The 72,089-nt window shown below is 43.7% G+C and overlaps 3 protein-coding genes across 4 annotated transcripts in view; 1 reads left to right on the top strand and 2 right to left on the bottom strand.

Annotated features, from left to right (window-relative positions):
• Positions 1-4,448: 4,448 nt before the first annotated feature.
• Positions 4,449-26,851, bottom strand: LOC115196608 (zinc finger protein 536-like). The gene is made up of 3 exons (XM_029757463.1): positions 25,194-26,851; positions 13,660-14,832; positions 4,449-4,983 (listed from the first exon to the last, which is right to left on the bottom strand). The coding sequence occupies exons 1-3, from the start codon at positions 26,827-26,829 to the stop codon at positions 4,745-4,747; spliced, it is 3,048 nt and encodes a 1,015-aa protein (XP_029613323.1). The 5' UTR covers positions 26,830-26,851; the 3' UTR covers positions 4,449-4,744.
• A 24,712-nt stretch (positions 26,852-51,563) lies between these two features.
• Positions 51,564-65,846, bottom strand: LOC115197400 (unconventional prefoldin RPB5 interactor 1). Of its 2 annotated transcripts, none has more exons than XM_029758854.1 (10): positions 65,478-65,846; positions 64,379-64,413; positions 64,017-64,095; positions 55,561-55,696; positions 54,389-54,480; positions 53,974-54,242; positions 53,560-53,824; positions 53,313-53,464; positions 52,861-53,101; positions 51,564-52,489 (listed from the first exon to the last, which is right to left on the bottom strand). In XM_029758854.1, the coding sequence occupies exons 1-10, from the start codon at positions 65,547-65,549 to the stop codon at positions 52,307-52,309; spliced, it is 1,524 nt and encodes a 507-aa protein (XP_029614714.1). In that variant the 5' UTR covers positions 65,550-65,846; the 3' UTR covers positions 51,564-52,306. The 2 variants fall into 2 exon arrangements, with proteins under 2 accessions (XP_029614714.1, XP_029614715.1); XM_029758855.1 differs by lacking the exon at positions 65,478-65,846 and adding an exon at positions 64,615-64,923.
• LOC115197402 (ribitol-5-phosphate xylosyltransferase 1) overlaps positions 65,352-72,089 on the top strand; it is a 15,875-nt gene continuing 9,137 nt past the window's right edge. The window contains exon 1 of the mRNA XM_029758857.1: positions 65,352-65,437. Coding sequence (XP_029614717.1) covers positions 65,367-65,437 — 71 coding nt within the window. The 5' untranslated portion in view covers positions 65,352-65,366. The remainder of the gene's footprint in view (positions 65,438-72,089) is intronic.

The raw sequence follows: 72,089 nt of genomic DNA on the forward strand, positions 1-72,089 counted from the left end.
AAATAAATAATTCTCTCTACTATTATTCTGACATTTCACATTCTTAAAATAAAGTGGTGATCCTAACTGACCTAAGACAGGGAATTTTTTACTAGGATTAAATGTCAGGAATTGTGAAAACTGAGTTTAAATGTATTTGGCTAAGGTGTATGTAAACTTCCAACTTCAACTGTATGTTCAGTGCTTCATTTGTAAATCCGCGGGCCTGGAACAAAAAGTTAGCTTGGGGGGTGACCTTTTTTTTGTTATCTTTATTATGAAGCATCACATTTGCATAGTGGCATAGAGAAGTAGAGTAGAAGTGCTTACACACATGGGGACCATTTTTAGTAGCAATTCTATGTCATTTTACATTACTGGAGACTTTAGCAGAATCTTTTTTAATAGCACACAAATGATCGAAATGACAGGCTACTTTGACATTGGCAAACTGAGATGAATCAATTAATAGAAACGACCTCATCTTGAATCCATCAATAGTCTTGGCCTATTGTATGGAGTCCCACATATTGTACAATATGAGGAGGAAGTAGTCCCTAAAAAGTTTTCCAGTTTCACTGACTCACCCAATGATGCACAGCGATGGCCAATGCGCTTGTTGCAAAAGTCTACATCTCTCTTGTTTTACTTTGTAAAATAATGTTCACTCAATAGGCCTATTTGGAAGTTGATCAAATATTTTGGTAGGCAACATCAGATAGATAGTCTTCTTTTTTCAGCAGGAGCCATTTGCTTTCCAACCTGTCTTTTCCCTCGATTGTATTTGAAATGTTGTGAAAGGCCTGTTTTGTCTGCATGCTCTTCACTGACAGATTTTCTGCACGTTCCCGACAAGGCTATGCCTTGTTATTGGGCTACACACAATCCACAGCTTGGCTATTTTTTTAAAGAAGCTATTTAGCACTGTGGCTAAATTATAGGCCTACTCATGGAGTAGTAGGCTATTCGGAATTATTTAATTTCTTTCTGAAGTGATCGCAGTAATTCTATAACTTTGGCAAATGTATTTCAATTCATCAGGGGTGCTGCAGAACCTCCAGCACCCTTCCCGCGGCTACGATCCCACCGCTACTAGGGTCGTATTCATTAGAGCACACCATTGCAAAATGTTTTGCAAAAGAAAACATAAACAAACGTTTCTGATTGCACAAGTTCAGATAGTAGGCCTACCTCCCCATTTTGTTCCTAGTGAATACGACCCAGGTTTGCCGTATCCTCTGCTTCTGTTCAACTGAATAGTGAACCCCTCTCAGCATCACATTGGCTATGGTGCGAGATGACAACTGAAACATTCATCTTGATCAGAGGTAATTAAAAAATTCAGAGCGTTAATTAATGGGGTATGCTTTAAGGAAACTGCGTAATTAAGAGTTTGACATGACAAGGTTTGAGGTAATGCACACAGGTGAGTGTGTGTGTGTCTGTGAGTGTGTGTGTGTGTGTGTGGGGGGGGGGGGGGTGACAGAGTTAATTCAAAGATGTGGGGTTTAGTAGCACCTCTAAACTCTCTATCCTGTGTCCTCTGTCACCCACCACTCCAGGCAGGTAGGGTAGAGTACAGCACGGCTAGGTTTGGCATGTCCTGGGTAGACTTTAGACAGATAATGTATGATAGGTCTCTGATTACCCAGTCAGCTGGAGGACTGGGCCTTGTCACCTGTCAGGTACAGAGATGGAGGGATGAGTGAGCACAGAGAGGGAGGAGAGGAGGAGGAGAGGGACAAGACAGGCAGAGAGGAAGAGAAACAGGAGGGGATTTGAGAGGATTAGAGTCATCACCAATGACAACATACAGCACAAACATTAAATACATAGACACAAATAATTTCCTCATACTGTACTAGGTGAGTTGGAGAGCCTTCACAAGCAAACGTCACAGGGACTTAACATACGCAAGAGTTCCCTGCAAAGTGCTTGTGATCTCTTCCAATACATCAACAATTGTTTCACAGCCAGACAGATGTAACCACCTAGTTTTTTGGGGTGGGGATTAGAGTGCCCCAATGTCTGAGAAGGAAAACAGGAGGAAAAGAGGAAAATAAAGGAAGCAAGAAGAAGTGAATGTGAGGGAGGAGGATAGTGTGGGCTGCCCAGGCAGCAAGGGAGAGAGCGGGAGAGGAGACCTTTGACAGACACGTCTCACCCAGACTGACAGCTCTGTCAATAGCCCCGGGATGGCTGCCCTGATTGACAGCTAGCAGGTGGCTGGCTGAATGGAGTTGTCAGGCAGTTTGTCAATCAAACACATCGCCGTGGTTACTGCGGGCTGGCTACAGACACACAGCTGTCCAAGGTGATCTCTTGTTCTACTGGCAGAATGTTAGCACACCGGTCAAGCCGTCGCCTGCCTGGATCATGCTAACATTACCATAGATGGCCACTACTTGTGTACGCGTGCGCGTGTCAGTGCAGGGCTTTCTTTATTACAAATGGGCTGATATACAGTAGGCTCATATACAGTGCCTTTAGAAAGTATTCAGATCCCATGACTTTTTTCACATTTTGCTACGTTACAGCCTTGTTCTAAAATTGATAAAATTACTAAAATTACAAAGATTCTCTGGTCTGATGAAATCAAGCTTGAACTCTTTGGCCTGAATGCCAAGCGTCACGTCTGAAGGAAACCTGGCACCATGTCACGACTTCCGCCGAAGTTGGTCCCTCTCCTTGTTCGGGTGGCGCTCGGCAGTCGGCGTCGCCAGTCTTCTAGCCATCATCGATCCACTTTTCATTTTCCATTTGTTTTGTATTGTCTTCCCACACACCTGGTTTCAATTCCATCATTACATGTTGTGTATTTAACCCTCTGTTCCCCCCCCATGTCCTTGTCCGGAATTGTTTATTGTAAGTGCTTGTGCATGTTATGTCTGGTGTGCGATGGGTTTTGTACCCATTGATATATTGTTTTGTTTTCCGCTGGTTTTTACCATTAAACTACGCCGTTGTAAACACAGTTTTTGCTCTCCTGCGCCTGTCTTCTCTGCCGCCAGTACGCACCCCTTACACACCATCCCTACGGTGAAGCATGGTGATGGCAGAATCATGCTTTGGGGGTGTTTTTCAGTGGCAGGGACTGGGAGACTAGTCAGGATCGAGGCAAAGATGAACAGAGCAAAGTACAGAGAGATCATTATTGAAAACCTGCTCCAGAGCACTCAGAACCTCAGACTAGGGTGAAGGTTCACCTTCCAACATGAAAGCAACCCTAAGCACACAGCCAAGAAAACGCAGGAGTGGCTTCGGGACAAGTCTGTGAATGTCCTTGAGCGGCCCAGTCAGAGCCCGGACTTGAACCCGATACAACGTCTATGGAAAGACCTAAAAATAGCTGAGCAACAATGTTCCCCATCCAACCTGACAGAACTTGAGAGGATCTGCAGAGAAGAATAGGTGAAACTCCCCAAATACATGTGTGCCAAGCTTGTAGAGTCATACCCAAGAAGACTCAAGGTTGTAATTGCTGCCAAAGGTACTTCAACGAAGTACTGAGTAAAGGGTCTGAATACTTACGTAAATGTGATATTTCAGTTTTGTATTTTTAATAAATTTGCTAAACTTTCTACAAACCTCTTTTTACTTTGTCATTATGGGGTATTGTATGTAGATTGATCAGAAAAAAAAACATTGAATACATTTTAGAATCAGGCTGTAACCTAACAAAATGTGGAAAAAGTCAAGGGGTCTGAATACTTTCCAAAGGCACTGTACATGTACAGTATGGATGGTTGTCATCTTTGATTTGTATTTCATTTTAGTGCATCCATGATATCAATGAATCTATATAGTTTTCCATTTCTTTGGTTCCCCTTAAATGAATATTGTTCACATTGTTAATGGGAGATAATGATATGTGTGAAAGGTGCCCCCCCCCCCTGAATGGAATACAGAACAAATGAAGGCATTCTACTCCATCATTACATCTGCCATGATTACACCCTGAACATCTGGCATAGGATTCTGACTGATAACTGTTCTGAAGAACTCATATTAGGAGATATTTACCAAAACATCGACATTTATAGTGCATGAAAGAGCTAGGGGGAAGTTAGTTTGGTGCCTGCTCACGATCAGACAATCAGTCAGTGTTGAGCTGAAGGATGTATGTGGGTGAATATAAATCATTATGACACTGAGTATAAATTAAGTAAAAAGCACTCAATCTCTCTGTACTCCACACACCACAATACACTTTATTATAGGCAGTTTGTTTCTTACAGATAAATATATTTTCAAGTCCACACTGGAATGTACATCAAGTTTTTTTTTCCATCTCCAACAACATAACCCTATCCTCCCTCTGTCATCCTCCACACCTGAAACTAAAGTACTAAACGTCGGCAAAAAAAGCTTCATTAAATTGTTGCCAGCATTACAGTTACAGTCACCAACGCTCTGTATAACATGAAAACAGCCTAACCAGCTCTGCTAGGGCAAGTAAAGGTGTTTTCTCATTTGTGTCTGGAAGCAGCTAGCAAGCTAGCCATCGTTAGGCAGTTAGCTTGGGTGCCTGACTGCCGATGTGAGGTCTGAACCCTCAGATCAACCCTACTCCTCGGCCAGAACGTCCAGTGTACGTTCTGAACGCTCCGATAGCGAAACTCTGAATTTACTAACTGACAATCTGACAACTTTCAGACAACTTTTTGAATTTACTAACGCCCAGAACGCACTCTGAGCACACTCTGGCACTCCAGATAAAATGTTCGAACACACCCTATGGCTATATGCAGTTGCCATAGCAACATCAAGTCCCACACAACAATGTCATGGTGATATCTCTCCCACTGGGTGTAGGCCTAGGGGCAGAGCCTTCCTGGGAGGTGTTGGGTGTCACAGGGGTGTTGGCACGGGGCCGTCGGAGGCGTCTGTCTGGGTACAGGCTGCTGTCGAAGGGCCTACGGTGGACACACAGGACATGAGTCTTCAGGTTCCCCTTCTGGGTGGCACTGTAGGGGCAGTACCTGCACTGGAAAGGCTTCCCCCCTGGCAGAGAGGAAAGCATTGCTTTAGACAAATCAACCTCCCAGCCCTCCCTACTGATTATACTTCATTGTGTTTAATACCATGCCAACTCTCCAGTGCCAACTCTCTAGTGCCAACTCTCTAGTGGTAATCATAAAATATTGTGGACTAAATGATAATAATCCCAGTGGTGGAATTATGGAGAAAATTACTCTGGTTTCACTTTAGGAACTCCAACCCCATGCGTTCCCCATCTAATTCCACCTCTGACTAGTACTACATGAAACATACTACTTCATTTGTGATTTTGAAGTCTTCCCTTCTCATTTTATGCACACAAAAAACAACAGAAACACACACACACACACCCTGGGCTCATGGTGGTGATGAGTGTTGGGCTGAGGAATGAGAGACGTCTGTAGCTGGCTACACTGAGCCCTACCTCCATCTCTCTCTCTCTCTCTCTCTCTCTCTCTCCCATCGACTAATAATTGGACTAATTTGTGCTGAGTTATACTCTAATGTTTTTACTTTTACACACATACTCTTGCCCTATTCAGATGGGATACGTTTTACTGGGTGAGCTCAGGTAATATAATTATGTGCACGGTGCACGAGCACAAATCACCGCATCCGTAATTTTAGTCCCGTCTGAATCTGGTATGTCAGTCATTTTTACTTGGCAAGAAGGTTATTGTCCCAGCCCTAAAAACCTAGTGTTTTTCAGCAAACTCCCAGGTCCTCTGATAATAATTATCCTTTGCGAATCGTCATCCCGTCATCCATATCTCTCTAGTCAACCCCAAAGCCAATTCCTCCTTTGGCCGTCTCTCCTTCCAGTTCTCTGCTGCCAATGACTGGAACGAACTACAAAAATCTCTGAAACTGGAAACACTTATCGCCCTCACTAGCTTTAAGCACCAGCTGACAGAGCAGCTCACAGATCACTGTACCTGTACATAGCCCATCTATAATTTAGCCCAAACAACTACCTCTTCCCCTACTGTATTTATTTATTTTGCTCCTTTGCACCCCATTATTTCTATTTCTACTTTGCACTTTCTTCCACTACAAATCTACCATTCCAGTGTTTTACTTGCTATATTGTATTTACTTTGCCACCATGGCCTTTTTTGCCTTTACCTCCCTTATCTCACCTCATTTGCTCACATTGTATATAGACTTATTTTTCTACTGTATTATTGACTGTATGTTTGTTTATCCCATGTGTAACTCTGTGTTGTTGTATGTGTCGAACTGCTTTGCTTTATCTTGGCCAGGTCGCAATTGTAAATGAGAACTTGTTCCCAACTTGCCTACCTGGTTAAATAAAGGTGAAATAAATAAAATAAAATAAAAGTTTAACAGGTGCTGCACTCAGTTTGGGTAAGAACATGGGAACAAATTGATGCTTAAAACAAAGTGCTATGCACGTAGCATACAGATGAATGAACTGCCTTGTCACATATCATCTTCAGCCTCCAGGCTTCCATCATAACGGTCAATTTTGAATGAGGATAACAAATTATTACAGGGGCAGTTTGGTAAAACAAATCCCATCCGAATCGTCCACTGGAACAACGGACATCCTGGGGTAATAATTACATAACCAACGTTCTATAGTAATACTCGTCCCGTGCGAATAAGGCTTATGTGTAGATGTTGTCTTGTGCTAATACAGGCCTGGTTACAGCACAACTAATCTACATGCTTTCTTTCTTGGAATAACTCCACGGCTTCTTCTATCATTCATGATTACAGTAAACCGTTATGGGATGATGTCATATGACCTCAAAAAACACGCTGCCACAACCTTTTAACCTCTCTCTTCCTCATCCTCCTCCTCCTCTTCCTCCTCCTTCTGTATGAAATGGAAAGCTTTCTTTAACATCTACAGAAAAAGTCATTTTGGTGGAAAAAATGTAAAAAGCCCACAGAAGGTGTTGGGCAATAAAAGGTAACCCTCCATCTATTGGTGTATAGTAACCAGCAGTACAGGAAATGAGACTGTGACACATCTGTATGCCCTCTGAATATCACTGACCTGTCTGTCTGAAGATCACTGACCTGTCTGTCTGAATAAAATTGACCTGTCTATCTGAATATCACTAACCTGTCTGTCTGAATATCACTGACCTATCTGCCTGAATATTACTGACATATCTGTCTATCACTGACATGTCTGTCGGAATATCACTGACCTGTCTATCTGTCTGATTATCACTGACCTCTCTGTCTGTCTATCACTGACCTCCATATCTGTCTGAAATACATTGACCCGTCTATCTGAATATCACTGACCTGTCTGTCTATCACTGACCTGTCTAGCTGTCTGAATATCACTGACTTGTCTGTCTATCCCTGACCTGTCAATCTAGTCTGAATATCATTGACATGTCTGTCTGAATATCACTGACCTGTCTGTTGGAATATCACTGACCTGTCTGTCTGAATATCACTGACTTGTCTGAATATCACTAACCTGTCTGTCTGAATATCACTGACCTGTCTGTCTGAATATCACTGACCTGTCTGAATATCACTGACCTGTCTTACTGACGCTCTGGGAGCTAAAATATATATATGTATATATACAGTTGAAGTCAGAAGTTTACATACACTTAGGTTGGAGTCATTAAAACTCGTTTTTCAACCACTCCACAAATTTCTTGTTAACAAACTATAGTTTTGGCAAGTCGGTTAGGACATCTACTGTGTGCATGACACAAGTCATTTTTCCAACAATTGTTTACAGACAGATTATTCCACTTATAATTCACTGCATCACAATTCCAGTGGGTCAGAGGTTTACATACACTAAGTTGACTGTGCCTTTAAACAGCTTGGAAAATTCCAGAAAATGATGTCATGGCTTTAGAAGCTTCTGATAGACTAATTGACATAATTTGAGTCAATTGGAGGTGTACCTGTGGATGTATTTCAAGGCCTACCTTCAAACTCAGTGCCTCTTTGCTTGACATCATGGGAAAAATCTAAAGAAATCAGCCAAGACCTCAGAAAAAAAATTGTAGACCTCCACAAGTCTGGACCATTTCCAAATGCCTGAAGGTACCATGTTCATCTGTACAAACAATAGTACGCAAGTATAAACACCATGGGACCACGCAGCCGTCATACCGCTCAGGAAGGAGACGCGTTCTGTCTCCTAGAGATGAACGTACTTTGGTGCGAAAAGTGCAAATCAATCCCAGAACAACAGCAAAGGACCTTGTGAAGATGCTGGAGGAAACAGGTACACAAGTATCTATAACCACAGTAAAACAAGTCCAAAATCGACATAACCTGAAAGGCCGCCCAGCAAGGGCGGCTCCAAAACCGCCATAAAACAGCCAGACTACTACGGTTGCAAATGCACATGTGGACAAAGATCATACTTTTTGGAGAAATGTCCTCTGGTCTGATGAAACAAATATAGAACTGTTTGGCCATAATGACCATTGTTATGTTTGGAGGGAAAAGGGGGAGGCTTGCAAGCCGAAGAACACCATCCCAAACGTGAAATACGGGGGTGGCAGCATCAGTCAGGAAGTTAAAGCTTGGTCACAAATGGGTCTTCCAAATGGACAATGACCCCAAGCATACTTCCAAAGTTGTGGCAAAATGGCTTAAGGACAACAAAGTCAAGGTATTGGAGTGGCCATCACAAAGCCCTGACCTCAATCCCATAGAAAATTTGTGGGCAGAACTGAAAAAACGTGTGTGAGCAAGGAGGCCTATAAACCTGACTCAGTTACAGCATCTCTGTCAGGAGGAATGGGCCAAAACTCACCCAACTTATTGTGGGAAGCTTGTGGAAGGCACATGAAACGTTTGATCCAAGTTAAACAATTTAAAGGCTATGCTACCAAATACTAATTGAGTGTATGTAAACTTCTGACCCACTGGGAATGTGATGAAAGAAATAAAAGCTGAAATAAATCATTCTCTCTCTACTATTATTCTGACTATTCACATTCTTAAAATAAAGTGGTGAATTTTACTAGGATTAAATGTCAGGAATTGTGAAAAACTGAGTTTAAATGTATTTGGCTAAGGTGTATGTAAACTTCCGACTTCAACTGTATATATATATATATATATATATATATATATATATATATATATATATATATATATACACTGCTCAAAAAAATAAAGGGAACACTTAAACAACACAATGTAACTCCAAGTCAATCACACTTCTGTGAAATCAAACTGTCCACTTAGGAAGCAACACTGATTGACAATAAATTTCACATGCTGTTGTGCAAATGGAATAGACAACAGGTGGAAATTATAGGCAATTAGCAAGACACCCGCAATAAAGGAGTGGTTCTGCAGGTGGTGACCACAGACCACTTCTCAGTTCCTATGCTTCCTGGCTGATGTTTTGGTCACTTTTGAATGCTGGCGGTGCTTTCACTCTAGTGGTAGCATGAGACGGAGTCTACAACCCACACAAGTGGCTCGGGTAGTGCAGCTCATCCAGGATGACACATCAATGCGAGCTGTGGCAAGAAGGTTTGCTGTGTCTGTCAGCGTAGTGTCCAGAGCATGGAGGCGCTACCAGGAGACAGGCCAGTACGTCAGGAGACGTGGAGGAGGCCGTAGGAGGGCAACAACCCAGCAGCAGGACCGCTACCTCCACCTTTGTGCAAGGAGGAGCAGGAGAAGCACTGCCAGAGCCCTGCAAAATGACCTCCAGCAGGCCACAAATGTGCATGTGTCTGCTCAAACGGTCAGAAACAGACTCCATGAGGGTGGTAATGAGGGCCCGACGTTCACAGGTGGGAGTTGTGCTTACAGCCCAACACCGTGCAGGACGTTTGGCATTTGCCAGAGAACACCAAGATTGGCAAATTCGCCACTGGCGCCCTGTGCTCTTCACAGATGAAAGCAGGTTCACACTGAGCACATGTGACAGACGTGGCAGAGTCTGGAGACGCCGTGGAGAACGTTCTGCTGCCTGCAACATCCTCCAGCATGACCGGTTTGGCGGTGGGTCAGTCATGGTGTGGGGTGGCATTTCTTTGGGGGGCCGCACAGCCCTCCATGTGCTTGTCAGAGGTAGCCTGACTGCCATTAGGTACCGAGATGAGATCCTCAGACCCCTTGTGAGACCATATGCTGGTGCGGTTGGCCCTGTGTTCCTCCTAATGCAAGACAATGCTAGACCTCATGTGGCTGGAGTGTGTCAGCAGTTCCTGCAAGAGGAAGGCATTGATGCTATGGACTGGCCCGCCCGTTCCCCAGACCTGAATCCAATTGAGCACATCTGGGACATCATGTCTCGCTCCATCCACCAACGCCACGTTGCACCACAGACTGTCCAGGAGTTGGCGGATGCTTTAGTCCAGGTCTGGGAGAAGATCCCTCAGGAGACCATCCGCCACCTCATCAGGAGCATGCCCAGGCGTTGTAGGGAGGTCATACAGGCACGTGGAGGCCACACACACTACTGAGCCTCATTTTGACTTGTTTTAAGGACATTACATCAAAGTTGGATCAGCCTGTAGTGTGGTTTTCCACTTTAATTTTGAGTGGGACTCCAAATCCAGACCTCCATGGGTTGATAAATTGGATTTCCATTGATTATTTTTGTGTGATTTTGTTGTCAGCACATTCAACTATGTAAAGAAAAAAGTATTTAATAAGATTATTTCTTTCATTCAGATCTAGGATGTGTTGTTTAAGTGTTCCCTTTATTTTTTTGAGCAGTATATTTACATTTCTTTAAAAAAAATGGTGTTAATACATGATTCCATATGTGTTATTTCATAGTTTTGTAGGTACATATAGGTACATATACAGTACCGGTCAAAAGTTTGGACACAGCTACTCATTACAGGGTTTTTCTTTATTTTTCTAGATTGTTTAATAATAAAGAAAAACCCTGTAATGAGTAGCTGTGTCCAAACTTTTGACCGGTACTGTATATGTATGTTTTATGGTCACATTCACTGGATAGGTGCAGTGAAATGTTTTGTTTTACAGGGTCAGCCATAGTATTGTCTGCAAAATAAAAATATTTTTTTATTTTACCTTTATTTAACTAGGCAAGTCAGTTAAGAACAAATTCTTATTTTCAATGACGGCCTAAGAACAGTGGTTAAAGGCTTTCCCTATTGTTTTGTAAGAAGGAAAAATTATTCAACCCTGACTTGGCAGGGTGTTATACATCGCTAAATGCAGGATAAAATATTTTGGAACAGGTCAGGACAGTGCATTTGGTTAACCATATGTTTCAAGAAAAGGAAATTACACTTCAAATATCTTACCAAATTTCCTTTCTTCTTAGAGCCATTACAGTAAGCTATCTTTTTAACGTGTTACAAATTAAGCAACATCAGCAAATAATATAATATAAAGCAAGTCTAATCTGTACACGTATAGTGCCTGCCCTATCTCTCCCCTCTTTCTCTCTCCTCTTCCTGTCTCGTACATTCTTTTCCCTGATATCTCCCTCCCAATGGACGAGAGGTGAGGTCCAGGAGAGGGCAACCTCCAAATAAGTTCCATTACTCACAGGCCACAGTCTAATCTAACTAATATTTTACAATTAGAGGAGACAGGACTGGGCCCAGAGCCATCCATCTCCCCAACACATGATCACCCATTCATAGGCTAAACACCAGCCTCAAACCAGACCAGCTCACACACACATTTACCAGGAAACAAGAAAGGATGTGGGAAGGGGAGGGAGAGGGAGGGAGGGAGTGTGTATGTATGTGTGTGTGTGCGTGAGAGTGCAAATCTTGGTGTTTAGGTATGTCACACACAGGGTGTGTGTGTGTGTTAATCTGTGCGCACAAATTAATGTGTGTGTGTGTGTGTGTGTGCTTGTGTGTTTCAGGCAGAGATAATGACCATGATGACAGTGGCGGGACTGTGGGGGCCAGAGGAGCTGAATGGTGACGGATGACACAGCGCTGAGCTCTGATGGCACAGAGACAGTGAGTGATGACTGCACATCCTTCCCAGCACTCCACCCTTCATTATCTCTATGGGGAGACCCAGGCACAATGGCAGCCTGCTCTGCCTGCCCTCTCTCTGCCCTTAAACGACATCTGCTCAGAGACAGCCACACTTGCACCTCTCTGTCGCTCCATCTATCTCCATCTATACTCTCTCTCTGTCTCTCATCCTTTCAGTATAGGGTATACACTCAGACAATGAGGTAATGACTCTTCTCCCTTTCAAATCAGGTATTTTCTTTTTCTTTCTTTCATTCTTAGATAATCTATTCTGTATTGATCTACTCATATTCTCCAGGTCTCACGTTTTTGGGGGAAAATAATTGGATTGTATCGCCATCTAGCGGCTGTGATTGGGAGATGCAGTTGCAGGACATTAACCATGAGGGAGGGCTCGATATAAAACAAATGAGCATGCAGACTGGTTCATCCAGGGGTCACCATCTGGCCAATTACCACCGTTGGCACACTGTGTCCGACCTGAACTGTCATCGCACACACATCACACATCACTCCATGTCCACGGTGCCCTGCAATATGTCACTGAGTGACTAGACCTAGACGTACAGTATGGGGACAGAGGGACAGGAAGCAGGTCCTTGACAATGCCACCTGGCCAATATTCAAAACAGGGCAGGCAGAAGCAGTTGGTGTGATGAGAATAATGTCTGACTGACCACCTGCTTGTTGTTTGTAGTTAGAGGGCACTCGCTAGGCTCAATGTCAATTATGTCAACTTTGACTGATGGCTTTCCATCTTAGCTAATGATAGACCCTACTTTAGAGTGCAGTACTGAAGGGGGGTAAGGCATTTACAGTGGGTTTACTTAGTTATCATCTTTCATAATTTCAATACCAAACTATACTAGCGATGCAACTTGTAACTTATTGTAAATAATTGTACAAGTGAACAAAGATAAGTAAAAAAAATGTAAACCCTGGATATGTATGACCTGAAGAGGTGAGATGAGTGCAGAAATGTACGTCACTTCAGGAAGTTGTAATATGCATCTAGTATATCTAAGAAAACCATTATTCTGACATACTGTAGCCTATACTTTTACCAACAGGAACCATCAATGAGCAAAACACATGTTGTGCCCAAACTGAGTTGACAGACACTTTAATGTCTTTCATACGAGCATATTGTGTGTTTCATATAGTGTCTCTGCATCAGATGAATCAGAATGACGGGGTATCAAGTTGCACTCATAATACATGTATATCATATCAAAGGATCCCAAGTGTCTGAAAGAACTCTCTCTCTCGAGCCCGGTAATTAAATCTTGCTTTCTGCAGGCGTATCACACAAGATTTAAGCTTCTCCATCAAATGGGTCCCACTGCCAGGGTTATTTGTTACCTATCAGATAGTGAAATTGCATCGTCCTCTAAGTGCGGATGTAATCAGTGTCACACACCTGTGACTCCAGTACCCTTGTTTTAGTTCTTCTGAGTTTCACAATCACAAGTGTTCAAACTAACTAGAGTTCATCAATTTCCTCTGACAAATTGTCTGCTGAGGTAAGCCTATTTTTCTAGTGAAAGAGAGTGTACTAAATATCCAAACATATAGGATAGGATAGTATAGGAAAGGATGATATAAGGGGGCAGGATCCCTACTTGTCCACTAGATGGCAGTGTACTCTCATGTAATGTGGGAAAGAGTTAGGAACCAGAGGTACAGTTGACATCATTCATTGGGCAGAGAGAGGGACACTCACTTGAAGTATCTGCTCTCTCCACTGGCCCTCCCCCTCCACCATTCAAGCACTCTTCATTGTCATTGAGGAACGTGTGATTCTGGCCACTGAAGGACCAGAGGACTGAGAGGTTCCTGTGGGGATGGAGGTAGTGGTGAGGAGTCTGCCCTGGCTTCAACAGCTCCAGAGGAGAGAGGAGAGGCTGGATGACTGATCTGCCCCACTGGCCTTGCTTCTCTTGGCTACACTGAGGGGCCTCACTTGGCCCCTGGGGAACGCCAACCATCATCTCTGTCATCTCCTCACTCAGCCCTGCTTCGCTGCTGCTACTCTTCATCATCCTCCACTTGTTGAGGTCCTCTTCTTCCTCCTCTTTGTTAAACACAGGTCTCTCCAGTGTACACTCCCCATTGTGAGCTGATGAGTCATAGGTGTGTGCGTCCTCCTGCTCTATAGGCATCTCCAGGTCACTACCAGTGTCAGACCGGGCTGTGTGTTGTCCAGCCTGCAGCCCATTGCTATTGGAGGAGAGGGAGCTGTGCTGCTGGAATAGCCCAGTCAATCCCCCTGAACCAGGCTGTGACGACAGCACCCAGTCTGGCCTGAGCGACAAATCCAGAGGCTCATACTGGGACTTCCTGGTCCTGGGTGTGACTGCAGAGCCACCAGCACCTGCCTCCCCCTCACTGTCCCAGTCACTCCCCCTGACTCCAACACCATACTCCCCATCAGAGCTCCCCTGTCCTCCCCCGGGAGGGCTGACCCTCCCTCCCCTTGCTCTCCTCTTTCTACCACCTCTCAGAATGCTGGATGTCAGGCCATTGATGAAGGTCTGTATGGATTGATGAAGACCCTGTGGGTTCACACTGTTGTCCTCCATAGCTGGAGGTCCTCCATAGGCCCGGTGTAGGTTCAGATTGGAAGGGTTGGGCAGGTTGGGAGGCCTGTCCATTTGCAGTGTACCTGGGTTTCTCCGGTTCTCATCAGTGCCTTCCATCACACTGTAGAGGCCAGAAGTAGGGCTCCGGTCCTTGGGGCTTGGGGTCTGTGGGGACGAGGGGGCTCTGTTGTCCATGGTGTCCTGGTTCCACTGGGGGTGTTGGTTGGGGTGGTAGCCCTCTAGATGGTAACTGAGAGAGGCTGACTGGGCACTGGTGTAGTCACTGGAGGGACAGCTGTAGGACTTCTCCTTACCTGTTAGAGCCACAAGACAGAACAACAGCGCAGCGTGAATCAGACATCTCCATACCAGTATTTCACATGTAAGTTTCTCTGGATAGTTGTAGACATATGTTATATTTCAGAAACAATTGTCTGACTTGTACAACTAAATCATTGGCATACTGAGAACCAACCTAAAGAACCTGAGCGATTGGATCATCTCTGTGAACTTGGGAAATGTGTGTGTACATATGGCCGCCATTTCTAAACATGAATAATGTGTGCAGGGCCACACAATGCTGAGTTGAATGATTTAAGTTGTGCTCTGCAGTAAATCAGGCTTGTAATCAGCTTTCAGCACAGGCGATACATCATCGCACAGCATGGAGTGTAGAGCACCATACGCAAGGAATATACTCAAAGATGTTAGCAGCAAATAAATGTATATTATTGGCTTATCCCCATAAACTTGGTGAGCAAGTTGGATTGACTTCTCACCTGTAAGGTGAGAAGTCAATCCAACTTTTAGGCCAAAGTCACATGTCCATGAAACATCTGTCACAGTCATTTGGAGTTGGATGTTTAACTGTCCTAATATCGACAACGTATACATGAACACTTCTCTCCAGGCATCATGTTAGGTTGAACTGTGTTATAACAGCCTTGCCTATAGGGTTACATACAGTGCCACCATGGTGAGTTAGTGCTTGTCTGAGAGACCCTTGATTGTGTCCCAAATGGCACCATATTGGCCCAGGGCTCTGGTCAAAAGTAGTGCTCTATATAGGGCATAGGGTGCTATTTGAGATACACCCTTTGCATTCCACCTTCTTTAAGCAGCCCAGCTGTTTCGGTGCCATTCCAATTACTGTAAAAGTCATCTGCCGCTATTAAGCCACAAATATTGGCAGTTTATTGTCCAACACTCTCCTGGCATTTGAAGGTCAGGGCATACATTATACTGGGTCTTTTAGGGATGTGGCGTCTGGGATGGCGAGATAAAGTTACAGCGGCATTCATTTAATTTTGTGCATATTGATGCCTTATTGTTCTTCTTTAATGGATTAATATCTGACTTACAACAGTGATTCATTCCCCTCGGCTGAAAAATCAATTTCATAACACCTTCAGATCAGATCTGACCCTGAGGTAATTCTCCCTGAGGTAAATCTCTCAATCTAATGACCTAAAGTTGTTTGTTATGCTGTCTCCAACTTTAATACCAACACCATCCGTCATTTAATGAGATAAATTATATGGAAAAATAGCCTTTGTTTAAATATTGGAATTTTAAACTACTTAATATACCTAGAGGAGAGAGGAAAATAAATGTATTGAATGGAGCAGATCATAAAACACCACACTAATAGGCTACATTTAGACAGGCAGCCCAATTCTGATATTTTTTACGCAAATTTGGTATTTTGACCAATCACATCAGATCTTTTCACATCAGACCTTCTTCAGAAATGATCTGATTGGTCAAAAAACCAATTACGGAAGAAAAAAAAGTTCAGAATTGGGCTGCCTTTAAACACAGCCATAGTGAGGTAGAAATCACAGCTGGAGTCACATATTAATGACCTTCAACAACACAGTCAACAATAATTTGTGTGTATGCATGTGTTCAGACAGGACAGTGAGTGGGAAGGAGCCTCCTCAGAAACACCACATCCATTGTCTTTAGTCACAAAAAAACGCCTGCTTAATGGCAGTATTTCAGACAGTTAGGCTGCGTTTACACAAGCAGCCCAATTCTGATCTTTTTTTCACTAATTGGTATTTTGACCAATCAGAACAAGAGCTGGTGTGAAAGGATCATATGTGATTTGTCAAAAGACCAACGCAGGCATAGATACACTGTCTATCTCAATTAATCAGTGGTTTACATACCATGAAATTACCGGCAGATCTGAAATGCAAAAAAACAGACATATCTGACCTCATCTTTGGCCACTGTCTCTTTCAAAAACACATTTGCTCGCCAATACCTCCCAGAGCAGCGAAACAACAAAAAGACTCAAGACCCAACTCATCTTCTGTCTTTGGACGGGTGCCATCTTTCTGATTGCCTGGTTCATGCTAACTTAATCAGTTTTAGATTTACTTACACTGACGAGACCCACATTATGAGTAATTTTAGTTCTTAGATTTATCAACCAAACTCCAATTACTGTATCATTACAGGGCCCTGCTTCTCTCACCTTACACAGACGATCAGATAATGAAGTGATGCATATGAGTTATCCAACCTGTGATTAGAAATGCAAAAGAAAACGTCTAATACTGTGCTGTGGCAAAGCATACAGCTGGTAGGGAAAGTGATTCATTTCATATGGAAATACACTCTTTATTCAATCTGTTCACCACCCATGTAAACACACACACATGTGTGCATATACACACACATGCACACACACACATAATTGTTATATTGTAACAGTCTGCGTGCAGTATAAACTAAAGCACCTAAATGACTAAACCTAGGCGGTTTGCTTTAAGATGAAACCGCCTGAGAGGGATATTCACACCCAAGACTGCTGGGGAGAGAGAAAATAGGGGCACCAGATGTTCTTTGATGTTTATAATAGCATATTATTAATATTAATTAGACCACATCGTCAATGACGCATTTGGGACGTTTCCAAGTCAATTAAGCCAAATGGCATTCAGGAGACGTGGAACAATATTTCAAGGCAGGTGTTCACAACTCCCAGGGTAAATCTTTTTATCAGCAGCTAGGAAAACAAGCATTTTGAGCTTAGTTTGAGCCTCATACCTCATATCTGCAATAATAATTAAAAAGAGGATTAGGGGACAAAAATGAGAAGGGGAAGTCAAGCCAACAGGTAATCCGGTTTATAAATCAGAAATCAGCAGTGTTCAAATCTACTTACGTATATAGGCCCAGTTTGTGTATTGAAATAAAAACAGCCATGCTACAACTTAAAGGGATTGTTTAGCGAAATTACATATTTAGATGTTTTATAAACATGTGCTTTTGCTGAACTATCCATTTAAGAATCATCAGATGCCAAGGGTTGTAGGAACTAGAAGTTAGAACGATTAAATACAGTTACACTGATTTCTATCCCCCTAAACATGATCCTTCCTCGTCTCTCTGTAACGTGTTACACTCGTAACGTGTTACTTACACTCGTAACGTGTTACTTACACTCGTAACGTGTTACTTACACTCGTAACGTGTTACACTCGTAACGTGTTACTTACACTCGTAACGTGTTACTTACACTCGTAACGTGTTACACTCGTAACGTGTTACACTCGTAACGTGTTACTTACACTCGTAACGTGTTACACTCGTAACGTGTTACTTACACTCGTAACGTGTTACTTACACTCGTAACGTGTTACTTACACTCGTAACGTGTTACTTACACTCGTAACGTGTTACTTACACTCGTAACGTGTTACACTCGTAACGTGTAACATCTATACAGTAGAAGTAGTGTGAAGGCTGGAGAAGGAAACAAAGACTAAGTGAGGATGACATCATTACATGGTGTCTGCTCGTTGCCCTTGGGGTTAAGAGTTTGAATAGGACTAATGAATAACTGTCAGAGGATTTCAGGCATGTTTGTGTTCCCAATTTAAATCTGGACACTCTGGTGTAGGTCAGGGGCCTCTAACAAGCAAATCCTTATTCATGATCTAAGATTAGAATTACAGTCAAAGGAAGTTTTTTAATCTGTCTTGATTAGATTTTAAGAGCAGCATTTTCAACACTAGCTAGTAGCCATATGAGTAAACAGACCATAATCTAACATGTTGACACTGTATCTATCGGTCATGTGTGGCTCAGTTGGTAGAGTATGGTGCTTGCAACGCCAGGTTTGTGGGCTCGATTCCCAAGGGGGACCAGTAAACAGAAGGGGGGGAAAGTATGAAAATGTATGTAAGTCGCTCTGGATAAAAGCCTCTACCAAATGACTAAAATGTAGCAGAGCAGTCACTAACTCTGAACTGTAGTCACTATCCATACTGGGAACATCAATATAATAACTTAATGACTTCATCTGTTTGGCTAGGAATAAAATCAGCCACTTGTTCAGGTGTAATCAATGTGTCTCAAACTGAAACATCTGGCAACAATGGTAATTCCTCACCATCTCCTGAGTTAAAACTACTCCAGCACAGTAAACTTATCCCATTCCTAAAACCCCTCATCAAGACTTGCACTTAGTGCCTGTACGTTCTCCATATGTGTAGGATTTACCTATCTGTCCCGCAGCAGACCTGTGTGTTGAGCTGGGGCCAGCAGCGTGTGATTGTGTTAATTAATCTGTCGTGGAGAGCAGCTGCAGAGGTCTCTGGGATATATTGTCAGAGCAAAACAATGCAGTACTTAAGCCCCTGAGTGAGTCCTCCATTACACAGGAACAAGAGGAGGAGAGGCGAGCTGGGATCCATCATATAAAGAAGCACTAACGCCTGACCTTTAAAATGAATTAGTTTCCATGCTTAATATCGACTCAAATTACACTCTGATACCGAATGTGGCAGCCCAGAATTCATCCGATTCATTCTCAGCAAGCTTTTACAAACATAGCCCTGCAGTATCGGCTGGGTATATGGGCTGGGGACTGGGGAACAGGAGAAGCTGAAAAGTACCAATGATTGTAGCTGTTTTGTAAAGGGCTGGCAAGGATTAACCTTAAAATACTGGTATAAACATGTAAATACAAGTATAAGTAAACAATATGTCAACAAAACATTTAACAAGATTAGACCTGATCCATTTATCTCTTTTTCACGGTGAATCAAATCCTCCAAAACCGTGTCAGAGACGCTGACTCTCACCAAGCCTGCTAGAAGATCAAACCTGGGTTCAAAGACTATTTGAAATCTTTCCAATACTTTGAGTGTTTGCTTTAGTCTGCCTAGAGTGCTCCTGAGCCTGTTGGGAGTGCCCCGTCCTAACCAGTGTAAGAGGTCATTTTCTATAGTAGATGGGTCAGGGCGTGACAGGGGGGTGTTTGTTTGACAGTCTGTGTTGTTATTTCTATGTTGTGGGTTCTAGGTTTTCTGTTTCTATGTCGGGTGTTGTTTGGGGTTGATCTCCAATTGGAGGCAGCTGTTTCTTGTTGCCTCTGATTGGAGATCGTATTTAGGTAGGGGTTTTTCTTATTGTATGCTGTGGGTTGTTAATTGTGAGTAGTGTGTTTTCCTGCTCTGCGTCACGGCTTTATTGTTTTGTATTTTGAAGTTTATTGTATATGGCATTCGGTTTCACGATTCAATAAAAGATGTGGAACTACGATCACGCTGCATATTGGTCCGATCCTTCAGAAAGCCCTGACAGAACAACCCACCATAAAAGGACCAAGCGGCGTGAGGAAAAGTACTTGGAGTCGTGGACTTGGTAGGAAATATTAGACGGGAAAGGACCCTGGAGCCAAGCTGGGGATTATCGTCGCCCGAAGGAGGAACTAGAGGAAGCCAAGAGGGAGCGACGTTACTACAAAGCGCTATATCCACCAATAATCAAGGTGGAGAGGCAGCCCAATAACATTTTTTGGGGAGGGGCATAAGGGGAGTTTGTCAACATCAGGGGGGAGCCCTGATTGAACTTCCCGTGCCTATCGGAGAGAGCCGTGGAGCAGACAGAAGCCAGTACAGGAGTCAAGCGCGGAGCTCGACGCGAGAATCCGAAGGGAAGTACTGGCAGAAAGAGCACGGCGGGGTGGGCGTGCGGAGGAGCGAGCGATGAGTTACGGTGTGGTGCGCACTATATTGCCCATACGCACTCACAGCCCGGAGCGGTCGATGCAAGCTCCTTGCCGGTGTAGGACGAAGATGGTCATTGAACCCGGAAAGAGTAGGCCTGCTCAGCATGCCAGGTCTCCAGTTCGCCTACATAGCCCGGTACGTCCTGTTCCTGCTCCCTGCACTCATCTTGAGGTGCGTGTTGCCAGTCTGCCGCCACCTAAGCCAGTTCCATGCATCAGACCTCCAGTGCGCATACCCAGTCCGGAGTGTCCTGTTCCTGCTCCCTGCACAAGTCCTGAAGTGCGTGTTACCAGTCTGGCGCCACCTAAGTCAGTACCATGCATCAAGTCTCCAGTACGTATCCATAACCCAGTAAGGCTGGTGCCTGCTTTGAGCACTCGGTCCCCAGTGCGTCTCCCCAGTCCAGTGAGACAGGTTCCTGCTCCACGGTCAGTATGCATCCATAACCCGGTACGGTCGGTGCCTGCTGTGAGCACTCGGCCCTTAGTGCGTCTCCCCAGTCCGGTGAGACCGATCCCTGCTCCACGTAAGAAGCCTCCAGCGACGCTCCTCAGCCCGGAGCCTCCAGCGACGCTCCTCGGCCCGGAGCCTCCAGCGACGCTCCTCGGCCCGGAGCCTCCAGCGACGCTTCTCGGCCCGGAGCCTCCAGCGACGCTCTACGGTCCTGAGCCTCCAGCGACGGTCTACGGTCCTGAGCCTCCAGCAACGGTCTACGGTCCAGAGCCTCCAGCGACGGTCTACGGCCCAGAGCCTTCAGCAGAGATCTACGGCCCAGAGCCTTCAGCGGTGGTCTGCAACCCAGAGCCTTCAGCGGCGGTCTGCAACCCAGAGCCTTCAGCGGAGGTCAATAGCCCAGAGCCTTCAGCGAAGGTCTATAGCCCAGAGCCTTCAGCGGCGGTCTGCAACCCAGAGCCTTTAGAGGCGGTCTGCGAACCAGGGCCGTCAGCGGTGGTCTGCGATCCAGAGCCTTCAGTGGGGGTCTGCGACCCAGAGCCTTCAGCGGAGGTCTATAGCCCACAGTCTTCAGCGGAGATCTGCAGCCCAGAGCCTTCAGCGGTGGCCAGCAGCCCAGATCCTCCAGCGGCGGTCTGCTGCACAGAGTTGCCGGTAATGATTTACAGTCTGATTCTTCCAATAATGATCCACATGTTGGTGTTACAGAAGCGGTGGGATCTGCGAGCAGAACGGGGGTTAAGCCTGGAGCCGGAGCCACCTCCGCTGCTGGAGGATCGGAGGGATAGGGGGGTTCTGGGTTCAGCACCAGAGTTCAGCACCAGACTTTTGTCACCCTCCCTACCCTCTCCTTGTGTTTTGGTTGTTGTGTTGGGGGGTTTGTTTTTTTGTTGTTGTTTTTTGTGTGCAGTCGGTGTCTGCACCTTTGGGGGGGTACTGTCACATCCTGACCAGTGTAAGAGGTCATTTTCTATAGTAGATGGGTCAGGGCGTGACAGGGGGGGTCTGTGTTGTTATTTCTATGTTGTGGGTTCTAGGTTTTCTGTTTCTATGTCGGGTGTTGTTTGGGGTTGATCTCCAATTGGAGGCAGCTGTTTCTTGTTGCCTCTGATTGGAGATCGTATTTAGGTAGTGGTTTTTCTTATTGTATGCTGTGGGTTGTTAATTGTGAGTAGTGTGTTTTCCTGCTCTGCGTCACAGCTTTATTGTTTTGTATTTTCAATTTATTGTATATGGCATTCGGTTTCACAATTCAATAAAAGATGTGGAACTACGATCATGCTGCGTATTGGTCCGATCCTTCAGAAAGCCCTGACAGGGAGTTTGTACTTTTTTTATTGGTTCCAGTGCAACAAGAAAGCTCAACTGAGAACAGCTAAAGTATTTTAAAGAATTTCAAATAGTATTTTAACCCAGGTCTGTGGAAGATCCAATATTCTAAGCTAGGGAGGAAAATAGTAAAATTTATGCTTTAAGCTAAAGGCCCGCAAAAACACTACAGTGAATACTGTATTATTTACAGTTAACTATACAGTAGTAAAAGAAAACTATAGTAATTAATGTAGTGTTTTTGCAGATGGTAGTATTTACTCTAGTGTTTTTGCGAACTGTACTTCCCTATAGTATTTTTGCAGACTGTAGTATTTACTATAGTGTTTGTTTTATTATCTTTGACATAGAAATGGAGGATCTCTCTTTCAGGAAACCTACTGGAGAAATACTAAAAGAGCAAATCTTCCATAATCTGTAGGTAGGTAGGTACAGTGCATTCAAAAAGTATTCAGACCTTTTGACTTTTTCCACATTTTGTTAGGTTACAGCCTTATTCTAAAATGGTATAAAAAAATAATAATTAAAACCCTCATCTACACACAATACCCTATAATGACAAAGCAAAAATAGGTTTGGAAAGTTTTGCAAATGTATTAAAAATAAACTGAAATATCACATTTACATAAGTATTCAGACCCTTTACTCAGTACTTTGTACTTTGCTGAAGCACCTTTGGCAGCAATTACAGCCTCAAGTCTTCTTGGGTATGACGCAACAAGTTTGGCACACCTGTATTTGGGGAATTTCTCCCATTCTTCTCAGCAGATCCTCTTAAGTTCTGTCAGGTTGGACGGGGAGCGTCACTGCACTATTTTCAGGTCTCTCCAGAGATGTTTGATCGGGTTCAAGTCCGGGCTCTGGCTTGCACACCCAAGGACATTCGGAGACTTGTCCCAAAGCCACTCCTGCATTGTCTTGGCTGTGTGCTTTGGGTCGTTGTCCTGTTGGAAGGTAAACCTTCGCCCCACTCTGACGTCCTGAGCACTCTGGAGCAGGTTTTCATCAAGGATCTCTCTGTACTTTGCTCCGTTCATCTTTGCCTCGATCCTGACTAGTCTCCCAGTCCCTGCCGCTGATCTGTGCCTCGACACAATCTTGTCTCTGCGCTCTATGGACAATTCCTTCGACCTCATGGCTTGGTTTTTGCTCTGATATGCACTGTCAACTGAGGGACCTTATATAGACAGGTGTGTATCATGACACAAGGCGAGACCCAGATACAGACACAGGAGGCAGATGTTTGGAGTCTTATAATGTTCAATATTCCAAAAGGAGTAGGCAAGAGAATGGTAGTGCACAGGCAAAAGGTCAAAACCAGATCAGAGTCCAGGAGGTACAGAGTGGCAGAAAGGCTCGTGGTCAAAACAGGCAGAATGGTCAGCCAGGCAGGTACAGATTCCAGAACAGGCAAGGGTCAAAACCGGGAGGACTAGAAAAAAGAGAATAGCAAAGGCAGGAGTACGGGGGAAAAAACGCCCTTTGACTTGAAACATACAAGACGAACTGGCACAGAGAGACAGGAAACACAGGGATAAATACACTGGGGAAAACAAGCGACACCTGGAGGGGGTGGAGACAATAACGAGGACAGGTGAAACTGATCAGGGTGTGATGTGTGCTTTTCCAATTTACCACAGGTGGACTCCAATCAAGTTGTAGAAACATCAAGGATGATCAATGGAAACAGGATGTACCTGAGCTCAATTTCGAGTCTCATAACAAAGGGTCTGAATACTTATGTAATAAGGTATTTCTGTTTTGCATTTTTAATACATCTGCAAACATTTCTAAAAACCTGCTTCTCACTTATGGATGGCACAAACTGAGATATGGGGGAGGGGAATGGGCAGAGTATATGCAAATTGAATACTGTAGTATCATACTGTAATACTGTAGTTTTTTATAGTTAAAAAAGTTAGTGTTTTTGCAGACTGTAGTGTTTCTGTAGACATTACTGTAGTATTTACTGCAGTGTTTTTATTGCTGATAATACTGCAGTATTTACTATAGTATTCTACAGTATACTACAACATTCTATAGTAAGTACTACACATGATTGAGGGATACTGCAGTGTGTAGAATAGCATTCTACAGTTTACTATAGAATTCTATAGTAAGTACTGTAGTATTCTATAGTAACATTTAGTATTTCTTCATGTGAGGCAGCTATTTAGAATCCAGACAATGTGTAACTTAACACGATGCTATGACAAGAAAAGCATGCGCCAAGGGAGTCAAATCATCAAAATCACCAGGTGGAACAGAATACTATCAATAAAAATACCAGGTGGTATATATCAAATAATTAAAAACACCAGATGGCATGCATTAACATCTTGTGCCCCATAGGCAAGGGTTGGGGTGGCGATGGGACTGATATAAAATAATGGAGGCTAATTATCTGTAGCATTCAACATGACAGCATTAAAGTTAATAAGAAAAGAAAGGACTTTATCCAAGCAACAAATATAACCGATTGTTTCAAGGCAAGTCCACCTGAGATAATTAGTGAAGTTTAGCCAAAGGCATAGTTTTATCTCCTGATGGAACAGCACGGTTGTATTCCATCCTAGTCTGTGCATGGGAGGGATAGCAAATTGTTTACATCTGAAACTAATGGCATATTTATGGAATTTCTCAAACATCCTATCTATATAAATGTGCCCAAGTCATCATGTGCTGGTCATCCATTTGACCTTGACCATGGATCTGAGGATACATCAATTACTGTAGAATATTGACCATAGAATATAGAATACACATAGTAGATGGACCTATGACAAACAATTGAGAACTGGAAAAAACAATATCTAAAACAATATGCAACCATTGAGTTGTAAGGAAAGACAGTTATGTACCTGAGACTGAGGAGGGTAGGCTGCTGTTATCCTGGGTACTGCCAGTCTGAGAGAGGCCTGGTCCTATGGAGCTCTCCTCTAAGATATGGCTCAGTCCTGGGCTACTACTCCTACTAATAGCCTGGGTCTCTGGGTTGCACGCAGGCGTTCGTCGCTCATCTGACACCCTCCACCCAGCATGGTAGGCCCGCTGCTGTTCTTTAGCTGTGTATAGGTCCACCTGATCTACAGCCAGTCCTGGTGCCATGACCTGCCAGCCTGGGTAGCTTTTGAGGTTGTTTCTCTCGTTGGCAGGAGCTTGTGGTTGATACTCCACATTGCTCGAACTCAGGAGAGGCACCAGATGATTCAAACCCAACAAAGAGTGATTATTATCACCCTCCGTCAGTGAATCGTGTCCTGGTGCCAGCATCTTACCCAGCATCTCCTTCACCTTCATCCCGATGCCTGCTGTGGCAAGGATCTGCTGGAACTCCGACTGGCCCGCTTTCTCTGCAGAGAGGAACCTGCTGTGGAGGCTTGAGATGTATTGGGAGTAGAGGTTTGTGTAGTGGGCGTCCTGGGCTACTCTAGCCATGCTAACAGATACCTGAGGGTCAGCAGGAAGCTGCTTGGTCTTAGCAGACAGCTTGTTGAGGTGGACCTTCATGTGGTTCTTGAGGAACCAGGGTTCTTTGAAGCGCCGGCTACAGATCTGGCAGCAGTGCTCGAATGAGTCCTTGTGCTTCCGCATGTGTCCCTTGAGGAACCAGGCCTGGCTGAAGATCTGACCACACACCTTGCAGGGGAACTCCCCACCAGGGGGCTTCAAGCCCCGACCGCTGCCCACGGCGGAACTCTGATTTTGGGCTGACACGGAGGTGATGTGGGCCGTCTCCACGTGGCTGATGAGCTCCTCCTCCTGGGAGGCTGCGTACTCACACAGGGTGCACTTGTATGGCTTGTGGAGGATACGGATGTGGCGCTCCAGCTCCTGCTGCTTCCTGAACTTTCCTTTGCAGAAGGAGCAGCGGAACCCTGCGGAAGGCTGAGCCTGTGTGTGATCCTCCTGGCCTGTGGTGGTCATCTTGGGGGAGACAGATGGCAGTGAAAGGGTCTCCACAGGGCCAGGGCCTGTGCAAGTTAAGGGGAGCTGGGTGGTGGTGGTAGAAGCAGGCTGGGGCTGCTGGAGCTGGGGATGGGGGATGTGGGGTGGTGGTGGCTGGGTCAGACCACCTATACCACCCCTGATGTGCCTGTCCCTCAGGATGGCCCTCTCCTCCAGCTCGTGGAGCAGCCTGTTCTCCTCTCTGATCCGGCCACGGCCTTTCCCAAGGTTGCCCTGTTTGTGAGTGCGTAAGTGGATCTTGAGGTTGCCCTTCTGCGCTGCCCTGTGGTCACAGTAAGGGCACTTAAAGGGCTTCTCGCCTGTGTGCGTGCGCATGTGCAGCGACAAGATGCTGTTGAAGCGGAAGCGCTTGCCACACAGTGGGCACGGGTACTTCCTGTTCTTGTGCATGTCTTCCTGGGTGACATTGACATGGGTCATGTGACCCTGGTTCTGGACCCTTAGGAACTGTGGAAGGTGGTCCACCCTCCCATTGATGCCATTTAGAACCCTGGCTGAATCCATCAGCTGATTGGCTAGCAGTGCCATCTGGCCCCTTCAGTGTGACTGCCCTCGTCCAATGGTGTGGTGGCTTTCTATACTCAGGGATCTGTGGACTGTTACAGTGTGGAGGTCAGGGATTGGATGTCCCAGAGTCCTTCAGAAGGTTCTGCTTGTGGTTGATGGTATAGTAACCTTTGACACCTTTTCCTCAGAGAGGGGAGTTGGAGACATCTTTGCACATAATAGAGACTTCCACCTAAAAGAGAGAAAGGAAAAAGATGCATAAGGCATGCACATGAACATGAACAATTAGTGCAATAGAGCCCTCATATTACATACATTTAAAGAAAACTCAAAGTAAAAAATATGAAATATTCAACAACAACAACAAAAAGATTAGATGAAAATGTCCCAGTTAAACTTTCAATGCCTTCGGAAAGAATTCAGACCACTTGACTTTTTCCACATTTTGTTACATTACAGCCTTATTCTAAAATTCATTCAATAGTTTTTTTCCCCTTATCACTCTACACGTAATCGAGTGTTCTTGCTTAAGACGCTACAAGCTTGGCACACCTGTATTTGGGTTTTTTCTCCCATTCTTCTTTGCAGATCCTCTTAAGCTCCTGCGTTGTGGCTGTGTGCTTAAGCACAAGATGGCGCCGACAAAGATGGCAGCATCACTTCAAGTCCTTAGGAAACTGTGCAGTATTTCGTTTTTTTATCTATAATTTCTTACATTGTTAGCCCAGAAAACTTTACGCGTTATTACATACAGCCGGGAAGAACTTACCAGCACAATCAGCACTACGACCAGGAATACAACTTTCCCAAAGCGGATCCTTTGTCTGCACCTTCCAGGGCATTTGAACTGATTCCAGAGGCCGACCCAAAACAATTAAATCGGAGGAGAAGGTGCCGGAACAGTCTTCTTGTAAGGCTTTGGATGAGCGCACATCACCCACTGCTTCCGAGTATATTCCTCGCTAATGACCAGGGCAAGAGTTGCTTTCCAAAGAGATATCCGGGATTGTAACATACTCTGTTTCACAGAGACATGGCTAGCTGGGGACATGCTGTCAGAGTCCGTACAGCGCAACGTGCCGACAGGAACAAACATCTCTCTGGTAAGAAGAAGGGCATGGGTGTATGTTTCATGATTAACGACTCATGGTGTAATTGTAACATACAAGAACTCAAGTCCTTTTGTTCACCTGACCTAGAATTCCTCACAATCAAATGCCGGTTATCGTCACAGCCGTGTATATCACCCCGCAAGCAGATACCAAGATGGCCATCAAGGAACTTCACTGGCCTATATGCAAACTGGAAACCATATACCCTGAGGCTGCATTTATTGTAGCTGGGGATTTTAACAGAGCTAATCTGAGAACAAGTCTACCTAAATTCTATCAGCATATCGATTGCGGTACATGAGTGAGTAACACACTCGACCACTGCTACTCTAACTTCCGCAATGCATACAAGGCCCTCCCCCGCCCTCCTTTTGGCAAATCTGACCATGACTCCATTTTGTTGCTCCCCTCCTATAGGCAGGAACTAAAACAGGAAGAGCCAGTGTTTAGGTCTATCCAAAGCCGGTCTGACCAATCGGATTCCACGCTTCAAGATTGCTTTGATCACGTCAACTGGGATAAGTTCCGGGTAGCCTCAGACAATAACATTAACGTATACGCTGACTCGGTGAGCGAGTTTATAAGGAAGTGTATAGGAGATGTTGTACCCACTGTGACTATAAAAACCTTCCCAAATCAGAAAAAGTGGATTGATGGCAGCATTCACGCAAAACTGAAAGCACGAACCGCCACATTTAGTCATGGCAAGGCGACTGGAAACATGACCGAATACAAACAGTGTAGTTATTTCCTCCGTAAGACAATCAAACAAACAAAGCGTCATTACAGAGACAAAGTGGAGTCGCAATTCAACGGCTCAAACACGAGACGTATGTGGCAGGGTCTACAGACAATCACGGATTACAAAAAGAAAACCAGCCCCGTCACGGACATCGACGTCTAGCTCCCAGACAAATTAACAACTTCTTTGCGCGCTTTGAGGACAATACAGTGCTACCGACACGGCCCGCTACCCAAGACTGTGGGCTCTCCTTCTCCATGGCCGACGTGAGTAAAACATTTAAACATGTTAACCCTCGCAAGGCTGCCGGCCCAGACGGCATCCCTAGCCGCATCCTCAGAGCATGCGCAGACCAGCTGGCTGGTGTGTTTACCAACATATTCAATCAATCCCTATCCCAGTCTGCTATCCCCACATCCTTCAAGATGGTCACCATTATTCCTGTTCCCAAGAAAGCTAAGGTAACTGAACTAAATGACCATCGCCTCGTAGCACTGACTTCTTTCATCATGAAGTGCTTTGAGAGACTAGTCAATATCACCCCCACCCTACCTATCACCCTAGACCCACTCCAATTTCCTTACCGCCCCAATAGGTCCACAGACAATGCAATCACCATCACACTGCACACTGCCCTATCCCATCTGGACAAGAGGAATACCTATGTAAGAATGATGTTCATTGACTACAGATCAGCATTCAACACCATAGTACTCTCCAAACTCATCATTAAGCTTGAGACCCTGAGTCTCGACCCCACCCTGTGCAACTAGGTCCTGGACTTCCTGACGGGCCGCCCCCAGGCGATGAAGGTAGGAAACAACATCTCAACTTCGCTGATCCTCAACACTGGGGCCCCACAAGGGTGCGTTCTCAGCCCTCTCCTGTAATCCCTGTTCACCCATGACTGCGTAGCTATGCACGCCTCCAACTCAATCATGAAGTTTGCAGACGACACTACAGTGTTAGGCTTGATTACCAACAACGACAAGACAGCCTACAGGGAGGAAGTGAGGGCCCTCGGAGTGTGATGTCAGGGAAATAACCTCTCACTCAACGTCAGCAAAAGAAAAGAGATGATCGTGGACTTCAGGAAACAGCAAAGGGAGCCCCCCCCCCTATCCACATCGATGGGACAGCAGTGGAGAAGGTGGAAAGTTTTAATTTCCTCGACAAACTGAAATGGTCCACGCACACAGACAGTGTAGTGACGAAGGCGCAAGAACCCTCACTAACTTTTACAGGTGCACAAATGAGAGCATCCAGTCGGGCTGTATCACAGCCTGGTATGGCAATGGCACCGCCCACAAACGCAGGGCTTTCCAGATGGTGGTGCGGTCTACACAACGCATCACCGGGGGCAAACTACCTGCCCTCCAGGACACCTACAACACCGATGTCACGGGAAGGCAAAAAAGATCATCAAGGACAATAACCACCCGAACTACAAACAATAGTACGCAAGTATAAACACCATGGGACCACGCAGCCGTCATACAGCTCAGCAAGGAGATGCGTTCTGTCTCCTAGAGATGAATGTACTTTGGTGCAATAAGTGCAAATCAATCCCAGAACAACAGCAAAGGACCTTGTTAAGATGCTGGAGGAAACAGGTACAAAAGTATCTATAACCACAGTAAAACGAGTCCTATATCGACATAACCTGAAAGGACGCTCAGCAAGGAAGCAACTGCACATGGGGACAAAGATTGTACTTTTTGGAGAAATGTCCTCTGGTCTGATGAAACAAAAATAGAACCGTTTGGCCATAATGACCATCGTTATGTTTGGATGAAAAAGGGGGAGGCTTGCAAGCCGAAGAACACCATCCCAACCGTGAAGCACGGGGGTGGCAGTATCATGTTGTGGGGTTGCTTGGCTGCAGGAGGTACTGGTGCACTTCACAAAATAGATGGCATCATAAGGTAGGAAAATGATGTGGATATATTGAAGCAACATCTCAAGACATCAGTCAGGAAGATAAAGCTTGGTCGCAAATGGGTCTTCCAAATGGACAATGACCCCAAGAATACTTCCAAAGTTGTGGCAAAATGGCTTAAGGACAACAAAGTCAAGGTATTGGAGTGGCCATCACAAAGCCCTGACCTCAATCCTATAGAAAATGTGTGGGCAGAACTGAAAAAGCATGTGCGAGCAAGGAGGCCTAGAAACCTGACTCAGTTACACCAGCTCTGTCAGGAGGAATGGGCAAAAATTTACCCACCTTATTGTGGGAAGCATGTGGAAGGCTACCCAAAACGTTTGACCTAAGTTAAACAATTTAAAGGCAATAATACTAATTGAGTGTATGTAAACTTCTGACCCATTGGGAATGTGATGAAAGAAATAAAAGCTGAAATAAATCATTCTCTCTACTATTATTCTGACATTTCACATTCTTAAAATAAAGTGGTGATCCTAACTGACCTAAGACAGGGAATTTTTACTTGGATTAAATGTCAGGAATTGTGAAAAACTGAGTTTAAATGTATTTGATTAAGGTGTATGTAAACTTCCGACTTCAACTGTATATACTGTATACTGTATCCTTCACTATCTATTCTTTATTATCTATTTTATCTTAGCCGCTCTGTCACTGCACATCCATATATTTTATACTTGTATAATATCATCCCATTCTTTTATTAGATTGTGTGTATTAGGTTTTGTTGTGGAATTTGTTAGAAATTAGGATTTTGCTGTGGAATTGTTAGATATTACCTGTTAGATAGTGCTGCACTGTCAGATCTAGAAGCATACGCATTTCGCTACACTCGCAATAACATCTGCTAACCATGTGTATGTGACCAATACAATTTGATTTGATTTGATTTGCTTAGCGTCGTTGTCCTGTTGGAAGGTAAACCTTCTCCCCAGTCTGAGGTCATGAGTGCTCTGGAGCAAGTTTTCCTCAAGGGTCTCTCTGTACTTCGCTCGGTTCATCTTTGCCTCGATCCTGACTTGTCTCCCAGTCCCTGCCGCTGAAAAAAATCCCCACAGTATGATGCTGCCACCACCATGCTTCACCGTAGGGAGGGTGCCAGGTTTCCTCCAGATGTGACGCTTGGCATTCAGGCCAAAGAGTTCAATCTTGGTTTCATTAGATCAGACAATCTTGTTTCTCATGCTCTGAGAGTCTTTAGGTGTCTTTTGCCAAACTCCAAGCGGACTGTCATGTGACTTTTACTGAGGAGTGGCTTCCGTCTGGCCACTCTACGATAAAGGCCTGATTGGTGGAGTGCTGCAGAGATGGTTGTCCTTCTGGAAGTTTCTCCCATCTCCACAAAGGAACTCTAGAGCTCTTTCAGAGTGACCATCTGGTTCTTGGTTACCTCCCTGACCAAGGCCCTTCTCCCCCAATTGCTCATTTTGACCGGGTCGGCCAGCTCTAGGAAGAGTCTTGGTGGTTCCAAACTTCTTGAATTTAAGAATGGTGGAGGCCACTGTGTTATTGGGGCCCTTCAATGCTGCAGAAATGTTTTGGTACCCTTCCCCAGATTTGTGCCTCGACACAATCCTGTCTCTGAGCTCTACGGACAATTCAAGACTATCTTACCAACAGGATATTGAAAACTGTAATATCATTTGTTTCACTGAGTCGTGGCTGAACGAAGACACAGATATTATAGAAAAAAACACATACAAAGCTCTCCCTCGCCCTCCATTTGGCAAATCTGACCATATTTTTATCCTCCTGATTCCTGTTTACAAGCAAAAACTAAAGCAGGAAGTACCAGTGTGACCGTATGTACATATCCCAACCAGAAGCCATGGATAACAGGCAACATCCGCACCGAGCTAAAGGCTAGAGCTGCATCTTTCAAGGAGCGGGACACTAATCCGGACTCTTATTAGAAATCCCGCTATGCCCTCCAACGAACCATCAAACAGGCAAAGGGAAAATACAGGACTAAGATTGAATCCTGCTACACTGGCTCTGATGCTCCTCGGATGTGGCAGGGCTTGGAAACTATTATGGACTACAAAGGTAAACCCAGCCATGAGCTGCTCAGTGACGCGAGCCTACCAGACGAGCCAAATGCCTTTTATGCTCGCTTTGAGGCAAGCAACACTGAAGCATGCATGAGAGCACCAGCTGTTCCGGATGACTGTGTGATCACGCTCTCCGTAGTCGATGTGAGCAAGACCTTTAAACATTCACAAGACCGCGGGGCCAGACGGATTACCCGAACGTGTACTCAGAGCATGTGCGGACCAACTGGCAAGTGTCTTCAATGACATTTTCAACCTCTTCCTGACTGAGTCTGTAATTGCTAAACGTTTCAAACAGACCACCATAGTCCCTGTGCCCAAGAAAGTGTAGGTAACCTGCCTAAATGACTACCACCCTGTAGCACTCACACTAGTAGCCATGAAGTGCTTTGAAAGGCTGGTCATAGCTCACATCATCCCGAAAACCCCAGATCATTTTGAGCCTGTAATCGAGCCCACAAATTCTGATGCTCCAGAACTAGTCTAAAGAAGGCCAGTTTTATTGCTTCTTTAATCAGGACAACATTTTTCAGCTGTGCTAACATAAGTGCAAAAGAGTTTCTAACACTCAACTAGCCTTTTAAAATGATAAACTTGGATTAAGCTAAAATTGGAACACTAGAACACAGGAACATAGTTCCATTGGAACACAGGAGTGATGGTTGCTGATAATGTGCATCTATACGCCTATGCAGATATTCCATTAAAAATCTGCCATTTCCAGCAACAAAAGTCATTAACAACATTAACAATGTCTACACTGTATTTCTGATCAATTTGATGTTATTTTAATGGACAAAAATGTTTATTTTCTTTCAAAAACAAGGACAAGTCTAAGTGACCCCAAACTTTTGAAAGGTAGTGTATGTGCTGGGCGGTGTCAGAAATTGTCAAAGACTCCAGTCACCCAAGTCATAGACTGTGTTCTCTCTGCTACCGCACGACAAGTGGTACCGGAGCGCCAAGTCTAGGTGCAAAAGGCTCCTTAACAGCTTCTACCCCCAAGCCATAAAACTGCTGAACAATTAATCAAATGGCCACCAAATGGACTATTTACATTGACCCACCCATTTATTTTACAGTGCTGCTACTCGCTGTTTATTATCTATGCATAGTCACTTCCCCCCTACCTACATGTACAAATTACCTCGACTAAGCTGTACCCCCCTCACATTGACTCGGTACCGGTACCTCCTGTACATAGCCTCGTGATTGTTATTTTATTGTGTTAAAAAGTTATTACATTTTTTACTTTAGTTAATTTAGCAAATATTTTCGTAACTCTATTTCTTGAACTGCATTGTTGATTAAGGCTTGTAAGTAAGCAGTTCACGTATACAACACCTGTTTTATTCGGCACGTGACAAATAAAACTGTATTTGATTTGATTTGATTTGAATTCCTTCGACCTCATGTCTTGGTTTTTGCTCTGACATGCACTGTCAACTGAAGGGACCTTATATAGACAGGTGTGTTCCTTTCCAAATCATGTCCAATGAATTGGATTTACCACAGGTGGACTCCAATCAAGTTGTAGAAACATCTCAAGAATGATCAATGGAAGCAGGATGCACCTGTGCTCAAATTCGAGTCTCATAGCAAAGGCTCTGAATACTTATGTAAAGGTATATTTGTGTTTTTTCAATCTAAAAACCTGTTTTCGCCGTGTTGTTATGGGGTATTGTGTGTAGATTGTAACAAAAATATATACACTGCACAAAAAAATAAAGGGAACACTTAAACAACACAATGTAACTCCAAGTCAATCACACTTCTGTGAAATCAAACTGTCCACTTAGGGAGCAACACTGATTGACAATAAATTCCACATGCTGTTGTGCAAATGGAATAGACAACAGGTGGAAATTATAGGCAATTAGCAAGACACCCCCAATAAAGGAGTGGTTCTGCAGGTGTGGACCACAGACCACTTCTCAGTTCCTATGCTTCCTGGCTGATGTTTTGGTCACTTTTGAATGCTGGCGGTGCTTTCACGCTAGTGGTAGCATAAGACGGAGTCTACAACCCACACAAGTGGCTCAGGTAGTGCAGCTCATCCAGGATGGCACATCAATGCGAGCTGTGGCAAGAAGGTTTGCTGTGTCTGTCAGCGTAGTGTCCAGAGCATGGAGGTGCTACCAGGAGACAGGCCAGTACATCAGGAGACGTGGAGGAGGCAACAACCCAGCAGCAGGACCGCTACCTCCGCCTTTGTTCAAGGAGGAGCAGGAGGAGCACTGCCAGAGCCCTGCAAAATGACCTCCAGCAGGCCACAAATGTGCATGTGTCTGCTCAAACGGTCAGAAACAGACTCCATGAGGGTGGTATGAGGGCCCGACGTCCACAGGTGGGAGTTGTGCTTACAGCCCAACACCGTGCAGGACGTTTGTCATTTGCCAGAGAACACCAAGATTGGCAAATTCGCCACTGGCGCCCTGTGCTCTTCACAGATGAAAGCAGGTTCACACTGAGCACGTGACAGACGTGACAGAGTCTGGAGACGCCGTGGAGAACTTTCTGCTGCCTGCAACATCCTCCAGCATGACCGGATTGGCGGTGGGTCAGTCATGGTGCGGGGTGGCATTTCTTTGGGGGGCCGCACAGCCCTCCATGTGCTCGCCAGAGGTAGCCTGACTTCCATTAGGTACCGAGATGAGATCCTCAGACCCCTTATGAGACCATATGCTGGTGCGGTTGGCCCTGGGTTCCTCCTAATGCAAGACAATGCTAGACCTCATGTGGCTGGAGTGTGTCAGCAGTTCCTGCAAGAGGAAGGCATTGATGCTATGGACTGGCCCGCCCGTTCCCCAGACCTGAATCCAATTGAGCACATCTGGGACATCATGTCTCGCTCCATCCACCAACGCCACGTTGCACCACAGACTGGCCAGGAGTTGGCGGATGCTTTAGTCCTGGTCTGGGAGGAGATCCCTCAGGAGACCATCCGCCACCTCATCAGGAGCATGCCCAGGCGTTGTAGGGAGGTCATACAGGCACGTGGAGGCCACACACACTACTGAGCCTCATTTTGACTTGTTTTAAGGACATTACATCAAAGTTGGATCAGCCTGTGGTGTGGTTTTCCACTTTAATTTTGAGTGTGACTCCAAATCCAGACCTCCATGGGTTGATAAATTGGATTTCCATTGATTATTTCTGTGTGATTTTGTTGTCAGCACATTCAACTATGTAAAGAAAAAAGTATTTAATAAGATTATTTCTTTCATTCAGATCTAGGATGTGTTGTTTAAGTGTTCCCTTTATTTTTTTGAGCAGTATATATTTAATCCATTTTAATCCAACTCTCCTTCCGTAGACTCCAACTGCTCTTAAATACAAGTAAAACTAAATGCATGATCTTCAACCGATCGCTGCCCGCACCTGCCCGCCCGTCCAGCATCACTACTCTGGACGGTTCTTACTTAGAATATGTGGACAACTACAAATACCTAGGTGTCTGGTTAGACTGTAAGCTCTCCTTCCAGACTCAAATCAAACATCTCCAATCTAAAGTTAAATCTAGAATTGGCTTCCTATTTCGCAACAAATCATCCTTCACTCATGCTGCCAAACATACGCTCGTAAAACTGACCATCCTACCGATCCTCGACTTCGGCGATGTCATTTACAAAATAGCCTCCAATACCCTACTCAATAAACTGGATGCAGTCTATCACAGTGCCATCCGTTTTGTCACCAAAGCCCCATATACTACCCACACTGCGACCTGTACGCTCTCGTTGGCTGGCCCTCGCTTCATACTAGTCGCCAAACCCACTGGCTCCAGGTCATCTACAAGACCCTGCTAGGTAAAGTCCCCCCTTATCTCAGCTCACTGGTCACCATAGCAGCACCCACCTGTAGCACGCGCTCCAGCAGGTATATCTCTCTGGTCAACCCCAAAGCCAATTCCTCCTTTGGCCGTCTCTCCTTCCAGTTCTCTGCTGCCAATGACTGGAACGAACTACAAAAATCTCTGAAACTGGAAACAATTATCTCCCTCACTAGCTTTAAGCACCAGCTGTCAGAGCAGCTCACAGATCACTGCACCTGTACATAGCCCATCTATAATTTAGCCCAAACAACTACCTCTTCCCCCACTGTATTTATTTATTTATTTATTTTGCTCCTTCGCACCCCATTATTTCTATTTCTACTTTGCACTTTCTTCCACTACAAATCTACCATTCCAGTGTTTTACTTGCTATATTGTATTTACTTTGCCACCATGGCCTTTTTTGCCTTTACCTCCCTTATCTCACCTCATTTGCTCACATTGTATATAGACTTATTTTTCTACTGTATTATTGACTGTATGTTTGTTTTACTCCATGTGTAACTCTGTGTTGTTGTATGTGTCAAACTGCTTTGCTTTATCTTGGCCAGGTCACAGTTGTAAATGAGAACTTGTTCTCAACTAGCCTACCTGGTTAAATAAAGGAGAAATAAAAAATAAGTATTATTTTTTTTTGAATAATGCTGTAACTTTAAAAAAATGTTTAGTAAAAGTCAAGGGGTCTGAATACTTTCCGAAGGCACTGTATCTGACAAATCAAATATGTACATTGTTAACATGCTTTGATAATTTTCGCATGGAACTAATGCACCTGAAATAGGTCATCAAGCAGAGTAAAACAAATGCTGCGTGTCTCTTCTTCCTGTCTTTAGTATATTTTTGGTCTCAGCTTATTGTTGAAGGATGCTAAAATGCTGATTACTTCTAACCACAGTCTTCCTCTCCATATATATCGACTCTACTATGATGTGAGGTAGAAATCTGTCTTTTGATCTCCTTTTAGACGGACAGTAAGTAGCTACAATACTTAACAGTCTTTGCTGCAGGTCCAGTGGTTGCTTTGAAACAACCCTCTGTGCTCAACATAAGAGGTCACTAAAATCTCCACGGGTTACGAGGGAACTTAGTAACTTTATGAAACGAGAACAAATAAAAGTTCAAGGAGAAGAAATCTACAAATCTATTCAAATGGAATTAAACATAACCTCCTCTCCTCTTCTCCACCCACTCCCTCGCCATTGCTCTATACTAACAAACAAAGAGGCAAATTCTCAACGTTCTACAATGGTAGAGGTCACATATTAGAACATACACTGCTTTAGTGCAGTACCAAAGGGCATGGAACAAAGCCTGCATTGTCCACACAGAATTAACACAGGCTTACATCATCCAGGGCTCAAACCTCAGTAATGAAAAGGATGTATATTGTAACACACAGACAAAGAGCTACCCTGCAAGCTTAAGTCCAAACAGTACTCTGTTCCCATGTCTGATCTACAGTACCAGTCAAACATTTTGACAAACCTACTCATTCAAGGGTTTTTCTTTATTTTTACTATTTTCTACATTGTAGAATAGTAGTGAAGAAATCAAAACTATGAAATAACACATATGGAATCATGTAGTAACCAAAAAAAGCAAATAAAAAAATATATTTTATATTTGAGATTCTTCAAATAGCCACCATTTGCCTTGATGACAGCTTTGCACACTCTTGGCATTCTCTAAACCAGCAGTTAGGAAAGCTAGCTTTTTCAAACAGAAATGTGCATCCTATAGCTCTAACTCCACTGTAAAGTCCATGGAGAATAAGAGCACCTCCTCCCAGCTGCCCACTGCACTGAGGCTAGGAAACACTGTCACCACCGATAAATCCACAATAATCGAGAATTTCAATAAGCATTTCTCTATGGCTAGCCATGCTTTCCTCCTGGCTACCCCATCTCCGGCCAACAGCTCCGCACTCCCCGCAGCCACTTGCCCAAGCCTCCCGAGCTTCTCCTTCACCCAAATCCAGATAGCAGATGTTCTAAAAGAGCTGAAAACCTGGACCCATACAAATCAGCTGGGCTAGACAATCTGGACCCTCTCTTTCTAAAATTATCCACCGCCATTGTTGCTACCCCTATTACCAGTCTGTTCAAGCTCTCTTTCGTATTGTCCGAGATTCCTAAACATTGGAAAGCTGCCGCGGTCATCCCCCTCTTCAAAGGGGGTGACACTCTAGACCCAAACTGTTATAGACCTATATCCATCCTGCCCTGCCGTTTTAAAGTCTTCGAAAGCCAAGTTAACAAACAGATCACTGACCATTTCGAATTCCACCGTACCTTCTCCGCTGTGCAATCCGGTTTCCGAGCTGGTCACGGGTGCACCTTAGCCACGCTCAAGGTCCTAAACGATATCATAACCGCCATCGATAAAAGACAGTACTGTGCAGCCGTCTTCATAAACCGGGCCAAGGCTTTCGACTCTGTCAATCTCCGTGTTCTTATCGGCAGACTCAACAGCCTTGGTTTCTCAAATGACTGCCTCGCCTGGTTCACCAACTACTTCTCAGATAGAGTTCAGTGTGTCAAATCGGAGGGCCTGTTGTCCGGACCTCTGGCAGTCTCTATGGGGGTACCACAGGGTTCAATTCTCGGGCTGACTCTTTTCTCTGTATATATCAACGATGTCGCTCTTGCTGCGGGTGATTCCTTGATCCAGCTCTACGCAGACAACACCATTCTGCATACATCTGACCCTTCTTTGGACACTGTGTTAACAAACCTCCAAACGAGCTTCAGTGCTATACAACACTCCTTCTGTGGCCTCCAACTGCTCTTAAACGCTAGTAAAACTAAATGCGTGCTCTTCAACCGATCGCTGCCCGCACCTGCCCGCCCGACTAGCGTCACTACTCTGGAAAGTTCTGACTTAGAATATGTGGACAACTACAAATACCTAGGTGTCTGGCTAGACTCTCCTTCCTGTAAACTGTAAACTCTCCTTCCAGACTCATATTAAGCATCGCCAATCCAAAATGCAATCTAGAATCAGCTTCCTATTTTGCAACAAAGCCTCCTTCACTGACGCTGCCAAACATACCCTCGTAAAACTGACTATCCTACCGATCCTCAACTTCGGCGATGTCATTTATAGCCTTCAACACTCTACTCAGCAAATTGGATGCAGTCTAACACAGTGCCATCAGTTTTGTCACCAAAGCCCCATATACCACCCACCACTGCGACCTGTATGCTCTTGTCGGCTGGCCTTCACTACATATTCATCGCCAGACCCACTGGCTCCAGGTGATCTATAAGTCTTTGCTAGGTAAAGTTCCTCCTTATCTTAGCTTACTGGTCACCATAACAACACCCACACGCTCCAGCAGGTATCTCTCACTGGTCATTCCCAAAGCCAACACCTCTTTGGCCGCCTTTCCTTCCATTTCTCTGCTGCCAATGACTGGAATGAATTGCAAAAATCGTTGAAGTTGGAGACTTATATCTCCCTCACTAACTTTAAGCATCAGCTATCTGAGCAGCTTACGGATCGCTGCAGCTGTACACAGCCCATCTGTAAATAGCCCATCCAACTACCTACCTCATCCCCATATTGTTTTAATTTACTTTTTTGCTCTTTTGCACACCAGTATTTCTACTTGCACATCATCATCTGCACACCTATCACTCCAGTGTTCATTTGCTAAATTGTGTTTACTTCGCTACTATGGCCTATTTATTGCCTTACCTCCTTACTCCATTTGCACACACTGTATATATATACTGCTCAAAAAAACAAAGGGAACACTTAAACAACACATCCTAGATCTGAATGAAAGAAATAATCTGTTTAAATACTTTTTTCTTTACATAGTTGAATGTGCTGACAACAAAATCACACAAAAACAATCAATGGAAATCCAATTTATCAACCCATGGAGGTCTGGATTTGGAGTCACACTCAAAATTAAAGTGGAAAACCACACTACAGGCTGATCCAACTTTGATGTAATGTCCTTAAAACAAGTCAAAATGAGGCTCAGTAGTGTGTGTCCTCCACGTGCCTGTATGACCTCCCTACAACGCCTGGGCATGCTCCTGATGAGGTGGCGGATGGTCTCCTGAAGGATCTCCTCCCAGACCTGGACTAAAGCATCCGCCAACTCCTGGACAGTCTGTGGTGCAACGTGGCGTTGGTGGATGGAGCGAGACATGATGTCCCAGATGTGCTTAATTGGATTCAGGTCTGGGGAACGGTCCAGTCCATAGCATCAATGCCTTCCTCTTGCAGGAACTGCTGACACACTCCAGCCACATGAGGTCTAGCATTGTCTTGCATTAGGAGGAACCCAGGGCCAACCGCACCAGCATATGGTCTCACAAGGGGTCTGAGGATCTCATCTCGGTACCTAATGGCAGTCAGGCTACCTCTGGCGAGCACATGGAGGGCTGTGTGGCCCCCCAAAGAAATGCCACCCCACACCATGACTGTCCCACCGCCAAACCGGTCATGCTGGAGGATGTTACAGGCAGCAGAACGTTCTCCACGGGGTCTCCAGACTCTGTCACGTCTGTCACGTGCTCAGTGTGAACCTGCTTCATCTGTGAAGAGCACAGGGCGCCAGTGGCGAATTTGCCAATCTTGGTGTTCCCTGGCAAATGCCAAACGTCCTGCACGGTGTTGGGCTGTAAGCACAACCCCCACCTATGGACGTCGGGCCCTCATACCACCCTCATGGAGTCTGTTTCTGACCGTTTGAGCAGACACATGCACATTTGTGGTCTGCTGGAAGTCATTTTGCAGGGCTCTGGCAGTGCTTCTCCTGCTCCTCCTTGCACAAAGGCGGAGGTAGCGGTCCTGCTGCTGGGTTGTTGCCCTCCTACAGCTTCCTCCACGTCTCCTGATGTACTGGCCTGTCTCCTGGTAGCGCCTCCATGCTCTGGACACTACGCTGACAGACACAGCAAACCTTCTTGCCACAGCTCGCATTGATGTGCCATCCTGGATGAGCTGCACTACCTGAGCCACTTGTGTGGGTTGTAGACTCTGTCTCATGCTACCACTAGAGTGAAAGCACCTCCAGCATTCAAAAGTGACCAAAACATCAGCCAGGAAGCATAGGAACTGAGAAGTGGTCTGTGGTCCCCACCTGCAGAACCACTCCTTTATTGGGGGTGTCTTGCTAATTGCCTATAATTTCCACCTGTTGTCTATTCCATTTGCACAACAGCATGTGAAATTTATTGTCAATCAGTGTTGCTTCCTAAGTGGACAGTTTGATTTCACAGAAGTGTGATTGACTTGGAGTTACATTGTGTTGTTTAAGTGTTCCCTTAATTTTTTTGAGCAGTGTATTTTCTATTGTGTTATTTACTGTACTTTTGTTTATCCCACGTGTAACTCTGTGTTGTATGTGTCGCACTGCTTTGCTTTATCTTGGCCAGGTCGCAGTTGTAAATGAGAACTTGTTCTCAACTGGCCTACCTGGTTAAATAAAGGTGAAATAAATAAAAAAGTAAAAAGGGCCTGTATTCAGAAAGAGTGCTGGTATAGGATTAGTTTAGCTTTTTAGATAATAATGAATAAAAAATGATATGGACAGCGGAGGACTTGATCCCAGATCAGAAATCTTACTCACATTTTGAATACATGCCCTTAAATATACAACCTAATCTTCCTGAAGCTAAGCACATTTGACAGGTGTGAGAGAAACATTGAAAGATATCCACCACTTGTTTAAGGTGTTATTCTGATCATCTAAGTGTGTAATCACAAGGCTTAGAACCATGATCAGGTGCTAGTTAATATGACAGGCTCGGTGGTGGTGGAGGAAGACAGGGTTGCTAGGGAAGCGAATAGGCAGACCTGTCAGGTACCATCTTTCAGAGTGAAGTACACTCTTTCAGGGGGAGATTGAGAAAGAGGGTGATTGTATAAAGCCTCATGTCACATGATTGGGCTCCCCAGATGTGGCCATATACATGATAATGCTATGTATTTTGAATATTCATTGTTGGGTGGGTATTCTCGTTGACTAACTGCTCATGTCAACCATTTAACAGTCCTAGAGCATTGGACAGATATCCAACAGACATTGGACAGATATAAAAACTATTGTAAACAAGATTCTGATTCCAGCATGTTCTAATTTCAAGTATGGGTATGGTTTTTGATGCAATGTTGCACCTTTTCAACAGCGCAACTGTGGTAAAAGAAAATACCACACATTTGCTGAGCCTGCAATTGCTTTTCATACACAACAAACAGCAGCCTAAGCCTAGTCCAATAACGACATAGTACCACAGTAATGTTGTGACCTATATACTAAAGTCATTTTTACATAAACAAAGAGCAAAGAAAACTGCAGATACAGTAGTTGGCCCACATGACTGAATAACCCAGATTCCTTGGCTTAGCCTTGTGTCATCATGATCACCAAAGAAATCATGTTCTCAATCCTTGAAGTGAAATGTCACATTTACAAGTTCTATGGACATAAAAAGGACTCGAAATAACTTAAATTACTCATTTAAAAAATGTAGCTCAAGTATAAAAATCGACATTTTAAAAATCTAAGTATAGGCACTCTGCTTATCCACATATACATTTTAGTCATTTAGCAGATGTTCTTATCCAGATCGACTAGGGTTAGGTGCCTTGCTCAAGGGCACATTGTCAGATTTTTCACCTAGTCTCAGGCTTTCAAACCAGCGACCTTTCGGTTACTGGCCCAACGCTCTTAACCACTAGGCTACCTGCCGCCCCACCCAGCCTGTGGATTGTCAAACTGTGGATGAAGTCCTTTTACTAAAGCAGAGGGTAGACATACTGATAATGCACCTGACCACCATGGCCTATCTAGCCCTAGACAGAAGATAACACAAATATACACACAGCTCTTTTGACAAGGGGATTAATGAGAACCTATAGGAGCTTCGTTGTAGGCATCCTGAAACCCTGAGACAGAACGGCCTAACCAGCCCCACTCCTTACCGGACCACCACGGTGCACAGAAAGAGCACACATTTTTGCAACCCTTCTTATGAGTAGTCTCTTTCTGCACACGTGAGCAATAGAGAAGACTCATAAAGGCACATGCATGTATTGTGTATGTAGTATATATACCACTCTTTTGGTGGGAAATATCAACATTTCATGTAGCTTATTCTAGCAAACAATATGTAAATTGTCAAATAAAGGAGGCAGAAGCAAACAATGCCTTCATTCCCAAAAATGCAAGACAGTGAGACAGGGATCATGGTGATCTGTTTTGGCATGACAATCACACACTGTGTGATTTGAGCTACACACGTTTAACATGGCTTTGACTCAGTGTGCACACATAAGGCATGTGTACACAGCACCATCAGGAAACACACACACACTAATATTAAATCACTACTGTGTAAACAGTTGCTCTTGTTTGCACAGCCCAACTGTTCATTCTGGACACAAACAAAGCTCTGGCTTATATCACGGGAAGTGTTAACAGTGGGACAGACAGGGAGGGGATGTCTTGCACGTGAGCAGTGCATCAGTGTATCCACATGGTGTATTCCTCTTCAGATGGTTAGACTCTGCAGGGGAACAGCGCTCTCCAACCATCTCCAACGCAGCTCAGAACAGCACCGTGGCCAAATCCTTCACACTCACCAACCACCATGTCATTTCACAAGGACATCCTCCATAGTGTTCTCTTCAGAAAGTGCACTCCGTTTATAGTGAATGTGGGTTTTAGTGATCAACCACTTATAGTGATCAAATTGTCCTACATGGATGTGATCACTATAAAAGGAGCACACACTGAACTTGAAATACTGTAATATGAATGCCCTAAACAGATTCTAGTCAGTGTACCTGATGTTTTACTTTACACTTTCTGATTTAGTACACATAATGATGTCTTACTTGGCACTGATTTGGCATCAACTGTGAAAGATACTACAGTGCACCATAAGACCCCAAGAAGGAGGAGCTGACAGCAGTTTACACAGCAGTTCTCAGAAGCACTAGAACAAAAGTAATTAACCGAGTCATCACAAAATCACAGCAGGCCTACTTATCTCAAAACAAAACATCCACCATTAGACTATGGTGTAGCAGTCGTAATTATAAAATGACTTATTTTACAATACTGGCTAAGTAGTTTACATACTGTCATTATAGTGACCAAATCATATTTTCATAATTTCACTGATTGAGCTCATCAACCCAGTAGGATCTCTGTGTTGTGCTTGTTGTGCTCAGGGAACAACTGGGCTCAGAGAATTAGCCTTTATTTTATCAAACATTATTACATGTACCCTTCTACTGCTGCCATGAGGCTAACTTCTACTTTATGGTGCTAATTTGTGCATTAGATAGATCACACACACACAAAAAAAATGGGCTGTCAATATTTGCGATTGAGATTTTAGAGATTGTGGTCCGCACGTTTAGTTATCAAGCTCCACCTCCACTGTGGACTATAAACACATTGCAGTGTGGCTAAGTAGAATGGATGTAACCAGCATTTCCAGATTTCAGGTTAAACTTTTCCATGCCCTCAGTGCACTATGACAATGACCTTACACTTTGGTCAAGCTTGATACATTGAATAACAGTATGGGCCATTTGGTGCAAAGGATTTTCTTCATGCGTATTTGGCCATACATAATCTCCAGTCTAAACTACCTGTCACCTTTGCATTCCTAAGGTGAAGTAATTTTTCTCTCATGGTCCTATGAGGCAGCTAGCTGTCACCATGTGTTGCCAATAAAGCCAATAGTTTAATGAGGCAGCTGTTGGATTTTCACTAATCACTCTACCCTGATTACTCTGATGAGTGGATGATGCTCTTAAATGATCACCCTGCAATGAAAAAAATGTTGCAGAAGAATTATTATCTCCCTAAATACTGCAGCTGCACCACCTACAATAATTACAAATAGAATAGGGTGCCTTCTATCATACCTTATAATCACTTATTATTATAAGAGACAATGCTGAGTGAAATCATGGTTTCTGGTGGCATGCATTGAAACGCATGGCTTTCTCGTGGCTTTCTTTTGCAAAAATAACTACTTATTTTACCAAATAATTATAAGCTTAACACCATATTCACTGTATTACAAGTAAAAACGAGCAGGTCTATTTTGATCCAGCAGCTAGCATAATCTGTTCGCAAATTCACCTGTGGGAACATGGCAGCTCTCAACACCCGACAACAGAAAGCATTGGCAGCTACTATCGAGAGATTGTTCGTGAGGAAATTACCTCGACTTGCAATTAAAACCGGTAAATTAATCTCTTGCACTACCTACTCAACTAAAGTGGAAAGTTTGGAGACAGCGGCCAATGTGATATGGAAACAGCACGAACTAAGCTAGAACGGGAAATCAATCTCCCCCAAAAAAGAATCACTCAAAAATCATTCCAATAAAATAAATATGACGGTCACAGGACTTGAAGCTGTTGTGGAAGCGGGCAACCCAACTTCCTTCATGAGCGATCTTTTCTATGAACTGTTTGGGCAGGAGAAGCTGGGTCCCATAACGCTGATTAACATTGCGCACCACACAGGTCTTCTCCACAACGGATCTCGGTGTATGATTGTACGAATCCACAGTTTTGAAGATAAACTGCAAATTGTTCTCCTCACAGCAGAATCGGGGGCTCTGACCTATGCTGAGAAGAGGTTCAGCATCTAGCCAGATCTTAGTGTCGAGCTGCTAAAACAGAGGGCGACCTACAACGAGGTGAGACCCCAGCCACGCAAGCTAAACCTGAGATGCGGCTTCATTCACTGGGCAAAACTCATCTTGACCTTCCCGAATACAACACACGTTTTCCACTGCCAAGGAGGCTCAAGACTTCTTGGAGAAGCACATCAAGCCCAACACACAAGGAGATGAAACGACAGATACAAGCTATCCCTAATTTGACTGGCTCAATATTCAGGAATGCTATCCATGCACAATGGCTATGATGCTGCCCTCAGCATAAGACAATGATGAGGACACCCTCTTAATTGGATAAAAGGAACACTATTATTATTACAATATTGCTGAACATTGGACATCGTTATTATTATAATGCCTATGGTACAGGACATTTAGATAATGATAACACCACGCCAGTTAATGAACAATGGACAAGATATTGAAGTGTCATACAGACTGGGGCTGCTTCCTTGTGGGACTATGGCATCCCTATATGGGCTAAATATGGCAATATAAATTGGAAGCTTGGTCAATAAAAACTTTGTAAAGAAAAGATCTAATGCTGAGTGGAGCAGGTCTGTAAAGACGGTATTCGGCAATGGTAACACATTATTTGAGTGCCTACATAAAGACTTCATAAGACATTCATATCCCGTTAATAGCCCATTCATAAGCAGTGCATACGCAAAGCTTATATCAACACCCGCAAGTTTATGTTTTTTCACAGTAATGTCATTTATACTGCAATTATAATTAACCCTAACTTATGGAATTCTTAATGGGATTCATCATAAAATACCTGCTTTGGTTTTCACAATATGTAGTCAGAAGTCTTTCAGCCAAGGTGTTGTGGTATTGACAGTGCTTAATGTGTGAGGAACCCTGATAATCAGTCCAGGGAGGATAGTAGACTTCATATCGGATCCCCTTGGATCTGTTGCTGCCCTCACCCATCCCCCTCGCCCAGTAGTGGCCTGGCAGACACAATTAACATTTCCAGAAAAACAATTCTCTGCCTCCAATAGTCCAATGCAATTTGTTTTCCATCTCTGTTCATTAATCATTGTTTAAGTCGGTGAGCCATCTTATACTCTCTGCCATCTGCACTCAGCTGTGTTACCGAGATGACACCTCGCCTCGTAATCGAAGCTGACAGCCAAGAAGACGCCTGTCCAAATAGCTTTCTGCATACTGTATGTGCACCCCTTCTCCACTCAACAGCCCTCATTCCTGCCATCAGGTAAAAGTCGGTGATTCAATGGATTCTAATTCATCTAAGAGGTGTGGTCACGCAACGCACACACAAAGGCACGCACACACACATGCACATGAAATGCACTTTCTAAATTATGACATGCAACGCTATGGCTGCTCGTAAAGAAAAAAAGAGAACAACAAACGCAACGACAAAGGAATCTCATACATTACACAATTTGTTCAAGCTGACAGGAGTCTTTTTCTCCTGTTAAATGAGTTCCCTGTTCCTATGCAAAACTATTGTTTTCCTGTATTTGGGAGAAAGGTTATTAATTATTCACTGTTAAGTATCCTTGTATGAGGGAGCTGTGCTTTTCATGCCATTGCCTCATAGTTCACACAGACTTAAGGCAATGGAACTGGCAATATGCTTAGAGAGTGTTGTTAATCATAAAGCAGGTATTAAAATGAAACTTCACTGTGTTAAGATAAAAGTAACTGTTAAGAAAAGAGTAACAGATTGGATGGTTGAGGTTTCTGAACTCCTTCTCTGACTGGATAACAGCTTGGCCACTGTACTACTGAGGACCAGAGGGTCCAGACAAACACCTCAAAATACTTTGGCTACACTTTTTCAAAGTGATTTAAGCCAACCAGAAAACAGCTTAGAATTTTGGGGAGAAAATCCGACTTATGATGATAGCAAGAGAGGGCCAAAAAGTTAATTTGGGTTGTTCAGTTGAGCTTGGATTATAGATATTCAAATCAGGTGCTTGGTGTTCAAACAAGTGATTCCATCAGAAAGTTGCCATGTAGGTCCTCTAACAGCACTTGCAGCATAGTAAAGAGAATAAGATACTAGCACATGACTTGACATTGATTTCAGCTTCACTCAGCCTCACTCTGATTTTCTCATTCCTGCTTTACTCACATTTACTTGCATTTGATGAAAAAATACCCCTACTTGGATTCTGCATCATAATAGAAATAGCAGTGAGTTAAATGCTTTTCTAACAAAAGCACATTTCCATTAGCCTGGGTGCCAGTCTGTGTTCTGCTCTCTTGACAACTTCTTTAGGGAATTGCCAAACTCTGGTATACCAGCCCCATCATAATAAACAGATAATACTCAAAACTTTTTCAAATCAAGACATATATTGCTTTTCACAGCTTGCTTATTCTCTCATCAACAACAAACACATTTATCAACTAGCTCCAGTTTATGTTTTTATAACAAAGTGCATTGCGGTTAAATTATGTGTAAATTCCAAGGCTGAATATTTAATGTTGATTGATCATACTGGCTGCCACCCACCTGCTCCTCCTCCTGTCCCCTTGGAGCCTGAGAGAGGAGAACTCTGTAATGGAGAGAAGCAGAGCATCTTGGACTCTCTTAGCTCACATATGACAGATGGGGCATCATCGCTTCAAAGGCGAGCATTGGGGGGGGGGGGGATTTCAACCATCACCTCTCTATCCAGGTGACAGTGACAAGAGATTACCTTTTATCAAAGTATTTACAGTACACACTCACATAACCTCTGCATATCAGAATTCACGTTACACACATTATTATACATTTCAGAAGTCTGACAAACATCCTTGAAAAAACGTCTTTACATCCAAGTCAGTCAGCCACAGTCCTCAACCCAATTACTACTGTGGATCATTTGATATGTGGTGTATTGAAATGAGTATTTACTGCAACAGATTATCTTGGATGCAAAGATCACAGCAGGCTGTCATTACACTATATCACAGTGTGAGAGAAAAAAAAAACATCAGCCTATAAACAGTGTATTTTGACATGCATAAGGACCTGCTATTCAACCACCACATACAATCCTATTCTATCCATTCAACATGACTTATGAAACATTCACTATACATGGGCCTACACTATCCTATACTTTACTTAGTTTTAACGATATTTCCCTTCACTTAATAGCCTACTGTCATTGGCATTACCAGGGGCAGACAACCTCACCATAAGGGTTTATGCATGCACACAAATATATTCTGAGAAACCATGTTATTCTGAGAAATCCTCATTCGGAGAAACTGAAAGTTAGAGTTGCAGGAGATGATAAATATTTTTTGATATATACATTTCCTTACCTGGGCATTCAGATCGGAGGGTGTAAAACCGCAGCGCGTATTGGACTCGAAGTACAGCTTAAGTTCAGTCAGTGGCGAGAGATGAGCTGATGAGCTGTGTCTGACTTTTCTTGTGATACTGCGCTAAAGGATAACAATCAAATCAGATCTCCGTCAACATCCTTCAACTATTCATGCATGCTTTCGAAATGAAGTATGGAAGCATATGAGCTTATAGTTGAATTTCTGTGGGAAGGAGGGGACATGACCACTTGGAGATGTGCGTGGGCTCCCCCATCTGGTAGTTGACAAGCATTGTAGGCCTCCTGTTCCTGCGTAAATTACGCATAGGTTATTTGCGTTTCCAAGTCCAAGATTATCAACTACTCCTTTTATTTAAATTAGGCCTAGTCATCATGATGCACGTAACATTCTGTTAATTTTGCACTGTACAAACGTCACATTTTAGTGGGTTATTTTAAATTAGGCCTTGTCACTCACTATGCACCAACATTCTGTACATTTTTTGCACTGTAAAACGTCACATTTAGTAGCCCCGTCCTAGATTATTATCTGTGTGTGTGTGTGTGCGCGCGCGCGTGCGTGCGTTCATCCTGCTCCTTAAACCCTTGTAATAAGTCAATATCCAAAAAGTAGCCCTGTGACCTCAGATTGTTCCTTCTCCAAATATTTATAATGAGGATTTCAGCCACTCTGACCCTTTGTAAAACATAATGAATAATGCAGGATTGATGCTTTGCAATTGTTTCAGGGCATCGGGGAAAGCTCTGACTTGTGATTCAGCTGTATAAGTGCTTAGAGCGCTCAGAGGCTTCTTTTCAGAAATCTTAATTGGATGCTTGTAACATCCATCACACTGCTGTCATCCCAATGACTTTCCCACTGGATTATTTTCAAATAGAGAGAGGGAGTTTTTTTATACAATAACCACACTCACAATATATGCACAAATTGTGCATACATCCTCAGGCATTCTACTTATTTATTATAGAAAATGTATAGTCTCAATGTACTGATGTTAGTTGTTGTTAGCTGCTGGTGTTAGCTGCTGGTGACCTAAGATTGTTTGAATGTTAAATAAATTCAAGAACATGTGAGTGTGTGCATACTTACAGTATAGAAACATGTTGATTTAATACTTCAGGGGATATTTCATAGACCAAGATTAAGCACAACTACATTTAAAAGCAGCAATTCTCTATAGAACATAGTTTTAAATACAGGAGTAGGCTTTATCTGGGTCCATGAAACTGGCCCAGGTGTACAGCAAGGAACAGTTTAATGCCCCATGACATTTGTAGCTGGGAGCAAGAGCCTCTTCTCTGAGCATCTGTCTGGTCAACAATACCTGCTCATCTCTGCAAGGAGATCCTAAATTACCTAACTCTTAAATCCCCTTTAAACCCTGCAATGTAGATCTCTCTGTTGTTTTCAATTATTAACGTGCTCCTCTAGATCTCTTTGAAATGTTAAGTACATGTTCCAACATATACTTTCAAAGCTTTTTAAGTCCAATGATCTGTGTCTAGCCAGCGCTCAACCATGTTAAGCATTAGCTAATCTGTCTCATGCTACCTGGATAGATTTTTCCTATTGCAGCCCTAATCCTGACGAGGGGGAATCAACTAAGGACCAGTTTAAAAGCTGCTTATCGAACCCTGCACTCTCGCTACTTAGCGAGCAGCTAGTGATAGCTTTTCAAACTCACAAGGTGCAACTTTAATTACAGCGAATCCCAGCGAATTACAGAATTCCCAGCCTACACAGCAGCCCTATGAAGAGGTGGTACAGAGTCATTTTACATAGGAGAGATGATCTATTGCTGGTCATTGTGGTTCAACATTGTCAAGACATGTGGCATACCTGTGTCATGGACAGGACAGACCAACACGTACATCAGCAGTGGATTGCCATCCTATCACCTCTGACCATAGAACATCAGCCGTCATCTTGGTTATTTCCCGACAATTGTGCATGTTGAGTAGTTGACACTCAGCAGGTTTTCTACTGTGTACGTACAACTTGTCTGTTGGTCTGTCTTTTCCTTTAGTAAGGATGGGAAATAAGGTTTGAGAAAATCTACCCAAAGGGGAGTAACACCTGACTTTGTCCAAAAATCTTTTATTTTCATTCCAGTTTACAACAATATTTATTTTTGACATAAAGCTGGTCACAGAGGTGGACATACATTCAATAGGCAGATACAATGGGATTTGGGGAAATAAAGGGAAGTTAACATCTGACCCTGTCGTAGAATAATTAAGAAAGGAAAAGGCAGTGTCATCTTAGCATAGCAGGCAAAAGCATGGATCAAACAATGAATAGAGTTGTAAACCACTGGCTTTGTCACAGAGTATAGTCAAGACACTGACACAAGATCAACCATCATAAAATGCGCACCTAGGCAGTGTTGACTAATGTAGTGCCATAATGTTGGAGGATGTGGGCTCTAAATAAACTACCTCTATATTTAAAAACATATTGCAGTGAAGTACTAATTCATAAATAATGGGGTTCTTAGCTAAAAAGCTTGATGTTCCATTATACAAGGCAGGAAAATGGTTAAGAGTAAGTGTGTTGGGTTGCTTTCTCAACAATGTTATGCTACTCTTACAGAGTACTGCCTCTTACAGAATAGGCATATTGCAATATAAACAATGTGTACTAACAGGAAAAACATTATGAAAGAGAAGAAGAGAGGCTTGAAGAGTGATGCAAAAAAAAAGAAGAGGGAGGGCAGATCATAGGGTGGGTTCACAGTCTGTCCAACTCAAAAAAGTGTTGGCATAGAAAATCAATGTTAAAAAAGGATCCCGTAGTTTGGATCCTGGAGACTGGCTCTGCTAGGTCACTTCTGCTGCAGCCGGGCAGCTTTGAACTTGGACACCCTCTTTGGGGCCTCTTGGGGGGCCTCGGGGGCCACCTCCTCCAGTTTCCTCTCTGGAATGGTGGGCAGCGCTGGCAGAGCAATGGTGAATTGGGGGATCGACAAGGGAATGGGCTCCTTCTCAACCACCGTGCCAGAAAAGGCCTGGATCAATGACAAAGAATAAGATGGCAATTAATGTGACGCTGTAAACTTGGCAGGACATAGACCACTCCTGCTCTAAACATTTATCTAAGTTCAAAGAAATTGCTGTTCAATGTGAACTAATCACCCCTGTCTCTTGCACGTTTTATACCGATGATTGTATTTATTGCACTGTACATTTAAATCATTATCTCTCATGTTTCTTGTCTATTCATTGTATCTGTGCCGTTTTGTTGTATGTGTCTGAAGCACTGCTGTTGCTGTAATAAGAATTTCCCTAAAGGGACAAATAAAGTTGTTGGCACTGAATTGAAGATCTTTACAGTATTAGAATATTGACGGAGTATTGAATCAGGACCAGCTGAGTTTACCTGAAAGCTGCTGGTGGGGTGTAGGAGGACCCCGGTGGGGCTGTCCTCCTCCGTGATACCGTCGCTGGTGTCGCTGTACGTGTTCTCGTCATGGCTCAGAGTGCGTCCAAACGTCCGGCGCTCCTCGAAGTCGGCAGCGCTGCTCTCGCTGGTGTCGCTACACACACTGCTCTCTCTGCTCCGGGACTTCAGGATGGACTTCCTGGGGATGGGCTCGCCGTTCTTCACATCCACAAACAACCTGACAAAAGGCCACAAACATATACCCAGTCAGCCATTTTACCCAATCAGATCGCAGAACTTGTTAATAGACAGACACCATACCGAATCAGAATAAAGAAATCTGGAAACATTCAGAGTAAACACCATTCCATATATGCCATTTTTACATTTGATCCAAAATGTTGCCAAACGGTTTATGCCAACCAAACATTTAATGATTGATGTGTAACCTGTAGAGGTCTGTGGGCGTAGTGATGTTGTGGAGCCCGTGGTGAGAGTGACCGTTGCTGGTGCCGTTCTTCTTTTTCCTCTTGGCTTGCTGCTTCTGTTCTTTCAGCTCACTGAACTTCAACATGGTGTTCTTCCCTGTGTTTATCCTCACCTGGAGAGACAGAGGGACTTGAAGTACATTGATTTACATAGCTCAAATAACATAATGGTTGACTGCGATGAGTTTAATACGCTTCACACACTGACCTTCTTAGGTTCCACCGTATGAGAGAAATAGATGGTAGGCAAACAGTCGCCTTCCTCCTCCTCTGCTTCATCTTCCTCCTCCTCCCCATCCCTGGTTGACTGGGCTGCACTGTTGAGTTGGCTGCCGTTGTTAGGCACAAACTCCCTGCCTTTGCTCCTCTCATCGTGTCCATTGACACGATGATAACTGCCGCTATCTCCCTCCTTCTCTTCCTCAGAGGATGTTGTGTCGTCGTTGCCATTGGTGTCTGCACTGTCAAACCGACTGAAAACAATAGAAACAAATTATCAAGCCGGGAGAAATCTAATCTTCACTATATTTTGTAATGAAACACAGGTGTGAAGGTGGATAGAGTGGCGCTGAATTACTCCTCAATTTGAACATCTATGCATTTTGTGTGTATTTAACTCTACCGGTGATGCTCCTCTTCCTGCTCCTCCTGCGCTTCCAACTCATCCAGTCTGGCCCATAGCTCCTCCTCAGACAGCACTCTTCTCCTGCTCCCTCCATCTCCCTCTCCACTGCCCTCTTCGTCCTCCTCCTCCTCTTCTTCCTCTATCTTCACAACAGCCTCCATCTTGGGCTTAGAGTGGGGCTTAAGAGCCACACGCTGCTTTCCTTTGCTGACCATTTCTTCAATACTTCCAACCTCTTCTCTGATGTCCACATAGTCCCCTTTAGCCTGAGGAAACAGAGAAGGGTATAAGTGTGGGTGTGTTTAAAATATCTGATCATATAAATAGATTTTCTGCACAGGGAGTTGTCTATCAGATAAGCTGGCTGAAGAGGATCCTAAAAACTCTTTGTTATCACTGTAATAACACTTACGCCTGAGAGTTTTTCTAGATCCTCTGTAAACCCAACTCTGGCTTCAAAGTCCTTCCTCGTCTTGTGCAAGTCATCCAGCGCACTATTTACATCTAAAAAACAAAGCACAAAAATTGTGTGATGGAATAGAAAGATCCACCAGCAAGGGGTTAAACTCTTAACACAGTAAAAAATAAAAAGGAAAATTATGACAAACAGTTCATAACATCGCATGCCCTCGGTGCTACTTCGGATCATTAAATCTTCACAACAATTAAACCCCCGTTCACTAATGGCAGCAGGGGCTCCGTTGCCATGGCGACAGCGAGCCTTCAAGCCGTACGTCTCGAAACGTTGGGGAAAGGTCAAACGCGGACGGCCTGACAACTCAGCGGGGCTGTTTGACAGATCTCAGCGATCCATGTTTGCATTATGGCACTTAGTTGTGTAAAAGCAGCCTGGGCAGGGTCAGGGAAGGTTATGGCACATTCACGCTTCAGGTAAACACCAGTCTAATAATGGCCACATCATCATCACACATTGTTATTTAGGCCCATCTGACGCTATATATATTAAAGAGCTTTTTCGGATGCAGAGTGAATACCAAAGGGGAGCAAAGGGGAAAAAACTGTCTTTGGACAGGAGGGTTTAAGGCTGGACATATTGTGACAAAATAATTGCAGAGGATGGCCGAAATCGATTTGCGTAACCAACAAATAGCAATCTGGACATAATTTCGCATTTTCAATAGAAATGAACTTGCAGTATTGCAAATTATGACCATGATGATTGCGTGTTATTACTTATTTGCTAATGCAATTGTAATTTGATAGACAATTATCTATCAGAAAAAATGTTTCAAACATTCTAATAATCCAAGTATTCACAAAATAAGTAGCCATTCAACTTTTAGTTTGAACTGAGTGATCACCTCTTTTCGGTTTGTCTGACAGCAAGTCTATGACAACAGCCCCCCCCTGCTGGATGAACCGTGGTAGTGTTGAGAAGACATTCAAAACATGACCTCAACCTTTCTCAAGAATTATCACTAGCATACACTGCAAAACAATATATAGGCATACAATTGAAGAGTTCCCTCGTTTTTTTATAATATTAGTTATGTGAGTGTCAGAGTTGGGCAAGGTGCCATGATATCTGAGAAAATTTAAAATGGCTTCCAAAACAAAACGCACGTTTCTTCCTGTGCTCCACGAGCTTCTGGGCCTGCTTGGCAGAGCACTTTGCAAACCAGTTGTCCCCCAGCAGCACAGTGATCTCATTGGTATGGACCAGCTTCCCAGGCATGAAGGCCAGAGGGCCAAATGGCACCTGTTACAGCAGAGAGGAGAAGGAGATCAACTTGCATTATTCAAGTTGAGTTCAAGTTTCAACTTGACTTTCAATCGTTTTTATTGAATTTTTGTTTATATTATATATATATATATTTTTTATTATATATTATATATACAGTACTTTTATTTAACCTTTATTTAACTAGGCAAGTCAGTTAAGAAGAAATTCTTATTTACAATGACGGCCTACCAAAAGGCAAAAGGCCTCCCGCGGGAACGGGGGTTGGGATAAAAAAATATATATAATAATATATAGAACAAAACACATCACGAGAAGAGAGACAACACTACATAAAGAGAGACCTAAGACAACAACACATGACAACACAGCATGGTAGCAACACAACAACAACATGGTAGCAACACAACATGGTAACAGGAAAAAATACGGTACAAACATTGTTGGGCACAGACAACAGCACAAAAGGCAAGAAGGTAAAGACAACAATACATCACACAAGCAGCCACAACTGTCAGTAAGAGTGTCCATGATTGAGTCTTTGAATGAAGAGATTGAGATAAAAACTGTCCAGTTTGAGTGTTTGTTGCAGCTCATTCCAGTCGCTAGCTGCAGCGAACTGAAAAGACGAGCGACCCAGGGATGTGTGTGCTTTGGGAACCTTTAACAGAATGTGACTGGCAGAACGGGTGTTGTATGTGGAGGATGAGGGCTGCAGTAAATATCTCAGATAGGGAGGAGTGAAACCTAAGAGGGTTTATAAATAAGCATCAACCAGTGGGTCTTACGATAGTACCAGTCAAACGTTTGGACAAACCTACTCATTCAAGGGTTTTTCTTTATTTTTACATTGTAGAATAAAAGTGAACACATCAAAACTATTAAATAGTGGCACAGCGGTCTAAGGCACTGCATCTCGGTGCTAGAGGCATCACTACAGACCCTGGTTCGATTCCAGGCTGTATCACAACCGGCCGTGATTGGGAGTCCCATAGGGCAGCACACAATTGGCCCAGCACTCTCCTCCTTGGTCAAAATAACCCTTACACAGCCTGGAGATGTGTTGCGTCATTGTCCTGTTGAAAAACAAATGATAGTCCCACTAAGCGCAAACCAGATGGGATGGCGTATCGCTGCAGAATGTGGTGGTAGCCATGCTGGTTAAGTGTTCCTTGAATTATAAATAAATCACAGACAGTGTCACCAACAAAGCACCCCCACACCTCCATGATTCACGGTGGGAACCACACATGCAGAGATCTGTTCACCTTGACTGACCTTTATGTCTTAAAGTAATGATGGACTATCGTTTCTCTTTGCTTATTTGAGTTGTTCTTGCCATAATATGGACTTGGTCTTTTACCAAATATGCTATCTTCTGTATACCACCCCTACCTTGTCACAAAACAACTGATTGGCTCAAATGCATTAAGGAAAGAAATTCCACAAATGTTACAGTTTTTGACAATCGCTAGGACCCATTTCTCAATACTTAGGTCACTTTTTCAAAACTCTTCACACAGTGAGCATAACAGTAGTCTATGTGGGCTAAACTGTGGATCATTTTTCATTGCTTTGGCTCAAAATGCATTCAATAACTAAATCTTTCAAATGTCATGAATTATTTTCTCACTCAGACACAACCACCACCAAAACTCTATGTACGTACAGGCCAATTTGCAAATGTTTACATACTCTTTTCAAAACTGTTAAACTTAAGTTCAAAACCTAACATAAAACAAAATTGAATAAGACAGCAATTTGCTACATTTGTACAGTAATACCGTATTGAAATATACTGCTCAAAAAAATAAAGGGAACACTTAAACAACACAATGTAACTCCAAGTCAATCACACTTCTGTGAAATCAAACTGTCCACTTAGGAAGCAACACTGATTGACAATACATTTCACATGCTGTTGTGCAAATGGAATAGACAACAGGTGGAAATTATAGGCAATAAGCAAGACACCCCCAATAAAGGAGTGGTTCTGCAGGTGGAGACCACAGACCAGTTCTCAGTTCCTATGCTTCCTGGCTGATGTTTTGGTCACTTTTGAATGCTTTCACTCTAGTGGTAGCATGAGACGGAGTCTACAACCCACACAAGTGGCTCAGGTAGTGCAGCTCATCCAGGATGGCACATCAATGCGAGCTGTGGCAAGGTTTGCTGTGTCTGTCAGCGTAGTGTCCAGAGCATGGAGGCGCTACCAGGAGACAGGCCAGTACGTCAGGAGACGTGGAGGAGGCCATAGGAGGGCAACAACCCAGCAGCAGGACCGCTACCTCCGCCTTTGTGCAAGGAGGAGCACTGCCAGAGCCCTGCAAAATGACCTCCAGCAGGCCACAAATGTGCATGTGTCTGCTCAAACGGTCAGAAACAGACTCCATGAGGGTGGTATGAGGGTCCGACGTCCACAGGTGGGGGTTGTGCTTACAGCCCAACACCGTGCAGGATGTTTGGCATTTGCCAGAGAACACCAAGATTGGCAAATTCGCCACTGGCGCCCTGTGCTCTTCACAGATGAAAGCAGGTTCACACTGAGCACGTGACAGACGTGACAGAGTCTGGAGACGCCGTGGAGAACGTTCTGCTGCCTGCAACATCCTCCAGCATGACCGGTTTGGCGGTGGGTCAGTCATGGTGTGGCATTTCTTTGGGGGGCCGCACAGCTCGCCATGTGCTCGCCAGAGGTAGCCTGACTGCCATTAGGTACCCAGATGAGATCCTCAGACCCCTTGTGAGACCATATGCTGGTGCGGTTGGCCCTGGGTTCCTCCTAATGCAAGACAATGCTAGACCTCATGTGGCTGGAGTGTGTCAGCAGTTCCTGCAAGAGGAAGGCATTGATGCTATGGACTGGCCCGCCCGTTCCCCAGACCTGAATCCAATTGAGCACATCTGGGACATCATGTCTCGCTCCATCCACCAACGCCACGTTGCACCATAGACTGTCCAGGAGTTGGCGGATGCTTTAGTCCAGGTCTGGGAGGAGATCCCTCAGGAGACCATCCGCCACCTCATCAGGAGCATGCCCAGGCGTTGTAGGGAGGTCATACAGGCACATGGAGGCCACACACACTACTGAGCCTCATTTTGACTTCTTTTAAGGACATTACATCAAAGTTGGATCAGCCTGTAGTGTGGTTTTCCACTTTAATTTGGAGTGTGACTCCAAATCCAGACCTCCATGGGTTGATAAATTGGATTTCCATTGATTATTTTTGTGTGATTTTGTTGTCAGCACATTCAACTATGTAAAGAAAAAAGTATTTAAACAGATTATTTATTTCATTCAGATCTAGGATGTGTTGTTTAAGTGTTCCCTTTATTTTTTTGAGCAGTGTATATTCCAAATCTAAAAGAAATAAATACTATCAAAACAATTAGACCAACCACAGCTGATTCCCATTGTAGCTGAACACCTACCCAGGTGTTAGTCTTTCAATTTCATTACCATCTATACAAAAGTGGACATCTTAGGAATAATGCTGGACTGTAATATAAACATGGACCCAGCCAGAGATAGAGAAGTGGCTGACAGAGGAAGAAGAGTGGCTGGGAGAGGGAGGGAGAGGAGTACGTATGCATGGTGGAAGAAGACTGAGTGGAAGATCAAGTCTCAGATGAGATTAGGGCTACTATAATTGATCATGTAATAAATCATGGTCTATCAATGAGAGAGGCTGGTCTGAGAGTGCAGCCAAATCTGCAACGCTCAACAGTGGCATCTATTGTGAGAAATAAACAACACGTAAAATGTCCATTCTGCAAGGGCACATTCTGCACATTTCAAAAGTAAATTGAGCAAAGCCTCCAAACCCACTTGTGTGTAATTGTTTTTGTATTTCTGCTTAAGACCCAACAGTTACCTCCTACAGGCGGGAGAGGTAGGATTTTCACTGCTGTGCAGGAAACTGCAGTCGTTGATATGGTCATCAGAAACAATGGCATAAAACTCACAGAAATTCGGGACAGAGTGTTGGCAGACAACATTACATTTGGAAATATTCACAATGTAAGCATGACAACTATTTCTAGAGTCCTGAAACAACATCAAGTCAGGATGAAGCAGTTGTACACTGTCCCCTTTGAGAGGAACTCTGAATGAGTCAAGCAACTCAGGAACCAATATGTCCAGGTAAGATGACTATAAAATACACAACTGGTTTTGAACAAAACCAAACAGGGCAGAGGCACACAATGACATGTTTTAGGTATAATGTAAACTACCGTAATAGCCTAACTCTTATATTGCCTTGTGGATTTATTTTAGGTAGTCATGGAGATTAAAGCAAGGCAAACACCCTACATATTCATCTTTGTGGATGAGGCTGGTTTCATCCTGGCCAAAACACGGTGGTGAGGAAGGAATGTGATTGGGAAAAGAACCACAGTGGATGTCCCGGGCCAGAGGGGTGCCAGCATCACAATGTGTGCAGCAGTATCCTCTGATGGATTGCTGTTACACAAACCGCTAATTGGGCCATACAACACAGAGCGCCTCATTTAATTCCTGGGTGACCTCTATGGAATGGTTGTACCAGGTGAGGAAAGGGTTGCAGTGAGGCGAAATCGGCCAACGTTTGTAATTGTATGGGACAATGTGGCATCTCACCACTCCCGTGCAGTCACAGTGGTTTGCAGCCCATCCCAGGATGGTGTCACTTTTCCTCTCACCTTACTCTCCATTCCTCAACCCCATAGAATAATTATTTTCCTCATGGAGGTGGAAGGTTTATGACCACATGATCAAATGTCCCTCCTGGACGCCATGAATGCTGGATGCCTGGACATATCTGCAGAAGATTGCCAGGGATGGACCAGGCATGCCAAAATATTATTATTTCCTAGGTGTATTGCCCAAAATGACATGTGGAGGAGAACCTGTGGCCAAATGCAGAAGACAGGGTTGACTAGCATTTCTACTGTATCTGTAGACGGTGTATATACAAATTCTTGTATTTTGGAATCACTCAATGCCAAAAATGACATAAAACATATTGAAGCATATTGCATCATGTCTGATTCATTCCTGTAACATATACTGCAGTGAATTCTAAACAGTAGAGAGGTGTCATTCTTGTTTGTTTTGTTTTTTTACAAAAGAAAACATTGTGTAATGCTACCTGTTGTTAGTGTTTTTTAGGTCATTGTTTTATGAGTGACAAAGTGTTCTTGTTGGGTGACAAACTTTGTGAGTGTTATGGAATAATGAGTTAAGACATGTAAGAAGTGTTTTGGTAGTTTTAGTGCATTTTGGATGTGAAATTAACTGCTGTGCCAAGCTGAAAGTTGGTTAGGAGAACTGTGTGAAGAGTTTTGAAAAGTGACCTAAGTATTGAGAAATGGGTCCTAAAGATATTTTTTTTACAATGTAATTGAAATGCATTCCAGGTGGCTACCTCATGAAGCTGGCTGAGAGAATGGCAAGAATGTGAAAAGCTGTCATCAAGGCAAAGGATGGCTACTTAGAAGAGTCTAAAATCTATTTTGATTTAACACTTTTTTGGTTACTACATGATTCCATGTTTTTTATTTATTCAATGTTTAACTAGGCACATCAGTTAAGAACAAATTATTATTTATAATGACAGCCTACTCCGGCCAAACCCTAACCCGGACGACGCTGGGCCAATTGCGCGCCGCCCTATGGAACTCCCAATCACGGCCGGTTGTGATACAGCCTGGAATCGAACCAGGATCTGTAGTGACGCCTCTAGCACCGAGATGCAGTGCCTTAGACCGCTGTGCCACTATTTAATAGTATTGATGTCTTCAAAACAAAAAAATAGTAAAATAAAGAAAAACCCTGGAATGAGTAGGTGTGTCCAAACTTTTGTCACTGTATATTAGGGCAATTTAAACATGGTTCTGCATACTTTTTTACAAACTAAAAGTGAAGCTGAATAGCTGAAAGAAAAGGAGAATAGAAACTGATAGTGAAAGATAAGGCCTTCCCTACAACACACCATATGTAAACATCTCAAAAGCACCCATCTCGCTGTATTAACTGCTGTGTGTTTTCGCTCCAGATCAAGAGGGGACAATGGCTTGGGAATTCACTCGACACACCTCATAATAAACTGTAAATAATACCCTGCTATGGAAACTCACTCCCCAGTGCATTTACTGCATTTGAGTGGACAAGATGGCGCCGACAGACACGGTCACCCTGTTTCCTAGCCAAATTTGCATTATTTCAATTTTTTAAAATTATTTCTTACATTTGCTCAGAAATTTCCAGTATAATTTCATACAGCCAATTTTTGTCGTTGTTGTTTTATCCACTTTGTATATGGGTGCTTACATTTATCCTATTTCACACATTTACAAGTTAGAATTGTTAATGTATTTGTTGTCGTTGATAATAGCTGACACACCCTCAACTATTATCAATGGCAACCCTGGAGCAATTAGGGTTAAGTGCCTTGCTCAAGGGCACAGACAGATTTTTCACCTAGTCAGCTCAGGGATTTGAACCAGCAACCTTTTGGTTACTGGCCCAACACTCCTAACCGCTAGGCTATCTGCCACGGTTAGGATATATATAGTATTCTAGTCATGGCTCATCCTGTACAACTACTGCCATACACACCTTTTTCTAATCATATGCTGTCCATACATTAAATATACACACAGTGCTTTCAGAAAGTATTCAGACCCCTTGACTTCAAAAAAAAAAGTTACAGCCTTAAGCTAAACATTTTTTTTTTAAATGTTCCCCCCTCAATCTACACACAATAAACCATAATGACAAAGCAAAAACAGGTTAATACATTTTAGCAAATGTATTAAAAACAGAAATCTTACATTTACACAAGTATTCAGACCCTTTATTCAGTACTTCGTTGAAGCACCTTTGGCAGCAATTACAGCCTTGAGTCTTCTTGGGTATGACGCTACAAGCTGCGCACACCTGTATTTGGGAATTTCATCCCATTCTTCTCTGCAGATCCTCTCAAGCTCTGTCAGGTTGGATGGGGAGCGTTGCTGCACAGCTATTTTCAGGTCTCTCCAGAGATGTTCGATCAGGTTCAAGTCCGGGCTCTGGCTAGGCTACTCAAGGACATTGAGAATTGTCCCGAAGCCACACTTGCATTGTCTTGGCTATGTGCTTAGGGTCGTTGTCATGTTGGAAGGTGAACCGTCGTCCCAGTCTGAGGTCCTGAGCGCTCTGGAGCTGGTTTTCATCAAGGATCTCTCTGTACTTTGCTCTGCTCATCTTTCCCTTTATCCTGACTAGTCTCCCAGTCCCTGCCGCTGAAAAACACTTCCCACAGCATGATGCTGCCACCACCATGCTTCACCGTAGAGATGGTGCCAAGTTTCCTCTAGACGTGACGCTTGGCATTCAGGCAAAAGAGTTCAAACTTGGTTTCATCAGGACAAGAGAATCTTGTTTCTCATGGTCTGAGAGTCATTAGGTGCCTTTTGGCAAACTCTAAGCGGGCTGTCATGTGCCTTTTACTGAGGAGTGGCTTCGTCTGGCCACTCTACCATAAAGGCCTGATTGGTGGAGTGCTGCAGAGATGGGACAATCTTCCAGAAGGACAACCATCTCCACAGAGGAACTCTGGAGCTCTGTCAGAGTGACCATGAGGTTCTTGGTCACCTCCCTGATCAAGGCCCTTCTCCCCCGATTGCTCAGTTTGGGTAGGCGGCCAGATCTAGGAAGAGTCTAGGTGGTTCCAAACTTCTTCCATTTAAGAATGATGGAGGCCACTGTGTTCTTGGAGACCTTCAATGTTGCAGAGATTTTTTGGTACCCTTCCCCAGATCTGTGCCTAGACACAATCCTGTCTCTGTGCTTTATGGACAATTGCTTTGACCTCATGGCTTGGTTTTTGCTCTGACATGCACTGTCAACTGTGGGACCTTATATAGACAGGTGTGTGCCTTTCCAAATCATGTCCAATCAATTGAATTTACCACATGTGGACTCCAATCAAGTTGTAGAAACATCTCAAGGATGATCAATGGAAACCAGATGCTCTTGAGCTCAATTTCAAATCTCATCGCAAAGATTGCTTTGTCATTATGGAATATTGTATGTAGACTGATGGAAAATGTTTTATTTAATACATTTTGGAATAAGGCTGTAATGTAACAAAATGTGGTAAAAGTGAAGGGGTCTGAATACTGTATATATATTATATATATGCTCTGGACTATGAAATAGCTCGTTCTGACATTTCTTAATAATTTTTTATTTTATTGTGTGGGGGGGTTGTGTGTGTATTGTTATTGCATTTTGTTGCATCTGCGATAACATCTGCAAATCTGTGTGCGCAACCAATAAACTTTGATTTGATAAGAGAAAGATGGAACGTACCATGATGTCATAGGACACCTGATCTGGAAGAGTTTTGAGTCGATCCTCGAGGGTTTCATAGTCACCTTTTACCTTCGCCCTGAAAGTCCAAAGTTTTTTTATTTCAGTTCAAAAATGGCACACACACAAAACATTACACATGCCCTTCCTGATCTACAGGTTATGCCTGAAAGGACACACAGATCTCATGTTCAGCCTATCTATCTATGTACTATCAAGGATGTGGTGAGTGACTCGTGGCGGAACTAGTAGCGTTATCTAGAAGCACAGTAGAACCCTAACGCACAACATGCTGTGTGTATGAGTGGTAGTGGCTGACTCCTATGCCATAGTCACTACGTGGAATCGCTACACAAACTCACCAGTGCTGGATCTGACCTTCGCAGCCTTGCACCACCTGTTGTTAACAGAGTGACAATTATTTAGGTCAAACTTTGCATTTCTATTCTCCCTAAAAAAAACTGTCAGAAAAACCCCCTCCATTTTACAGTTGTTCTCGGGAAGTTTAGAGTGTTTTGGTTAAACAGCTGTCAAAGATGAATTGTATCGAAATGTAAAAGGATCAAAAACTTTTCTGAACCACCCAGTATATACTTACATACACTGGAGCACCAACCTGGGGGCAGGAAGGGGCATCTGCATACTTTGCAATGGATGTCATACCAGGAAGTAGCCTACTACAGTACTACACTTTGGGTAGAAGCATGTCCCAACACATTAGGCCTATGTTTCTATTTGAAAGAAGGCATAAAGTTGCACCCTCCATTGCATGCTGCATGACTCCAATTCTAATGTAACACAACAAGAACATGACTTGCCAACTGAATAACAGTAGCTAGCTAGCTCTTTACTGTTGTCCTGTACTGCATTTGCATTACCAGTAAATGCCTTTTATTAAACATCATCAGTCATCAATGCCCTACACTTTGGATTGATATTCGCTTTACACTTAGATAAGATTAAACTAGTTAGTTATTGATGTTGAATCTAGGTTAATGTTTAATGGGCAGTAGGCCGGCCGCACAAGGAAATGCGTGTGTATTGTTACGTACATGGTTCATTTGTTTACTTTTCATGCATTGTACTTGCTGAAATAGATAAACATGGGTCAATATCAGAGCAATTGACAAACTTGATGATGCATACTCGATGGTTGTACACAACATGGCTTGTCCAGGATCCACGCTGAAATAAACAACAAGCAACATGTGACCGCTACCTCAAGGAAGCTTCTAGAAAAAAAGGTTTAGAAAATGTCCACGATAAATGATCTGTCGAAGAGGCCACGCGCACATAAATGAATATGCAACCTGCTGAAAGAGAGTGTATGTTAGGTCTCATCTCACGAAAATGCAAAAGGATTTGCATAATTCTGTTGTCTACCGCGTGCATGATCAACACGCACAGCTCACGCTAGCCAGGTAACGTTAGCTACAGTAGCAAGCTAATTCATTGTTTTACCTTTTTATGCTCCACTCGAAGTCTATCAACTCCTTGTGGGACCTCTATATTCATTTTATTTCTCTCAGCCATTTTCCCATGTAATATTTAGATGAAAATGTGACGTTTGTCAATAAAAAATAATGCTCAGGGGTTGTAAGTCCTAAAAAAATGTTTATGAATGCAATTGCAGGTATTCCTGAGAGGCGTTTTCCTATTATTCATCAAAGGGGCAGTGGTAGATATCCAAGATTTCGGAAGTGAAACCATTTCACATTCTCATTTTAGGATTTCAGCATGATCTCCGGAATATAATCCTCAGTTGTTCAGCGTCCTCCTCACCGACCCTGCGCCATGTTCCTCTACCCGTTTCCCAGTGTACTCTGGGTAAAATGCTCTCAAGCACAACAATGTTGCAAATGCATGAAAAATGATAACATAATGTAAACAATAGGCTACAGACAGACAGCATTTCCCTTTCTCGCAATGTTGTTAAATTAAACATTACAAACTGTCTCTTTCCACGTTCCGTGAGGTAAATTGACTGTGTATATTGTGTGATTGGTTCCAATCCCCCTTCCCCATTAAATGCCATAATTATATTTTAAACCCAGAGCGTTAGTTTATATTTGCACTTTCATTTTAGTCATTTAGCAGACGCTCTTATACAGAGCGATTTACAGTAGCGAGTGCACACATTTACATACTTTGCAAATTATATCAAATAGTTAGTTGTAAATTCACTGTAGTTACAGAGCATTGGTTAAAAACTTTATTCCATCAATCCAATTAGTATGATAGACTGAGGTTGTAAAATTACTGTAATCATGTTCTTTTACATTATTGTGAATTATGCTAGATCGAATCTTCTACTTATGTTGCACCAAGATGCACGTACAATTAATTTGTCAGATGCTCACATGATAGAGGACAGCAGTATAGTTTGGAAGATCAGTTATCTGTCTCTTTTGCTAAATATACTGTAAATTCAAATGGCAAAATCTCAGGAAAAGGTCACACAAGCGCAGGGCTGCGTACGAAAACAAGCAATAAGCATTCAATGAAACGGAAATAGTGCTGTCCTAAACGACCTGTTTAAAAAAGGTGGGATCAGTAATGTCCGCACCAAGCCACACCCCATCGGGGTGGCATGTAAACCTGGCGGGTAGGAGCATTGTGCAAGTGTAACCGATGTGAAATGGCTAGTTAGTTAGTGGTGGTGCGCGCTAATAGCGTTTCAATCGGGTGACGCCACTCGCTCTGAGACCTGAAGTAGTTGTTCCCCTTACTCTGCAAGGGCCGCGGATTTTGTGGCGCGATGGGTGTCAGTTGTTAATGTGTGCAGAGGGTCCCTGGTTCAAGCCCAGGTTGGGGCGAGGAGAAGGACGGAAGCTATACTGTTACACAAGTAACCAAAATGTTGCTGGATCAAATCCCCAAGGTGACAAGGTAATGATCTGTCGTTCTGCCCTTGAGGAAGGCAGTTAACCCCCTGGTGCCGATGACGTGGATGTCGATTAATGCAGCCCCCCCACCTCTCTGATTCAGTGGGTTAAATGCGGAAGATGCATTCAGTTGTACAAATATCATTTCAATTTAAGGATCTTTATCGCTACACTCAAATCAAATGTTATTGGTCAGTTACACATGGTTAGCAGATGTTAATGTGAGTGTAGCGAAATGCTTGTGCTTCTAGTTCCGACAGTGCAGTAACATCTAACAAGTAAACTACCTAATACACACAAATCTAAAGGGATGGAATAACAATATATACATATAAATATATGGATGTGCGATGACCGAGCAGCATAGGCAAGATGCAATAGATAGTATAAAATACAGTATATACATGTAAGATATGTAAACATTATTCAAGTGGAATTATTTAAAGTGACTAGTGATCCATTTATTACAGTGGCCAATGATTCGAGTCTGTATGTAGGCAGCAGCCTCTCTGTGTTAGTGATGGCTGTTTAACAGTCTGATGGCCTTGACATGAGACTGTAAAACAGCTTCTTCGGTCCCAGCTTCGGGTGCTGTAGGTGTTCTGGAGGGCAGGTAGTTTGCCCCCGGTGGTGCGTTGTGCAGACCGCACCACCCTCTGGAGAGCCTTTCGGTTGAGGGCGGTGCAGTTGCCATACCAGGCTGTGATACAGCCCGACAGGATGCTCTCAACTGTGCATCTGTAAAAGTTTGTGAGGGTTTTAGGTGACAAGCCAAATTTATTCAGCCTCCCGAGGTTGAAGAGGCGCTGTTGCGCTTACTTCACCACACTGTCTGTGTGGGCGGAACATTTCCGTTTGTCCGTGATGTGTACACAGAGGAACTTTAAACTTTCCACCTTCTCCACTGCTGTCCTGTCAATGTGGATAAGGGGGTGCTCCCTCTGCTGTTTCCTGAAGTCTACGATCATCTCCTTTGTTTTGTTGATGTTGAGTGTGAGGTTATTTTCCTGACACCACACTCCGAGGGCCCTCACCTCATCCCTGTAGGCTGTCTCGTCGTTGTTGGTAATCAAGCCTACAACTGTAGTGTCGTCTGCAAACTTGATGATTGAGTTGCAAGCGTGCATGGCCACGCAGTCATGGGTGAACAGGGAGTACAGGAGAGGGCTGAGAACGCACCCTTGTGGGGCCCCAGTGTTGAGGATCAGTGGGGTGGAGATGTTGTTTCCTACCCTCACCACCTGGGGGCAGCCCATCAGAAAGTCCAGGACCCAGGTGCACAGGGCGGGGTCGAGACCCAGGGTCTCAAGCTTAATGACGAGTTTGGAGAGTACTATGGTGTTACATGCTGAGCTGTAATCGATGAACAGCATTCTTACATAGGTATTCCTCTTGTCCAGATGGGTTAGGGCAGTGTGCAGTGTGATTGCGTTGTATGTGGACCTATTGGGGCGGTATGCAAATTGGAGTGGGTCTAGGGTGTCAGGTAGAGCGGAGGTGATATGATCCTTGACTAGTCAGTCAAAGCACTTCATGATGATGGAAGTGAGTGCTACGGGGCAATAGTCGTTTAGCTCAGTTACCTTAGCTTTCTTGGGAACACGAACAATGGTGGCCCTCTTGAAGCATGTGGGAACAGCAGACTGGGATAGGGATTGATTGAATATGTCCGTAAACACACCAGCCAGCTGGTCTGCGCATGCTCTGAGGACGCGGCTAGGGATGCCGTCTGGGCCGGCAGCCTTGCGAGGGTTAACACGTTTAAATGTTTTACTCACGTTGGCTGCGGTGACGGAGAGCCATGTCAGTGGCACTGTATTGTCCTCAAAGTGAGCAAAGAAGTTGTTTAGTTTGTCTGGGAGCAAGACATCGGTGTCCGCGATGGGGCTGGTTTTCTTTTTGTAATCCGCGATTGACTGTAGACCCTGCCACATACGTCTCATGTCTGAGCCGTTGAATTGCAACTCTACTTTCTCTATACTGACGCTTTGCTTGTTTGATTTCCTTGCAGTGGGAATAGCTACACTTTGTATTCAGTCATGTTTTCGGTCGCCTTGCCATGATTAAAAGCAGTGGTTCGCGCTTTCAGTTTTGCGCAAATGCTGCCATCAATCCATGGTTTCTGGTTGGGGAAGGTTTTAATAGTCACCATGGGTACAACATCACTGATGCACTTGCTAATAAACTCGCTCACCGAATCAGCATATACATCAATGTTGTTGTCTGAAGCTATCCAGAACATATCCCAGTCCACGTGATCGAAGCAATCTTGGAAGCGTGTAATCAGATTGGTTGGACCAGCGTTGAACAGACCTGAGCACGGGCGTTTCCTGTTTTAGTTTCTGTCTATAGGCTGGGAGCAACAAAATGGAGTTGTGGTCAGATTTGCCGAAAGGAGGGCGAGGGAGGGCTTTGTATGCGTTGTGGAAGTAAGAATAACAATGATCCAGAATTTTGCCAGCCCGGGTCGCGCAATCGATATGCTGATAAAATTTAGGGAGCCTTGTTTTCAGATTAGCCTTGTTAAAATCCCCAGCTACAATAAATGCAGCCTCAGGATATGTGGTTTCCAGTTTACATAGAGTCCAATGAAGTTCTTTCAGGGCCGTCGGCTGTGATTATAATTGAAGAGAATTCTCTTGGTAGATAATGCGGTCGGCATTTGATTGTAAGGAATTCTAGGTCAGGTGAACAAAAGGACTTGAGTTACTGTATGTTGTTATTATCACATTATCATAAGGCATACACCCCCGCCCTTCTAACCAGAGAGATGTTTGTTTCTGTCGGTGCGATGCGTGAAGAAACCGGGTGGCTGTACCGACTCTGATAACGTATCCCGAGTGAGCCATGTTTCCGTGAAACAAAGAATGTTACAATCTCTGATGTCTCTCTGGAAGGCAACCCTTGCTCGAATTTCGTCTACCTTGTTGTCAAGAGACTGGACATTGGCGAGTACTATACTCGTAAGCGATGTGCCCGTCTACGGAGCCTGACCAGAAGACCACTCCGTCTGCCCCTTCTGCGGCGATGACATTGTTTTGGGTCGCCTACTGGGATCCGATCCATTGTCCTGGGTGGTGGTCCAAACATGGAATCCACTTTGGTAAAGTCGTATTCCTGGTCGTAATGTTGGTAAGTTGACGTTGCTCGTATATATAATAGTTCTTCCTGGCTGTATATAATAAGACTTTACATTTCCTGGGGTAACAATTTAAGAAATAATACATTAAAAAAGAAAATACTGCATAGTTTCCTAAGAACACGAAGCGAGGCGACCATCTCTGTCGGCGCCATCAAAGTTATTAAAGGGGGAGATCAAGCTGATCCTAACTGTTATAGGCCTATTTCTATTTTGCCATGTTATCAAGTGTTGGAAAACTTGTCAATAATCAACTGACTGGCTTTCTTGATGTCTATAGTACTCTCTCTGGTATGCAATCTTGTTTCCGCTCAGGTTATAGATGTGTCACTGCAACCTTAAAAAGGTCCTCAATGTCGTCACCATTGCCCTTGATTCTAAGCAATCTTGTGCTGCTATTTTTATTGACTTGGCCAAAGCTTTCGATACGGTAGACCATTCCATTCTTGTGGGCCGGCTAAGGAGTATTGGTGTCTCTGAGGGGTCTTTGGCCTGGTTTGATAACTACCTCTCTCAGAATGCAGTGTATAAAGTCAGAACATCTGCTGTCTCAGCCACTGCCTGCCACCAAGGGTGTACCCCAAGGCTTGATTCTAGGTCCCACGCTCTTCTCAATTTACATCAACAACATAGCTCAGGCAGTAGGAAGCTCTCTCGTCCATTTATATACAGATGATAGTCTTATGCTCAGCTGGCCCCTCCCTAGATTTTGTGTTAAAACGCTCTACAACAAAGCTTTCTTAGTATCCAAAAAGCTCTCTCTGCCCTTAACCTTGTTCTGAACACCTCCAAAACAAAGGTCATGTGGTTTGGTAAGAAGAATGCCCCTCTCCCCACAGGTGTGTTTACTACCTCTGAGGGTTTAGAGCTTGAGGTAGTCACCTCATGCAAGTACTTGGGAGTATGGCTAGACGGTACACAGTCCTTCTCTCAGCACATATCAAAGCTGCAGGCTAAAGTTAAATCTAGATTTGATTTCCTCTATCGTAATCGCTCCTCTTAGACGTAATTTATAGATCGGCAGGTAAGGGTGCTCTCGAGCGGCTAGATGTTCTTCACCATTCAGCCATCAGATTTGACACCAATGCTTCTTATAGGACACATCACTGCACTCTATAGTCTTCTGTATCCCCATCGCAAGACACACTGGTTGATTGTTTATAAAACCTTCTTATGCCTCACTCCCACCTATCTGCGATATCTACTGCAGCCCTCATCCTCCACATACAACACCTGTTCTGCCAGTCACATTCTGTTAAAGGTCCCCAAAGCGCACACATCCCTGGGTCGCTCGTCTTTTCAGTTCGCGGCATCTAACGACTGGAACGAGCTGCAACAAACACTCAAACTGGACAGTTTTATCTCAATCTCTTCATTCAAAGACTCAATCATGGACACTCTTATTGACAGTTGTGGCTGCTTTGCGTGATGCATTGTTCTCTACCTTGTTGCCCTTTGTGCTGTTGTCTTGCCCAATAATGTTTGTACCCTGTTTTGTGCTGCTGCCATGCTGTTGTCTTAGGTCTCTCTTTATGTAGTGTTGTCTCTCTTGTCGTGATGTGTGTTTTGTCCTATCTTTTTATAGACCCCCGTCCCCGCAGGAGGCCTTTTACTTTTTGGTAGGCCGTCATTGTAAATAAGAATTTGTTCTTAACTGCCTAGTTAAATAAAAGGTTAATAATATCAAAAATTAAGAGAACTTCTACCAGCAATATTTATCAAATGTATAAGAGATGTGATAATTAATGATTAACTCATGACTCCCAATATGGGAATGACTAAATATTATTGGAAAAAGACCATATGAAAAACTATAAACACGTTTCAGACCGCTTCTCATTGGCTCATCACCCTCTGTAGTGGCTTTAGATTAAATTAACCAATCCAATGAAGCACTGGGCCAGTGCATTTTGCATGGCCCGGTGAGTGGAGATTTTAATTAAGGAACAATGGAATAGTCTAAAATGTGCTAACTCCACTCACCCTGGGCCATGCAAAACGACCATGACAAGGCTCAATGGAAATCAAGAATGAGGCTTTAAAACCAAT

The sequence above is a fragment of the Salmo trutta genome, chromosome 7 (assembly GCF_901001165.1).
Source record: "Salmo trutta chromosome 7, fSalTru1.1, whole genome shotgun sequence".
Taxonomy (NCBI): Eukaryota; Metazoa; Chordata; class Actinopteri; order Salmoniformes; family Salmonidae; genus Salmo; species Salmo trutta.

Excerpts from the sequence above, each read along its gene's own strand:
- LOC115196608 (XM_029757463.1), bottom strand. The coding sequence starts at position 26,829 with ATGGCACTGCTAGCCAATCAGCTGATGGATTCAGCCAGGGTTCTAAAT. Across the intron at positions 14,833-25,193 it reads CCTACCCTCCTCAGTCTCAG|GTAAGGAGAAGTCCTACAGC; the intron begins GTACATAACTGT and ends TGGCTCTAACAG. Across the intron at positions 4,984-13,659 it reads GGAGAGAGCAGATACTTCAA|GGGGGAAGCCTTTCCAGTGC; the intron begins GTGAGTGTCCCT and ends CCTCTCTGCCAG.
- LOC115197400 (XM_029758854.1), bottom strand. The coding sequence starts at position 65,549 with ATGGCTGAGAGAAATAAAATGAATATAGAGGTCCCACAAGGAGTTGAT. Across the intron at positions 64,096-64,378 it reads GAAGGTCAGATCCAGCACTG|GGCGAAGGTAAAAGGTGACT; the intron begins GTGAGTTTGTGT and ends TTGGACTTTCAG. Across the intron at positions 52,490-52,860 it reads ACCCCACCAGCAGCTTTCAG|GCCTTTTCTGGCACGGTGGT; the intron begins GTAAACTCAGCT and ends TCATTGATCCAG.